The sequence below is a fragment of the Erythrolamprus reginae genome, chromosome 3 (genome assembly GCF_031021105.1).
Source record: "Erythrolamprus reginae isolate rEryReg1 chromosome 3, rEryReg1.hap1, whole genome shotgun sequence".
In the NCBI taxonomy this organism is placed as follows: domain Eukaryota; kingdom Metazoa; phylum Chordata; class Lepidosauria; order Squamata; family Dipsadidae; genus Erythrolamprus; species Erythrolamprus reginae.
The window spans coordinates 189,599,172-189,662,000 of record NC_091952.1 but is presented as its reverse complement, the minus strand read 5'-3'; the positions used below and the strand labels follow the sequence as shown (position 1 = coordinate 189,662,000).

The following is a 62,829-nucleotide window of genomic DNA, read 5'->3' as shown; positions in this document are numbered from 1 at the left end:
TTCTTCATTTATCATATTTGTGTAGCTGCCCATCTCACAAGAAATGGACTTTGGGCAATGTAGAACACACATTTTTTAAAAAAAAAAAAAGACATTAAAACGAGTTATTAAAGTTTTTAAAAATAGTAACTATAAAAAGGCACATAAAACAAGAAGGGATGACATTAACCACAGAAAGAGAGCCTTCTCAAAATCCCCTCTCTCTCCTAGAACACACATATACCGATGGTGGGTTTCTACCGGTTCGCCCCGGTTAAGGCATACCCATAGCGGTGGTGGGAGGCTCCACCCACCCGCTTGGAGATCATCACGAACACTCTGCGCATGTGCCTATCACCGAACTGGTAGCAAAGGTAAACGAAACCTATTACTCTCTCCCTCCCCCTCCTCTCTCTCTCTCTCCCTCCCTCTCTCTTGCTCTCTCTCTCTCTCTCTTACACACACACACACACACACACAGATCTTGGAGGATTTATGCACTATTGAGATTATGGAGTTAATTTTACTTCCAGTAGGTAGAATCCCATAAGGCAGGTGCAGTGGTAGAGAAGGTCCATCTCCTTGGCCCGCTAGACATAATTCCCTGGCAGATGGGACCCATGGCATGGCTTCTCTGCCAGATCTGACAGGGTGAGCAGGTTTATTTAAAAAAAACACCAGTCTTCATCCTGAGCACCTTGAATTGGATATAGAAATAGACTGGCAACTAATGCAGCTCGTGAAGCAGAGGTGTAATTTTACTGCTCTTGCCATGTAATTGCTTCCACTGCTGCCTTTTGTGCCTGCTGAAGTTTCCAGATACTCTTCAAGAGCAGCCTCATGTAGAGTACATTATAGAAATCCAAAAAAAAAAATGTGACCAGGGCAAGAGTGACTCTAAGTAGATTACCCTCATCTTAATCAATCAGGAAGGACATGGAACTAAAGAGCAGGTGGCTGAGCTTGCAGCCTTAAGATCTACGTCCACAGATCTAGTAGGTTCATACCATTCCCAAGGCTTCTTCATCAGATCTGCAACAAACCCTGTACTGAAATGAGAACGAATCCAACCGATTATATTGACAGTGCTGGGAAACATTTTCTGCACGCCCCTACAAAAGCTTCTCTTACCCAGGAAAGCTTGTGACACTCAAAATAGGGCCACAAGATGTAGACACAAGAAGAGCAGAGGAGCAATGATGTTTCACCACCCTTATTTTCAATATACTTACATATATGATCTATATATCACCATGGTAGTGCCATGCCAACATGTATATATAGTAGCATACTATGGAGTCTGGGTCGATTCCTCTTCAGCCTCTCTTAACAGAGCTATCAGATTAGGGATGCAAAAACTAGACAAACATTCTCAATGGTCTCTATTGATCATCAGGACTTTTGCAGCCCAGATCTGCGAAAAACTGCTGCAGAAGCAAGAAAGCAGTTAAATTTAGTCTGAAAGATAGGTATCAAGCAGCAGTTCATTTTGCTAATACAATTTAAAATGCCTCCTCTAAGTGAATACTTCATGGTTATACTTTCTCCAATATAATTTCCACTGTTGCTCCTTTTGGTCATCTGCAAGCTGCAGATTTTTAGGGCAACAAAATAAATTAAAATGTAGTTTGCATCTTTGTAGATGTCTTTCTAGTTGCTGTGGTTAACTATGGTATTGAGTTTCCTAGAATATGGCAACCCTGCTATTTGCAATTCTTTCAATTCAGTCACACTGCAGTTTAATAGATTGGATGGACATTGCTTTTGTGGAATATGCAGTTCAAAGAAATGGGTTCAAATAAGAGGAAAAATACAGGTGGGAGAATCATGAATAATCACGTAGTTTAATTTTTAAAACTACTTAGAAAAGATTAGTCAGATTTCAGCTAAAAGTTGTTTCATTTATAATTTGCAAATTGGGAAACAACGAGGATGTTGAAGAAAATAAGAAATTTCTGGAGCATGCTGGAGAGAAAAAAACCCAGTGTTTTATCATTGGGTATTAGCACTGAGTTTTGGTCCCAACCAATGTCATGCCATCTCAGACTGTTAACTGTAAGAGACTGCAGCCATAAAACAAGCTGGTCCTGATTTAAAGCTATCCTTGGATTACAATCTAATAAACAGTGTCAAATATATGTATTTGTCCTTCATAAAGTTGCTAGTTAATTCCATCAGTGTTACAGCATCACTCAGAGAACATAACTTGTGGGTCCAGATGTAACAACAATATGATATTACATTTATTCTCTATTCCACTTCCATCACTAAATTTTGTTAATCTAAAATAATTACGAGCAACAAGGAGGCTGAAACTGATAAAACTGCTTTTTGTTAAAATATGACACACTACCTTTGCAAAGATCTTTATTGAGAATGTTTATGAAATACTCAGCCACATTTCAGCTACTCATTTTAGAAGTAAAATTAAATTACTAAAATGTTATATTTTTTTCCTCCCTTAAAATTCTTTGAAATGCAAATGATCGAGTCTTGTATTAGTTTGGCAGATGTTACTGCTTTCCACATTTCAGAAAGAATTAATACAGCTAAGCATCAATTGAATGGTCCATTTGAGGAAAGAAGGATATACGTCTTGCTCCCAATGCTTGATAAATACAAAAATACATCTTCACAGTGATTGACATCACTTACATAATGACATCATTATGCAAATGACAAAGTACTGTATCATAAAATTAAGATACATTTGTGTAAATTAAAATTTGTGTAAATTAATACAAACAAATCTATGCGCAACAGACTTCTGTTATTTCAGGGGAGTTTTCTGAATTGAAATTTGGTCCACTGTATTCAAAGTCTACTGAACGTAAGTCTGTTAAATCAGGATTTCATTCATATTCACAGCAAGGTCAGTTGTGGTTTTCAAAATATAGTAAAATAAAAAATAAGTAGAAAATAATTTAATTCAGCAACATCAATAAGAAAAAGCTATGTATTCTGAGTAACCATAACTGATGAATCTGCTAGAGTAGATTTCTGAAGTTTCTTTTGGCTGACTTGAAGCAAGTGGTACAGCTGAGAAAAAGAATTTGCAGAATTGCTCTGGGTGTTGGAAATATCCTTGATCCTTGGTTGCGCACAATCATGCACAGCCTCCTCTAACTGCAGCTGCATGGGAAAGGAAACGGCTGATCCTCCGAGGTTTAGAGTGAACCAAGGGCGAAATATTTTATCACAGATGACCTATTGAAAAAGAAGAAAAAATAAGTCTTGTACTGAAGAATCACATGAGTTGTTCAGCCCTATTGCACTTTCCAATTTATGGATATTTTATTTATTTATTTATGAAGGCTTCTATGCTGCTAAATTTCCACTGACTCTCTAGGGCTCAAAGAGCTTCACAATAAGGGCTATAAAATACAAAAAGTCTGACACATAAACACTACACAGACCATAATAGGGGCATTCTGTAATGAGATCTTGACGCAGAGCAATTTTTTAATACAAGTGACTGATTCTGCTTGGGCAGAGCAAAATCTATGTGCTGTGTGGCAAGAGAAACAACCAGCATACAGCCCACCTCTACCCCAAGGATTTTGGTTGTGGCTCCCAGAGTGAGATTGGAGACCAATGTGATCAATCTCAGGGATTTTCGCTTTACTGGTGAGTTGGAGGTTTCAAGGTCACTTTGAAGCTGTACAGGCTTAAGGGAACTTTTTAACTCTCCCCCTCCTAGACCAAAAAGTCGGGGTCCACCAAATTCAGTATTGATGATACGATGCCCACTGATGAGACCCAAAGACAAAATTTTATCCCCAGGCAGAAAAGTTCCCCAGCCCATTTTTCACTAAAGAAATCAATGCAAACACATACATATCCCATCTGGCCAAAAAGACTGATTTCTGGCATCTAAGTACCGTAAATTGCATTGCTCTGCACTGGAGGCAGATTATGCTTTAGGTTTTTCCTCTCTTCTACTACTACTAACACATATCCCCACTGTTTTATTTATCATTTATTTTTTAAAGACTTATATAGCTTCCCATATTATAATTCTAACCCTGGGTGATGCACAAAGTCATAAAAACAGTTCTCCACCCAACCATAGGAATAAAAACTCAATAAAATTTTATTCTGCCTGCTCCTCTCTTGGGTAAACACTTAATCCAACTTCTGAAGCATAAAAGCGATTTCCAATAAAATGAACAAGAACGTGATCAGATCAGTAGTGGGCTGCATGGACGGTCTGGTGTGCAGTCCCAGTGGGGGGAAAAGGAGATGCACATGTATCTCTCTGTTCCCAATGTGCATACCCAGGTGAGATTCGGCTTCTGCGCATGCACAGGAAGCAAAATCTCACACAAGGCCACTCCTACGCACGAGATTTTGCCTATTTTTGGCTTTTTTTGCTTAGGTGCATGTGGAAATGGGTGAAATCTTGTGCGCACAAGAATCCTTGCACAAGATTTCACATCCTGCGCATGCACAGAACCTGAATCTCATGCTGGCGGATGCACACACCCACGCTCTTTGCCAGGAGTGCACTGATAGTGCCAGCGACGGGCAGCCCATCACTGGATCAGATTAATACATTTGACCTTCACATTGATTGTAAAATATGAGACACTGAGAACCATTTTTGACCATCAACCATTCAGAGCAATAACCATATGAAGTGAATCCATTCACAGAAGAAAATCACAGCAATATAAGATCTGGAAGTAAGAATAAGTTATGTGATAAGAAAGTCCTCTAGCTCAGATGTTTTCAACTTGGCAACTTTAAGACTTCTAGACTTCACAAGCTCTTTTCTAATTGAACATATGGATATAAATTGCTATTGTTTTACCTATAGAAATATTGTGCATATTCAGTGATAGGTTACCAAAATTTTTACTACCACACTGTGGGTGTGGCTTATGCATTTTGTTTCAATATCTTTCAGTGCAGATTGGGTGCTGTGGAGCTCCATTTTCGCTACCCCGCTGCGTTCTCCCCCGTCCAGGCAGTAGCCCACTCCTGATTATCTACTATATAAAGTGTATGTACACACATACACACGCGCAGCTCTTCTAAAATTATACACATTCAAACTCATTTACTGCGATAAGAAAAACATACCCAGAGCCCAGAAGGGAAAAAAGGAAGGAAAAAAACCAGAATTTTGCTACTGGTACTGCGTACCTGACTGTACCCGTAGGAGCCCATCACTGTGCATAGTCATAGTAGCAATAGCAAGCAGTAGTAGTAGTAAGGGCCCATTTTTATGACATACACATAGTTTGGCTCCTTATTGAGAATGGGGCTGTATATTTTACTCATTATGGGAAAGGCTGCGGACATCACTCATGTGGCAAATTCATCTCTTTCCATATTGTAACATCTGGGACAGTGTGCTCAACCTTGGCAGCTTTAAGATGTGTTGACTTCAACTCCTAGAATTCTTCAGCCAGCATGGAATTCTGGGAGTTGAAGTCCACACATCTTAAAGCTGCCAAGTTTGAGAAACGCTGCTTTAGCACAATTTGCCAAATTATACAATGTCATCGCATTATGAAATGCCTTGTTCTGTGTTTGGCATAATTCTTGATCAATGGCACTGTGGTGGAGGGATGCTACACCAGATGTTATTGCAGAGATTAGAATACTAGTAGAACCTGTTAATTGTCTTCCCTAAAAAGTATATGATACGACACTGCACGATCTGTGGCTGGTGTCTCTGAACACATTTATAGCTGTATCTTGAAGTCACTACTTGAGACTTCACTCACCTGTTGTGGTTAGCTCTGGCCCAGCTCCTGCCCCAAGGACTGTGGATATGGGGGAAACATCCACATGCCGCAGGCTTGTTTTGCTCCCGGTGGAATCTGATGATGAAGGCTCCTCTGACCAAGAAGACATGAGTGACAGGGAGGGGGAGAATGTGGCAGACAGCTCAGAAGAAGATCAATTATCTAGCTCCTCCTTGGATTCGGAACAAGAGTTAATGATACAGCCACGCATGCGGAGAGCTATGCATAGGCAGCAACAACTGAGAGATTATTATCAAAGGAAATGAGACCACCTGTGGTTGGGTGGGGCTGTGGTAATTAGTGAGGCTTCTATAAATAGCAGCCTGTGGGTTTGGCCATTGTGGAGGATTATCTGATCATTGTGTTTCGTGCCTGCCTTGCTGACTTCGACCTTTGTGTTCTGATTTTTCTCCGCTTTGAAACTAAACCAGAGCAAAGTGTGTTTCACTTTGTGAAAGAAGGACTGTGAAATACCTCACAGCTGCAAGCTAAGTATCACGGAACTGATAAGGGACTTGTACAAATTACCAGTTTGTTTGGAGACGAGTGCTCTTTGCTATACAAAAAGAGTGCTTAGTTTATTTGAATTTTCGGTATAAAGAACATTGTTTTGCATTTTCAAACGTGTGTGTGTGTCTGAAATTTGTATCTGTGAATTTTCGGGAGGATTCTATCAGAGAGCTCGACAGAACATCACCTAGTGATTGTGCTGATGTGAACCTGTCCATCGATACAGGTATTTTAATCAGTGCAATAATTTGTCATGCCCCTGTCGGAGTCTGACTCTGAAGATGAGCTGGAACAAGAACTGACAGCGAGTGAGAGGGCAGCTCCATTAGCCTTGAAGGAAACTGAGGAAGGACAGAGTTAGTCCAGACCAAGCTGTTCGGAATTAGCAAGACCTGCAGGCAGGCAGAAACAGAGTTCAGCTGAGGAGTATGAACCACCTGCTTCTGATGCAAGGGGCTTGGAGAGTGAAGAGGAGGCAGAATCAGCTCAGACTGAGGAGGCAACTCATGAAGACAGTGCCCTGCCCAGCTTCACCAGGCACACCTGGGGAATGGAACTTAAGGAGATGCTGTGGGGAGGGGCATTTGTTGGGAACAAATGCTGAGTTCCAAGAGAGTTGTGTGAACTTGCCAAGAATCCTTGCATCCCTGTGTGGCATTTTTGCACTGATTATCTGCATCTTTTGCTTCCTGAATTCTTTATTTTGTTCTTGTTATGCTAGATAAATTTGGGGTTTATTGCTATGCAGGCTTGGTGCAGAGAGCACTGGGTTTGCTGGGCTGGACTAATTGTGACCAGAGGCTGTTTGAGGTTTGTTTGGGGGAGATTTGGAGCACTAAAAGGGCCGGTTTGAACTGCCAGCTTGTTTGTGTTATCTCTGTGCCATGCCCTGGGTCATCACATAATTAGGATTTTAAAGCAGAGTCACACAGCCACTTAAATAAAAATAGTTCTACTTAGCCTCTCCCTTGAATAGTTCTACTTAGCCTCTCACTTGAAGGTTAGTGTTGGCTCTTTTTGCTCCACATCTTCCATTCTTCAAATCGCATTTGGAAAAGCAATCGAAAAAAACGCAGTCTTCATCTCCTGAGCAATTTTGTTCGAGGATGTCTCTCATTTTAGGTTCAAAAAAGGCCATGTCTACATCAATGGCAACCACCTGCAATCAAAGCAATGCATTTAGGTTGGTTTATTCTGAGCCAAAATCACATGCAATTTTAGGACGTTGATGAAGAAAACATTTCTAAAATCCTATTAGCCCGAGTGAGAAGGTGAGATGTCTGAATTTAAAACTTTGAATTTGAATTTGAAACTTTCTTCTAATTTTTCTGAATTCCAAGAGAAACTACACATTCCCACTCCGTACCCTTCTTTGAAAACAGCTCTAGGCTTTCCACAGGTTGATGCAGGCACTATCAAGAAAATAAATAATTCTTGACATCTCCTCTTACATTTGCAACTTCTTTTGAGTTTCTCTTTCATTAAGAACTTCTAATGGAAAACATTTCCGGTTCATTGCCTTTTGTTTCATATATTTATTGGAATGCAAGTAAGAGGGCTACATGTAGATTGTGGCCCAAATATTATGAGAAGGCTAAGCTATAACTCAGAAGCTTCATAGAGATTTCTTTCGTATTCAAAAAGCAATTATAAGCAGCATTAATAAAATAACCTTTCTCTCTCTTGGTATCATGTGCTGGCCACTTCATTAATTTGTATTAGCAAAACTGGCAGATTGGTCAGAGAGTCCTCTCGGGGCAGCGTTTGGAACAAAGTTACAGGAAGCCCTCAACAAAAACCTGAATTGGAATTTGAAACACATTCTAGACTGACTATTCAAAAATGCCAGGCAGATAGTCATTTGTTTCTCAGATTCTTCTTCCCTAGTCAAATCCCATGCATTTTCCTTTAAATAAAAAAATAAAAATCTGAAAATGACTTATTTTCTCTTCTCTTTTCCAAATGCCAGGACAAGGATTGGTTTTTTTATATATTTGTTATTTCATCCTTTGCCTCAGTATCTTTTTGATACCAAGCAATTAATAACAGCAACAACAATACATTAAATTGATATGCCACCCACCTCCCGGTGAGTCAAAGACATTCCTGTTCTGTCTGACATTTCTATAACTTTCCTTTTAAAAAAATTTTTTTTAAGAGAACAACATTTCTAGTTTCCTGCACTATGCATTAAATGTATTTTGTGATTACACTATTACAGTATTATTTTTTTGAATTATATACACAGAATCACTTAATGTTTTAACTGTAACTTGCCCATGCCTGAATTCCAGTTACTAAGTAGAATTAGAAATACCTTTAATACTAGTAGGAATAACAATACATAAATTTTCTATTTAATGGATTAATTTGAATGAGAGGTGTCTTTTCACTTCTAAATGTTCACTGCATCCCAAAGTATGTCATTTGTGGTCTACACAAATGTGGCCTACATTATTTGCATTATGTCATTATGCAACTGACACAGATCACCTCATTTGCATTAATTTACATGAATATCTCAATAAACAATGTCAGTTAGCACAAAGGATCTTACATATAACACAAATTCAACTGTTTCATCTAGACTTCTTTGGACGCAAAAGATTTTGTCCTTTCATCTGAAGTCTGCATAGTGGAACTCTGGTTTAAGCTGAAGTTTTACTGTACAGTGGTACCTCTACTTAAGAATGCCTCTACTTAAGAACGTTTCTAGATAAGAACCAGGTGTTCAAGATTTTTTTGCCTCTACTTAAGAACCATTTTCTACTTAAGAACCCGAGCCTTGAAAAATTTCCCAGGAAATTTGAGAGTGGCACAAAGGCCCGGCCAGTTTCATGCCATTCCCTCTTTAATCCTGGCCATCCGGGCTGCCAGAGGAGCCTTTTGGTGGCGCTTAAGGAGGCTTTGGCAGTCCAGAGCGAGTGAAGCATTTTCCTTTCTCTGTGCGCTTGGACAGGGAATAAACCTCTGCCAGCGCCCAGAGAAAAGAAACGCTCCCTTCACTCTGGGGAGCCGAGGAGTCACCACAGCGAAGGAAAGGCACCGGCTACAAAGCGAGCAAGCAAAGGAGAGGGGAGCCCTTCATCATGGGAACGAAGAGGCAGCAGGTAGCAGCAACAGCAGCCAGTGTATGGGAGGCAGCCTCACGCCAGGGGGGAATTGGAGGCGTGTGCTCCTTCTTGCCACCTCAAAGTCCCTCTTTTTTTTAAAGCCTTAAATTTTGGATTTTTTTTATTCTCCTTACCTCCCCTCCTTCCTTCAGCAGCGACTCTCCTCCTCCTCTTCTTCCTCCTCCTCCTCCACCCAAATTGGAAGCTTTTATTTCTTTCCTAATGGTTTTGCACACATTATTTGCTTTTACATTGATTCCGATGAGAAAAATTGCTTCTATTTAAAAACATTTCTACTTAAGAACCTGGTCATGGAACAAATTAAGTTCTTAAGTAGAGGTACCACTGTATTTTCTTTCTCTTCTTTCACCTTGTGCAGTCATTTTATGCACTTACCCTTGGTACCTCTTTTCTAATTTTTGCAATGAACTGCAAAAATGTGATCATTTCGAACTTGGGGGAGGACTTCATTCTTCTCTTGAAGAAAGGCACTATGCCATGTGGCATTGCAGGTGCACATGTGTTGCTTGGATAGATATGCATGATTAACAAGTGAGATGAATACCAATGTTATTGCAGCTGAGTCAGCACTGTGCCTCTATGACGTTGAGCAATGGCCAGCAGTGCCGACAGTGGCAGGAGCTAATGTCTTCCAGTCAGCTGAAAAGAGTCCTGCATGCATAAAAGTGCATTCTGCAATGATTGAGCTGAATTTGAATAAACATATCAATATAATTATTCCAGGGAAATTAATCTGTTCACCACTTAATAATTCAGACTGCCTTATGGCCTAAGAAATAGAAAATTGAATTATTCCTATGCCCTTAAGTCACCTTAGGCCAGTGTTTCTCAACCTTGGGCGTTTGAAGATGGGTGGACTTCAACTCCCAGAATTCCCCAGCCAGCGTTGCTGGCTGGGGAATTCTGGGAGTTGAAGTCCACCCATCTTCAAACGCCCAAGGTTGAGACACACTGCCTTAGGCAATGTGTGAAATTCTATACAGGCAATCCTTGGCTTACAATTGTAATTGAGCTCAGAATGACAACCATAAGTTGCTCCAAATAGGTATCAAGCTATCATGAAACTTGAGCCGATTTGTCAACTTTTTTTTCCAATGGTCATGAAGAGAATTAATTTTCCCCAATTGGCATTTTTGCTAGAAACTGGAAGTAAATTAATAAAGGACAAGATAGCTCAGGATTGAAATGAGAGGTCCTTGATGCTTCCTGAGTTTTTCTTGCAGGCATTTCATTACGCAAACTAGGTAACATCATCAGTACTAGTCACATCAAGCTCAGACAGCACCAGAAATAAGTGTCAGAAATTGGCAAAAAGAAAAGCCTATGAAAAAGAGTAGTCGCATGATTGAGGGACGGTGAAAATAGCCATAAAAGTGAAGTGGTTGTCAAATACCCAAAATACAATCATGTGACTGTGGGAGGAACTGCTGTATGGACATCTTCAAAAAGATCATCAGTTTTTAAGTGGTCTATTGTAACTTCCACTAGTCATTGAGTAATTAGTCATAGGTCAAGAACTATCTGGATATGCACCCGAGCCGTAGTGGTGCAGTGGTTAGAATACAGTATTGCAGGCTAATTGTGCTGACTGCCGACCGCCAGCAGTTTGGGAATTCGAGTCTCACTACGCTCAAAGTTGACTCAGCCTTCCATCCTTCCGAGTATGGTAAAATGAGGACCTAGATTGTTGGGTGCAATAGGCTGACTCTGTAAACTACTTAGAGAGGGCTATAAAGCACTATGAAGTGTTATATAAGTTTAAGTTCTATTGCTTCTTAAATAAATACCGATTCTGATAGCAGCTGTGCTAGCTTTCACGCCACAAAAATAAATTAATTTTCTTAAAGTTGAAAAGATGAGTTGAAGGCACTTTTATAGATGTTTCAGTCCTTATAAAACTAATGCTAAGATCAGAACTCAGTTGAATATCTATTCCACCTTTCCCAAAAGACCATGATGGGTTAAACCAATAGCATGCTTTCTGCAAACTACTCAATGTATTTCAAAACTGTCAGGAAATGCAATAGAAAACAAATATCTCCCATTCCTCTCTGGCATAGGAGGGCAGATTCCTGGTTTTGCCTCCAGGGTGGCCCTTAGCAAATACCAAGTTCTGCTGAATTTTCCTGCTTCCTGGTATTTCACTTACTTTTCCTGGTATGCTGGTATGTTATGACTATAACACACATTTCCCAATTGGCACCCAGGCTATACATTTAAGATTTATAGTACCTCTGGACAATGTTTGAGACTGGTATTTCTATCTCTAAAGAAATGGAATGTACACGTGAAAACCTTTACTCTTTTTCACCTGTTTCTGATGTTGAAGCTCCAAATAATATTGCTTATAAAACCAAACCAGTAACATTTTTGCACAAGGTGATAGCTTCTGATCAAAAGACTTATGAATTTTTTAAAAACCATGTAGAAACATATATAGATACCGTGGGAAACCAAAGTCAGAAACTTTAATGACTATGTAAGGCTAAAAGTCAGTTTGTGGGGGGAGGAAGAAGGAAGCACAAGAGAAGAATAAGTGTGGTCAGATATTCAGGTAGAAGGCAAATCTGGTCTGTTGCAATCTGAAACAGAAGCAGATCAACAATTTTGCATAGCTACTACTTATTCAACCTGCCACTAGTATTTTTTGCAAATATCTTATATATTCAAGAAAACTTTTGCTGACACTGTAGAACGGCACGTGGGAAAAGATGCAGCATATTAGACCACCACAAACAAATGCAGCATATTTGAATAGCAGGAACATAAAGGGCAGAGTTTTAAATAGCAAACTTTCATAGTAATATAATGCTGGCAATATCTAGAAAACTGTTGCCTTGCTCTCAACAAAGAGCAAGACATTTCCTTGTAATATGACCTTATTACCCTGATCATTATAAAGGTCAAAGTCTGTGCCATGCATAAACCTTAACAAAGATCCCCAGTCAGCACGCTGGTGCTCACAACTTTCGTTATGGCAATAAATGCTATACAGTGGTACCTCTACTTACAAACTTAATTCATTCCATGACCAGGTTCTTAAGTAGAAAAGTTTGTAAGAAGAAGCAATTTTTCCCATAGGAATCAATGTAAAAGCAAATAATGCATGCGATTGGGGAAACCACAGGGAGGGTGGAGGCCCTGTTTCCTCCGAGGAGATTCCTAGAGAGGCTCCAAGGAGGCTTCTCCCTGCCTTTTCCGGTTACAGTTTCGGAGGCTGGGGTTTGTAAGTGGAAAATGGTTCTTGAGGAGATGCAAAAAAATCTTGAACACATGGTTCTTATCTAGAAAAGTTTGTAAGTAGAGGCATTTGTAGGTAGAGGTACCACTGTATTTCGTTATGAAAAGCTGGGTGCTAACTTACCGTCAGATCATTCCGGATGGCAAAGTTTTCTGGCTTAATATCACAGAGATGAAGAGGATAAGAAAAGTCATTGTCAAAATGATTCACCATATCCAAGAAGCTGATTGCAATTTGGATTATGGCTTTGGCCTTGTGTTTAATCCCAGAGAGGGAAGCACCAACAGCATCTTCCACGGAGAAAAGGGTAGTGTGCCACGCATGTCCGGCTGTCAGATATTCCACAGCATAAAAATGGCCACAAGAACCGATAACACTTAGAACGTGTTTACTGATGTCCTGCAAAACACTAAAATAAACGTACTCTTCCTGTTGGAGCAAAGACCACAAACTAGCCAGCTGTGCTTTCCAATGTGGGTCTCTTTTCTTCCACAAAGGTCCCACAGTTTTGTTAGGAAGTTCCAAGCCCAACGTGTTCTTGACTTCCAAAGCAACCATCAGAAGCAGCTCCGTTTCTGGAATTCCCTGTGATTCCATTTCTTCCAAAAAGCCAAGACCACGGTAGTTAGAGAATATTTCATTTTTTGATTTTAAGATCACAGGGCGGCCTCTCCAGTCAGCTTGGATGACCTTTTTCCCCTGGTCATAATAAAGGCAGCGTTTATAAGTCAAAGTCTGGGTCACACATAAGTCTTCACAAAGATCTCCAGTCAACATGCCCATCCTATAGTCAAAACACTGCAGGAAAAAGGAAACAAACAAACAAACAAGATTAATAGTAGGAATTAAAATTTTCAAAGCAGTTTGAATATCATTTATTCTTAACTTGAAAGTATATTTTTTATCCTGTAAGAAGCAAAAGTGCAAACAAGGTGATGGGATCTTTTTTTAACCTTTTCTGTTTGCCTCTCCTGAAAAACTGACTGAGCAATAGGCAAGAAAACTATGAAATAACTATAAAAGAAATAAGCATAGAAAGCTACGGTTGCCTCATTTAAGGCTAGTGCTGTGATAACAAGCTCTGCCCATAATAAATAATAAATTGTTTCTCATGGTAAATTATAACTGTGTCAGTTTTACAGTAAACCATAACTTTTGTAACTTCTCTGTCTCATGGGCCGTGCAGTTGTTAGAGTGCCGTATTGCAGACTACTTCTGCTGATCACTGGCTGCCAGCAGTTTGACAGATCTAATCTCACCAGGCTCAAGGTTGACTCAGCCTTCCATCCTTCCGAGGTCAGTAAAATGAGGACCCAGATTGTTGGGGCAATATGCTGACCATATAAACCGCTTAGAGCTGTAAAGCACTTTAAAGCGGTATATAAGTCTAAGTGCTATTGCTATGATGAAGGCCCAACACTCAACTCTGTAGCTTAGAGCTGGCTTCTTAGCTAATTATCATGTAATTAAGAGCTCAAATCCCATGGAGAGAACAAACTAAAAAATTACCTCTTCATATTTTCATCATATTTAAAATTGTTAAAAAGTACTGCTTTTGTGTACATGGTGTTGAAAACCAGTGATATAAATATTAGTAAGACATAAATGAAAATATGGGCAAGCCTTCTAGATATTGTTGAATCTCCATTAACTCCAAAGAGCTATGTTGCAATCCAACATTCTTCTATCCAGAACAGTGTATGCTGGTTACTTACTTCCTGGTTAGGACCGGTTTGCCTGAACCAGTAGCAACCCACTGGTGACATCACAATGATGTCACCAAATTGGATCGGTCTTTGCCGGTCTGTGGGCACCGCCATCTTTTTTTTTTAAATTACAAATTTTGGAGGGATGTTTAAATTTTTTTTCTGGCACTGCACATGTATCACCATTAGGTTTTTGGCTTTTTTTTAAAAAAAATTTATCAGGGCTCATGTGCACCCTGAGATCCTGCCATGCCACACTAAAGGAAGCAAACCAGCAATGAGATAAGTTGGAAACTGCCCCTATACTTAATATTGTGCGATGATACCCTGTGGGATAAAATCGAAGTCATAAAAGTCAGGGAACATGACTCTAATTATTTCATTACATTCAATACAAATTTCACATGATAAAAAGTGAATGTGAACTACAATTTGTGTTTGCTCCATATAAAACACAACATTCGATCTATGATTACTATGAACCGAACTTGCACAATTCGGGTCCGTACCGAATTTTGCGACATTTGGTATGCCGAACATGAATCTGAAATTTTTTGAAACTTCGGGCAAACAGTGTTTATTTTTACGTGAAAGGATGCCGCAACAGCGCTGCAAGCAAAGGGCGGTCCTTTCACGTAAAAATAAATATGTTTATTTTTACATGAAAGGACCACCCTTTGCTTGCAGCTCCGCTGCAGTGTCCTTTTTCGTAAAAATAACAATGTTTATTTTTACGTGAAGACTTCCCTTTGAAGGAGCTGGTGAATCCCTCCCATGAAGAGATTATGGGGGCGGAGCTTTGATGTCACTGGCAGGTTGCTAAGGACGTCAAGGTGATCACTTCCTGGATTCCATGGAATCCAGGAAGTGATCACCTTGGCGTCCTTAGCAACCTGCCGGTGACATCAAAGCTCTGCCCCCGAAATCTCTTCGTGGGAGGGATTCCCCGTTCGAGTTCGAGTTCGGGTTTGGTTCGGGTTCGGCCGAATTTTGCGTAAAGTTTGTCCAAACTTGCCGAACCCGAGCACTGTTGGGTTTGCCCATCACTAATGATTACATTACAAAGCCCAATAAATGCAGAAACCAATGATTTTTTAAAGAACGATTTGATCATAGCACCAGCTTTTTTCTTTACTGCGTTATTAAACTAACTTCACATCCCTGAACAAAGGGAATGGAAGCTGAATATATTTGTGCGGTTTATATATTCCATAATTCATGATTGCAAAGCCTAAAAGGAGATTGAAAGTCTGTAGTTATGTGGTCATTTCAAATGCATTTTCCCTGCCCATCCCTTCTTCCACTCATAATTGTTTCCATCCTTCTATTTCTAAGATAGGCATAAGCAGCCTGTATAACCACATCCATTCAGTCCTTTCAGAAAGTGCAGCTGCAAAAGTTTATTCTGGGCACATCACTGAAGGAGAAACTCATCGATGTAGATTAGAAGATGCCAAAAACTAAACAGTCAGATAGAGACCTTATACCAACTTCCTCCCTGTTTTTCCCCTGACCTTCCTTTTTTACTTTCAGTCAACATTTCTGAAGGAGCATCAGGCTCTTTGAGAAATGCTTACTGTAGAAAATAACTTTTGCAAGCCCATTTCTCCAGCCCATTTCCAGATGCAATTATTAGTCAATTGGTTTCTTTCCTCAGTTTTTTCACTCTAGCCAAGGGGGAAATTTTGTACCTCCATCTTAGCTGGAAAATCCTACTTAACATATTTTTTGGAGTATAAGACACATCGGAGTATAAGACACACCTTAGTTTTGGGGGAGGAAAACAAGAAGAAAAAGCCTCTGCCTCCCAGTAATTTGCCAAACAGCAAACAGTACAGATGATATACACGGTTTGCTGCTGCCAGGGAGGAAGTTGTGCATCACCCATAGAAATAGCAAAGAATTGGAGAAATGTACATTATGGCAGCATATTAATGCCATAAAGTTTTCTTAAATGTACTCACACTAACTCCTCTCAATTATTTAAATGGATCTACTCCAAATATGACTAAGTCAGGGCTTAACTCAGCTACCTTATCTTAATATTAAACAGGACACTGTTACATTTCAAATTATATTTTTACAGATCTTTAAAATTTATGTGACTTTCTGGAAATGTTATCTGCTATTTAAAAGAAGATACAATAACACTGGGCCTCTTCAAATCAAGCATTTATGTTAAAAGATTCTTCATTTTGTTAAGTTAATAATAAAGCCATCTTTAAAAAATAAGTCTAATAATTTGAACATTCTATAGGCATTTATAGTTATTGACTTACCTCCTTGCAGCAAAAAAGAAACGGCTAGTTTCAGCACAGTCTGATCCCTTCAGCAATTTTCCTCCATGTGGCTTTAGTTTCACTTTCATTTTACCCCATGGGCTTGTGGAAACTTCAATCAATCAGCTGAGTGCCAGGAGCAGATAATCAGTGACTTGTGCTAAGCAGGCTCTGCTGCTGTTTGCTGCAAGGAGGTAAACTGCTGGAAGGCAGAGACCAAAGAGTGGAGGTGGATGGGTAGGGATACATTTGGTGTATAGGACCCGCCCAAGTTTTCACCCTCGTTTGTGGGTAAAAAGGTGCGTCTTATAGTCCAAAACACGGTAAACGTTTTTTGCCAAAGTTTTCAAATTGGAAGACATGAACCCAGATTATTCCATGAACAAATCCACATACCTCACAACTCTCTAGACCTAAAGAAGTTGAAAGGTCAGGAAAACCTATAGCCATATGCAAAGGATGAGAATAATGTAATGCATGTAGATTTTTTTTTAAATGGCTTAATAAAGCACAATGCAATAAAGGAACATAATGTACATACTAAAACACTTAAAAAGAAAACTTTTTATAACATCTAAAGTTTAAAAGTTTCATATTTACATATGTATCAACTTTTTCTCATGCAAACATTCTAAAATTGTATCTATATAATAACTTTGATTTTGCATGAAGACTTATGCAAGTAGTATTTATAGGTGTAGGAGCTCTGCTAGTAGCTTCCCCAGTACTTACTTGAAGTAGGTCACAATTTAATCAATAGAAGGCTCTAAAACAACTTTTTCAACTTTGGGGAAGGTGAATTCCATGATTCTTCATCCAAACATATAAATTAAAACAACATAATAGGGTTTTTTTTCTCAGACAGTAAAGATAAGTAACAAACAAATGCAATAACTTTAAATGACTATCTCAAATTACAAGCAGTTAAAATCAGCAAAGCTTTTTAGGGATTAATCAGAAATTGCTAAAATTATAACCCTCGCTTACAAGACAATTTGGTTTCTTCAAGGGCAATAAAACCACTGGCTTAAACTCAAGCAGAGTACTGTCTTATTTGGCTTGTGGATAAGCAATAAATAACTTTCCTCCTTCTGAAATCAGTGCACAGGCAGGCTCAAGGATGAATGCAAAATTTAATTTTCAAATCAGGCCCAATGGCTGCAAATCCTTTAGGGATAATAATGCAGCTCTGTGAGAAACGGCAAATATCCCATACAGTATCTCAGAACTACCAAAGTTTCCCAGCTGACTGTCAGAAGAAAAATATGCCTATTGTTGCCAATAGAAAAGGATATTTATAACTCAAGGTTTGAAGGGGGGGGGGAGAGTCCTTGGTGCTTTAGATTGTTTTCTTGCAAATGTTTCATTACCCAACTAGATAACATCATCAATATTGCTCCATTTCCAGAAAATTGGCAAAGCTGCTGCCCCAGCATGCTATTTGCTGTAATTTGTTATGTATCACACAAGGGACATTTATAGTCATCAATTGGTAGTTACCATAATAGAATTAAATCTCTTAAAGTTACTTTTTCTGTTTGATGAAGAAATCAAGAAACAGAGTGTGCGCTGAAATTTTATGAAAAAGTTCACACGAGACGTTTGGACAAAGAGAACAGAAATGTTTATTCTCTCTGGGTATATCAAAAACGGTTTGCAAAGCGGGTACTCTTCCCAAGGGAAGAGACACTTGTACAGAAGCTAAAGAGCAGGTTATATAGGTTTTTACAAATCACAAAGGTACATAGAATTCCTCAACTTATCATAGGGGTACACAGAATTCCTTGCCCAAATATGGTCTACATCCTGCCTCCCTCTCCCGGAGATGAATAGTTTATTGGGTAAACAGCAAACATTTATCTTATTAAACAGCAAACATTTATCTTGTTAAAAACAGATCCCAAAGTGACAGTCACAAGATAAGGAAAAACAGGAAATCCTAATCTTGTTAACTACAGACAGACAGCAAATACTGATATTCTTAAAATAAAACTTAAATTATTTTATACACAATGGATTCTTCCTTCAATTCCTTCATTTCTCTTCTTTGTTTTAATACAAAGCTTTTTAAGATTTTGTTTTATTTCTAACAACTTGCTTTTTTCTTCATTATTCATTTTCTCTTCCTGAATAGTTTGCTGTTCATTCTCCAGTAATTTCAACTCGTCCCCAATCTTTTTCATTACCATTATAGTTTTAATTGATTATTGACCGGATACAATACTTTCAATGGAACTCTGGACAAAACTTCTAATTAAGGAAATAAGACAGGGTAACATCATTAGTCCATAGATTATTCTCAGGCATGGTAATATTCTCAGGCACAGTCTTATTGGTTCGAGCAGTAATATTTAAAACTATCATTATTTCACAAGGGACATATCCAATATTAGGGGCATGGAGATTTATTCTATTTACACACCATCTAATCACAATCGGATTTTGTAGCATCCATTAACTTTCTGCTCATATGCTATGCTTATATTCCATTCTACTGCTTCTAAGGGCCATTGGTCCCCTACATTTGTTCCCCCACACACATAACAATTGGACACATTTAATGTCTGAGCAATAGTTTTGGCAAATTTCTGGCTCCCTCTGGTACTTAAAAGGTTTCTCAATCTTTTCCCAAAAGTCTGAGAAGAAGGTCTTACTTAATGGGTTTCCTTCTTCTACTAACTTACTAATTTTTAAATAAAATAAACCTCCAGTGTCAATCCCAGATCCATATATTCTTATTCCATGTTGGCTTCCCCATTTACTTATAAACTCTTGTGGATTATTTATGGTAAAATTAACAAAATTACACTTATTGTTCTCACAATTACTTTGCACATTTACTTTGGTAAGGTATCCACTGGCTCCAGGGTTAGTATTCCATGTGGCCCAACCTACACAATTCCAATAAGGACAGTATTTTTCATCAGTATTAAAACACTGTTCTTTAGTCTCCTCCCATTTTTGAGGACAGATATATTTGTCATTATATATATATATGTTCTTTGCCAATCCATATTCCCATATCCAGTGGGTACCTTGGCCAACTGGCAAGCTTCTAAAAGTTTTATTAGTAGGATTTCTTATTCACACTTTAGAATGAAGCTTTCCCTGATCATTTCCCTCCTTTACTTCTAACCAATATTGAACTGGGTTTTCCTTTGGATCATAACATGTCATTTTGCCTTGTTGCTTTCATACATGATATGCTATAACCCTAAACTGACACTGCAAAGCTTTTCCTGTACACTCATATTTGCTTTGGTAAACCAAAGTTTGCCCTATCTTGCTCCCTGCTTGTACTCTTTTATGCACTTCTAGCAATCATTTCCCTTCTCCCTTATGTCTATTTTCCCTCTTATTATTATTTTGCACCTTCTTTTCATCAGTCATCCAAAAACTCCCTGTTTTTAATATTCTGGTTGATTTTGTTATTTTAGTGTCCAAGGCACACCGGCCTGTCCATCCCATAGGTAAATCTGAATACAACTGATTTCCACATTTTATATTGACTGGAATCTTGTGAATAAAGGTGAATGGGATAGTCTTATTCCACCATCCACATATTGCCCATTTTTGTAATTCTGCATTCACCTTACATAATGGATCCTCAGCTCCAATTATAACATAACACTGAAATTCCTCCCAGAGACCACCCCAATGGCAAGGATGTGTCTCATCTTTGGGCCATTCAGTTACCATTTCATTAAACACATAAGTACATTTCTCTCAGGGCTCCCATCCCATTTCTCTCCCCTGTCCACCTTTTGCACTTATACAAATCCGATAACCCTCTGCTTTTCTCATTATCAACCCTAGTCATAATAGCATTACCCATCCTTCATTTCTCTTCTTGTGGGTGTACAGGCATCCAGGCTGAAAGGGAAAAATAAGCATTTTATTTTCTGGTTATCCGCAGCTTCAAGGGTCCGACAGGTTGACTTGTCCATGTATTGGGAGCACTGCTTTTCTTCACATGAGTATAATGAGTCCAGCCTCGTTCTGCAGTTCTAACAGTGGTATCTGTAGTCAGCAGCACCTGGAACGGGCCTTCCCACATAGGTTGGAGTTTCTTGAGCTTCCACCGTTTTATCAGAATCCAATCACCAATTTCTTTACTTTAAAACTCAGGACAGATGTTTGCAACAACAGGCTAGTTAATCTGGAATATTCAAAAGACTAGGACAATGATTGCAAATATTGTATCAGATCTTTATATGGAAATCTCCTGTTTTTAATCCACTCCCCCCTTAAAGACATTCCAAACAACATTTCATAAAACGTTAACCCAGTGTCTCTTTGAGGCTGAATTCTAATTCTCAACAGAGCTATAGATAATCCTTTGATCCAAATTAGCCCAGTCTCCATGTATAACTTAGTTAAACAATGCTTTATTTTACCATTCATATTTTCAGCCTTCCCAGAAAGGTGCAAGGGCTGTGTAAATCCCAATAAATTCCCAAACCGTTTCATAGTTCCCTGCACAATTCTCCCAATAAAGTGTCTACCTTAATCTGAAACAATTTATTGTGCTGACCCGTACCTAGGTATAACTTGTTCTAGCAGTAATCTTGTTCTGTTTCATCTACACATGGAAAAGTCTCCACCCATCCTATCAACTGACCCACTATTACCAGTAAACATTTAAATCTTCCCACTTGTGACATTTCTATAAAATCTATTTGTACATTCTGAAAGGGATATAATACAAGTGATCTTCCTTCTCATTGTCATTGTCTTACATAGTTCTTGTTTACCTTTTGGCTTACACATTTATTCACCACCTATTGTGCTGTAGTATATATTTTTATCCCAGTAAATGTTTTCAATACTGTGTCTATCAATCCTTGAGTTCCCCAATGACTCCCTTCATGTAATCTTTCCATTATTCTCCTAAAATAAGGTTGGTTTAATACTTGTCTTCCATCTGGGAGGAATCATTTCTCATCCTTCCCCTCCTGCCCTCCTATCTGCTTTAGTTTTTCCTGTTTACCTTCACTAAATAGAATTTCTTCAGGATCTAATACTTGAGGAATCAGAACAAACACTCCTTCCTCCTCCTTCTGGCCCACTGCTTGAGCTTCTCTATCCGCTAATCTGTTTCCTTTCTTATCTTCTTCTTCCCCCTTTTGATGTGCTTGAATATGAATCACAGCAATTTCTTGTGGCCCTTTTAAGGCTTCTAAAACCTGATGTATTAACTCAAAATGTATTATTATTTTTTTCTTGACTTGTCACATATCCCCTTTCCTTCTAAATTTTTCCAAAGGTGAGTACAACTCCAAAAACATATTTTGAATCAATGTAAAAATATTTACTATCCTTTCTCTACTTAATTCTAGAGCTCTCAATAAAACATATAATTCGGTCACTTGTGCAGATCAGTGATTGGGTAACTTCTTCTTCTTCTTCTTCTTTTAATCACTGACCAAGTTTTCCTCTAATAAATGACTTTGATCATTTAGCTGAATGGTGTAACAACTGGCAACTTCAAATCTCAACCAACAAATGCTCTGTCTTACAGAATCAAAATACTAAATACATACTTGGAAATAATGAACTCATAGCTAACCCTCACCCTGTCAAAGACCTTGGAGTACTCATATCCAATGACCTATCTGCCAGAGCTCACTGTAACAACATTGCTTAAAAAAAAGGCATTAAGAGTTACAAACCTAACTTTACATAGCTTCTTCTCCAGAAACACTGAACTATTAACCAGAGCTTACAAAACATTCATCAGACCAATACACGAATATAGCTCACCTGTATGGAATCCACATTGCATAACTGATATTGACACAATTGAGACAGTCCAGAAATACAGTACTTCACAAGAAGAGTCCTTCACTCCTCCTCTCGAAACAAACTACCTTACTCCTCCAAACTTCAAATACTACGCTTAGACAATCTACAACTACGTCTCCTCCGAACAACTGATTTAACTGTTGTTCATAAGATCATACACCATAACGTCCTTCCTATTAGTGACTTCACCTTCAACAACAACAACAACACAATAATAGATACAAACTAAATGTAAATCACTCCAAACTTGATTGCAGAAAATATGACTTCAGCAACAGAGTGATCAATGCCTGGAGCTCACTACCTGACTCTGTTGTTTCTTCCCCTAACCCCAAAATCTTCAACCTTAAATTATCTACTGTTGATATCTCCCCTTTTCTAAGAGATCTGTAAGGGGCATGCAAAAGCACACTATTGTGCCTACCATCCCTGTTCTTCTCTCATATTATCCTATTATCCTAATAATGGCATATCCATTGCAACAATGTCCTTCCACTAATCTTGAAGATCCATCTATCACATTCCAAGCATCCTTTCTCCTTGTCCACTTCCAAATCCCCATCTTCTATCTTGGTCCCTGCCTCTGCCTCTGTCCCTGCCTCGGGAAGCAAAACCTCTCCTTTCTCTTCCACTAAACTTCAGAATCCTTCTTTACTGTTTAAATCATCCTCTGCCCCGTCTCTTACATTCCAACATCTTTCTAATTGGCTTAAACAAAACCTCTCCTTCTCTTCCTTTTCTCAAGGACACATCCATCAAGTCAGATCTAACTCTGGTCTGTAATTTAATTACTTCATCTCATTAATTTTATTTGCTTCTTCTTCTAAATCTCCTCTTAAAAACTAAGCTGGATTCAAGTTAACATCAGTTGCTAACACTAATCATTTGCTCCATAAGTATTCTCTCATATTTCAAACTCTTTCAATCCATATTTCAAACTCTTTCAATCCCTCTACTGGCTTTTTGGTTCAAGACCAAAAAGAGAGGTGCTAACTACCACAGCTCCTCCAACAATTAATTTTATGCTTTCTTTCAGTAACACTGAAAATATTTAAATCAGTTCTGTAACAATTTCTGAAGGGCAACAACTTGTGCTGTTAACAAAAAAAAAAAAAAAAAGCCCTAAAGTGGAGCACCCTGTCTTCTAATTTATTATTATTATTATTATTATTATTATTATTATTATTATTATTATTATTATTATTGTTAATCAATGTGTCCCACACAGAGACATAAATGCTCTGAAATATATTTGGGGCAAACTTTAGAATCAATGCTTTGCTTTTAGTAAAATGAATCAGATTCAACTTCCATTCAAATGGAAGCAAATTCTCATAGATTAAAACATCAAAATCTTTTCAAAATCTTTTCCATATTTATATATATGTGTGTGTGTGTGTGTGTGTGTGTGTGTTTAATTAAAATTCTTTTAAAAACCTCAAATTATCTTTAAAAAAAGAATCAAATCCAAACAGTGAAAGGCTTTATGAATAAGCTGCCCATTGACCCCTCCTTTCTCAAGCAAGGAGAAGGGGGAGTGAGGGGGGGAAACTGTTAAAAGCGAGCAGCTACACTGAAAGGGGGGGCTATCCTTTCTCTCTCTTACTCCTTCAAGGCAAAAGAATCCTTGACAAGGAAAATGTTACATATATATATATTTACACAGAAATGTAATACTTTTCTCCACTCATCATTCTCTCAACAATTTTTTCCCCCTCCTTCTAGCTTTAGAAAATAACATACCGGTACATTTAGTTACAGCTTACTGTTTTAAATAATCAAAAATGCATTCACACCAACTTTTTCTTACTGCTTGTATACATCATTTTCATATCAAAATTCCATTTCATACAAATAAATCTACAATTATTCCAGGGAGCTTTTTCATAAGCTAATGAGTTCCATTCTACACACAAACACACACATCATTCATTTGCCGGCCAGTCAAACATATCACAATCAATCCAATTCTACACATCCTTATTATGTTAAATCCCCTATTAATCACTCAGCCTCTTTTCTTACTTGGAGTAAACTTCATGTTTTGGGGAATTTCCATTCTCCTGAAATCTGCATAGTAGTTGGAGGGTCTAAATCAATTTCCAGGCATTTTCAAAATCTAACTTTCCTCCTTTTGTTACTACACAGCTCTTTAACTCTTTAACTCTGGGCTATCTGCCCCTTTAACTCTTTTACTTCCTTAAATAAAAGTTTTAACAACTCTTTCTCTTCAGGTTCAGAGTCTGAACCAGGCTCTTTTCTCTCTCTCTCTCTCTTTTTCTCTTTATGTCTGCAGACTCTTTATTTCCCATTATTTTCTTTACTTCTTGATCTTGGATTTTTAAGGCAGTTTTCCCACTAGGAGATTGAAGTCTCTTTTAGTCTCCAAGCTACCTAGCCCACCCGAGGCAGTTTTACCACTAGGAGATTGGAGTACTTTTAGTCTCCAAGCTACCTAGCCCACCTTTCCAAGAATTATCTCGCCCTTGGACGTTAATGGTAGTTTTCCCACTAGGATTTCCCTGTTGGAGTTTTGCACTATTGAGACTTTCAATTCACACTTCACCAACTTTCGTGCCTCCTTTTCTGGCCAATTCCCTCGCGGGAGGATGGAACCGCAAATCAGGAGTCAACTCTCACATCGTCCTGCAGATCCTCTAATAGGACCCCTCAAAAGGACGTCTCACCACACACACTCAATAGTCTCCAAACAACCTAGCCTACCCGCCCAATAACCGTCTGAGTAAGTAGTCCCTTAGTTGTAAAATGCCATAGCAAATTACAGGTACTTACCAGACCTGTGCACAGGGTTGCCCGGTCCTCGAGGGGCCTTCTATTATTTCTCTTTATCTCTTTGTCTCTTCCTCTTTCTGTCTCCTTGTCCTAGTGATCTCGTTTAGCCAATTTTACGGGTCTACCAGAGCCAATTGCCTATCCATGGAGGTTCGTCTTCTGTCCAAATGGGACAGGGTGCACCTAAAGACGTTCCTCCCTGGACAGTCAACAGGATGGAATCCCGGACGAGCCCCCAAGTTGTGCGCTGAAATTTTATGAAAAAGTTCACACGAGACGTTTGGACAAAGAGAACAGAAATGTTTATTCTCTCTGGGTATATCAAAAACGGTTTGCAAAGCGGGTACTCTTCCCAAGGGAAGAGACACTTGTACAGAAGCTAAAGAGCAGGTTATATAGGTTTTTACAAATCACAAAGGTACATAGAATTCCTCAACTTATCATAGGGGTACACAGAATTCCTTGCCCAAATATGGTCTACATCCTGCCTCCCTCTCCCGGAGATGAATAGTTTATTGGGTAAACAGCAAACATTTATCTTATTAAACAGCAAACATTTATCTTGTTAAAAACAGATCCCAAAGTGACAGTCACAAGATAAGGAAAAACAGGAAATCCTAATCTTGTTAACTACAGACAGACAGCAAATACTGATATTCTTAAAATAAAACTTAAATTATTTTATACACAATGGATTCTTCCTTCAATTGCTTAATTTGTTATTTGATTTTACACCTTAAACACCCTTGCGGTTCTTAAAGTTAGGAAATGCAACCTCAGATGAACAACAACACAGGACCTTAACATAATTTTATTTTCAGGGAATGTGTAATGGAACAATTGTGAAACATACCAGATAACATTTGCTTATAAAAATGTTGACAGTGGCAAAGGTACATAGAAAGTAATCCCTTCACTCCATTCTATCTGGACTGTCATGCTTCCCATCTTTTATTGATTTTATTGCAATTTCTTTCGATTATTGTGAGCTATTCAGAGTCATTGAGAGTCAGGTGGCACACGAGTTTAATAAATTATGGTTTTAACCGATCAAGCAAATTCAATTTAACATTCACTTTAACTTCTTTAACATCCTGTTTAGGAACAAAATAATTCACTATGGAAAGAAACAAATGATGGAACAACCTTTTGATTTTATCACTATGTTGCCATATATTATACCATGATATATTATAGATAATACAGAACAATCTTGCTTCTTTTATCACAATACAGAAATGGAACCTGTTCCTAAAATCTATCTCCACAGTTGCCAAATCACTGTATAGCAACAAATCAAATACAGATTTACAGTTCAAAAAAGGAAAATAAATGCACTGAAAGCCTTCCTTTTATCTACACCCAAAGTTGATTTTACAACCCATTAGGAAATATAAATTCTTGTCTGTTTTGAGTAAGTTTTATCAGTGAGATCCATCAACTGAGTACTCTGTCTTGTTTAATTGACACTAAGGGTTACCTAGAACAGGGTCCCCAACCTTGGCAACTTGTGGGGTGCCTCAGGGGTCGGTCCTCTCCCCCCTGCTATTTAATATCTACATGAAACCGCTGGGTGAGATCATCCAAGGGCATGGGGTGAGATATCATCAATATGCCGATGATACCCAGTTATACATCTCCACTCCATGTCCAGTCAATGAAGCAGTGGAAGTGATGTGCCGGTGCCTGGAGGCTGTTGGGGCCTGGATGGGTGTCAACAAACTCAAACTCAAGACAGAGTGGTTGTGGGTCTTGCCTCCCAAGGACAATTCAGAGTGGTTGTGGGTCTTGCCTCCCAAGGACAATTCCATCTGTCTGTCCATTACCCTGGGGGGGGACTATTGACCCCCTCAGAAAGGGTTCGCAACTTGGGCGTCCTCCTCAATCCACAGCTGACATTGAAACATCATCTTTCGGCTGTGGCGAGGAGGGCGTTTGCCCAGGTCTGCCTGGTGCACCAGTTGCGGCCCTATTTGGACAGGGAGTCACTGCTCACAGTTGCTCATGCCCTCATCACCTCGAGGTTCGATTACTGCAACGCTCTCTACATGGGGCTACCTCTGAAAAGTGTTAGGAAAGTTCAGATCATGCAGAACGTGGCCACAAGAGCCATCGTGGGTCTTTTGAGATTCACCAACATTTCTGCAACACTCCGTGGCCTGCATTGGCTGCCGATCAGTTTCCGGTCACAATTCAAAGTGTTGGTTATGACCTTTAAAGCACTGCATGGCATTGGACCAGAGTACCTCCAGAACCGCCTGCTACCGCACAAATCCCAGCGACTGATAAGGTCCCACAGAGTTGGCCTTCTCTGGGTCCCATCGACCAAACAATGTTATTTGGCGGGCCCCAGGGGAAGAGCCTTCTCTGTGGCAGCCCTGGCCCTCTGGAATCAACTCCCCCCAGAGATTAGAACTGCTCCCACACTCCTTGTCTTTCGTAAATTACTCAAGACCCATCTATACCGCCAGGCATGGGGGAGTTGAGACACCTTTCCCCCAGGCTTTTTTATATTTATGTTTGGGTATGTATATGTTGTTTGATTTTTTAAATATGATAGGGTTTTATGTGCTTTTTAATATTAGATTTGTTTTCGCTGGAATATTGTTTTTATTATTGTTGTGAGTCACCCCGAGTCTTCGGAGAGGGGCGGCATACAAATCTAATAAATTGAATTGAATTGAATTAAGCCTGGTGGACTAAGCTGGCCTAGAAGGCTAAAAATGCCACTGTAGTGGCAAAGGCTTTTCAGACAAGGTACTGTTGTCCTTAATCAGCAGTCTGTCTCTTTTCCTTCCTCTCCCCTTTTCCTTTCAAAATCCAGGCAAAACTTCATCAGCATGGACTACAGTCCTCGTCCCCTTTCACGGCAATATATTCACAAGCCTTCTATTCAAAGCATCAAGTATTCAGGAGTTCTTAGCCAGCCCCTGCTGAAAAGATTCATTTCTGGTCGTATTTGGGTCACCATTTAGCATTGTGAAAAAGTAATCAGTTACATTTGGCAGGCTGGAGTGGAAGGAAAGGACCTGCATACCATAAACGCAGACAAAGCAGATAGTAGAGAGTCATTTATTGGAACTGTTATACTTTTTTTAAAAAAAAAATTAAGTAGCACATGCTTGCTTTCTGGCAACACATGTCTCTCTGGCTTTTTTTTAAAAAAGGAAGGGGAAAAAAAAGGTTCATCTCTTTCGCTAGCCACAGGGACAGGTTCAAAGTAATGGAAGAGCCATTGACAAAGTTTAGATTTTTAAAATTTAAAATAATTAAAGATACCACTTGATTATGAATTGTATTCTTCAGAGTATGAGACGCATCCTTTTCCTCCTTAAAAGAGGGTTAAAATTCAGGTGCGACTTATACTCTGAATGTAGCTTTGGTTTCTTTTAAGCTTTTTCCCCAGCTCTAACTAGGTGCTAATGAACTTTCCAGCTTTCCACTTGCAGGTTCTTTCATTGTTATACTCTGCGAAGAACGTTTTCTAAGCCCTACGTCTTTGGGAGGGGGGTGTTCATTGCTCTAACTTGCTCCAAATGTTTCTTTCCAGCCCTAACCAGGTGCTAACAATGTTCCCAACTCTTTCAAGCTCTTTCATTGTTACTCTTTGCAAAGAATGTTTTTCAAGCCCTAAGTCTTTGCAGGGTTTTTTTCATTGCTCTTGCTCTGAATATTTCTTTCCAGCCCTAACCAGGTGCTAATGATTTTCACAGCTCTTACTGGCTTGCAAGCTCTTTCATCGTTACTCTCTCCAAATAAGGTTTTTTAAAGCCCTAGACAGGGGATAAAATAATGTGCTGAAGCTGATCAGATTAAGGATGCTAGCCAGATGAATATCTGGTAAGCAGATTCTTTCCCCTTTTTTCCTCCCCAAAAACTTATATTCCAGTGTGTCCTATACTCCAAAAAATATGGTAATTATGGGCATAAGTTGTTGCAGTCATTAAGCAGATCATCACATGACTGCACCCAATTTTATAACCTTTTTTGTGATGGTCATTAAGAAAATGGCATGCTCATTAAAGAATGTTGCAGACCTTATGTGAGCACAGTGGTTATTAAACAAATCCATTATACCCAATGGACAATTTTGCCAGAAACCAGAAATAAATGCTGGAAACTAGCAAAAAATGCTGAAAATTGTGGTCATGTCAACATGGGATGCTTCATACACAGCCACAAATGCAAGCCAGTTACCAAGCACTCACAATGCGATCATGTGACCATGAAGATCTGCAGTTATCAGAACAACTTTGTAATCCGGTCATAAGTACATTTTTGAATGACCGTCATAACTGAATGGTCACTACATGACCAGTTGTTAAGCAAGGACTCCCTATCTTACTGATTTATTATCAATATTTTATCTCATTATCAAATGTATATGCTCCTCTCTAACACAGTTCTCAGTATGACCTATGGAAATGTCTATTCTCCAACAAAACAAAACAAAAACAAATTTTGAATGAAGAGAAGGAGAATAAGGAAAAGAGTGTGAAAAAAAATAATGCAAAAGAAATAGAGAAAAGGGGGAAAATAGTAATAACGAAGTGGCTTCCAATATTCTCAGCAGCAGTTACATTTATATTTTGCCCTCTGAAGTTATATCATAATTTCCTTGTTTCCATAAGCAACTCTTAAGTCCATAAGGGGTTTCTAGTCACAAATAATGCAGTTGCTTTTAGCATAGTTGTTCTTAAAACCTTTGAACAAGAAGATAAAAACTAAAGGCAAATTAATATAATAGGGAAGAAAAAAGGAAAGAAAGCAAAGAGAAAGCAGAAAATGTAAGAAAAGTTAGAAATATATGTGTAAAGGCTTCCAATATTCTTCATAGTAATTGAAAGTACAAATATATTTTAAGTTCGCTCTCTCTAAAGTTAGTTTATATTGCTTTTCTTTCTATAATCTACACTAGCTAATCATCAGAACCATAGAGCACAAGTTCACTTTTTCATTTTTACATAAAAGGTCTTCTCTAAGCAAACAAATTAATTTTGCCATCCCTGATAGTTCTGTCATCTCTATTTGTCTTGCAAGCCTGATGAATATACATTTCTGTCCACAACTTTTCTTGATTTTAGGAATAACGCCCCTTCTCTGGATCAGAATTTTACATGCAGAAAATCTACACATCAGCACACACACAGACACACACACATTCTTGCCATGCTGCATACCTTATCCCCCTGATGGCGAACCTATGACACATGTACCACAGGTGGTACACAGATCCATATCTAAGGACACGGAAAACATTGCCCTATATCAGCTCCAGCACGCATGTTCACGCTGGCCAGCTGATATTATTATTATTATTATTATTATTATTATTATTATTATTATTTATTAGATTTGTATGCCGCCCCTCTCTGAAGACTCGGAGCAGCTTACCACAAGAAAACAGTACAAATCCAATAGTTAAAAACAATTTAAAACCCCTTAATATAAAAAAACAGTCATACATCTCATACAGACCATATATAAAGTGGAATAGCCCAGGGGAATCAATTTCCCTATGCCTGACAGCAGAGGTGGGTTTTAAGGAGTTTGCGAAAAGGCAAGGAGGGTGGGAGCAATCCTAATCTCCGGGGGGAGTTGATTCCAGAGGGTCGGGGCTGCCACAGAGAAGGCTCTTCCACTGGGTCCTGCCAAACGACATTGTTTAGTCGACGGGACCTGGAAAAGGCCAACTCTGTGGGACCTAACTGGTTGCTGGGATTCGTGCAGCAGAAGGCGGTCCCGGAGATATTCTGGTCCGATGCCATGAAGGGCTTTATAGGTCATAACCAACACTTTGAATTGTGACCGGAAACTGATCAGAAACCAACTGATTTTCAGCCTTCCAGAGACCAGTTCATTTTTGCCCTCCCCAGGCTTCAGGAAAGCCTCTGGAGCCTGTGGATGGCAAAAAAATGGACCCAATGGGCCTACCAGAAATTTGGAAACAAACTTCTGGTAGACCTAAGCCTGAGGAGGGGGAAAAACAGCGCAATGGGCCTACAGGAAGTTCCTGATGGGGCTGTCTTTTGCCATCCACAAGCCCTCCCTGAAGCCTGGGAGGGCAAAAAACAGCCCAACGGGTACCGCAAGTCCGGAGGCTTCAGTGATGTTTGCGCACATCACATGTGTGAGCGAGAGACATTATGGGTGTGTGCATGCCCTTTTGGCACCTGAGCAAAAAAGGATGTGCCACCCCTGCCTTATCCTATTCCTCAGATATCTTAGATATCCTTATCCTAGAGCGCGGTCACTTAGACTGAGATGTCAACCTTGGCAACTTTAAGACTCGTGGACTTTGGCTCCCAGAATTCCAAATGTGTGAACTTCAACTTTCAAAATGTCCAGCCAAGAATGAATGGCTGTGGAATTCCGGGAGCTGAAGTCTGCAAGTCTTAAATTTGTCAAAATTGGACACCCATAATTTACACCAGTGTTTCCCAACCTTGGCAACTTGAAGATATCTGGACTTCAACTCCCAGAATTCCCCAGCCAGCATTTGCTGGCTGGGGAATTCTGGGAGTTGAAGTCCAAATATCTTCAAGTTGCCAAGGTTGGGAAACACTGATTTAGACTATGCAACACTCAATTCATGAAACGTGCATGAAACTATTTATTTAACATATTATCATTTTTGTCATGTCTTATTCAAACGGAAAGCTATCTGACGGTCAGTCAAGGCATTCAAATGGAAAGCTATCTGACGGTCAGTCAAGGCATTTCCCTATTTCAGTTAAAGTGCTCTGGGTTCAGAGTTAAGGATGGCTGTGGAGTGGATGAGCTGAAGGGTCCTTGGTGCTCTCTGAGCTTCCTTCTTTTCTTGCAGATGTTTCATTACCCAAACTAGGTAACATCATCAATGCTAGTAAGGAGTGCCATTTGCTGTCAATTTATATTCCAGTGGCTTGCTTTGTCAGTGTTAATGGCCAACAGAATATAAACTGCTGGGTTTTAATGTTTGCTTGTTTTCTTGCAGATGTTTAATGAAACATCTGCAAGAAAACAAGCAAGATCAAAGAATACCAAGGATCCCTCATGTCAACCCTGAGCTACAAATATTCTCCATTATTCATGAATGAACTGCATGGTTGAATAGAAACTACAGTCCAGATTTTCCCAGTTATATTCCAGCCTTTTCCAGCTCTTCAGAAGTGTTGGCTGGACATTCTAAAGATGGAAATGGACTATATCTGGACTAGCCTAGAAAGGAAAGCAGCCCAAGCCATTTCACCAAACAATGTATTTCTATACATTAAGGTGCTGCTGCTGATTGTATAGAAATTTTTAGAAGGCAACCCTGTCTGTGATCTTCACTTTAAGTGCATCCATAGGAAGAGAGGTAATGCCACACTTCTATCTTGTTGCTTTAAGACAGAAGTCTTCAAACTTGGCAACTTTAAGACTTGTGGACTTCCACTCCCAGAACTATCCCAGAATACTGGGAGTTGAAGCCTACAAGTCTTAAAGTTGCCAAGTTTGAGGACCGACAACTTTTCTCATTCAGATCCAGATGTATCTTTCTAGGTTGGAATTCACACAACATACTTGGAAGGCTAGCATTGATGATGTTCCCTAGTTAGGGTATCTCAAAACGTCTGCAAAAAAGCTCAGAAGAGCACCAAGAGCTCCCTATCGAGAAGATGCCAGGTGCAGAGAGGAACCCTCAGAGTTACAGCCACAGAAAACAACTCTCCTGCCTGGTGAGCAATTCCCCATCAAATTCTGGAGGAAAAGAAAGTGAAGGCCCCATTGCGAATTCAAATGGGTAGGGTGATCTTTAAAGGCATATCTCTGTGGCCCCAAACAGCTGGAGACAAGGCTTGAACTCTACTGGTTTGGATAATAGGAGACAGCCCCTTAAGAATAGAATGGAATAGAATGGAATGGAATAGAATAATTTTATTGACCAAGTGTGATTGAAAACACAAGGAATTTGTCTTTGGTGCATATGCTCTCAGTGTGTATAAAAGAAAAGAAACATTTGTATATTAAAGGTCACCAGCCCCATTTGGGGCTGTAAGAGCCGGAGTGGCTAGAATGCAGCACTGCAGGCAACTTCAGCTAACTGTTAGCTGCAGTTCAGCTGTTCAAATCTCACCACCTCAGACTTCCTTTTCCTCCTTCCGAGGTGGGTAAAATGAGGGCCCAGATCGTTGGGAGCAATATGCTGACTCTGTAAACCGCTTAGAGAGGGCTGTAAGAGCACTACAAAGTGGTATATAAGTCTAAATGATAAAGGCGATTGCTCTTGCTCCTGAAGGCAGATCCCACGCCTCGCGCCCTCCACTCCGCCGCTCGCCACCTACCAGCCTGGCCAGCATCCGCCGACTCTGCTCATCCGTGCACCGGCCGGAGAAGACGCCCCCGTGTGCCAGGAAAAAGAAGGCAAAGAGGGCGCCCCCTGCCGCCCAGCACGCTCCCCACAAGAGGCACTGCGCGGCGGAGCGCCGGCGGCAGCCCAGCCTGGCGCGCAGCAGCCGCTTCAACCCGGGCATCCTTCGACGTTCCTCGACGGCCCCCGCTTTAACCCGCGCCTCGGCACCGGCAGCAGCAGCAGCAACAGCCGGCAGTATCCATCAGCCCACCCGGGTCGGATTCCGCCAGGCGTCCGCCGGAGCCCGAAGGCGAAGTCTGCGACTCCTTTACAGACCTCCGTCCGAAGGGGCGAGACGTTGGCACATTTGCCCGCCCGGCAACCCACGAGGCTCTACTCCCTGCGGCTCCAGCCGCCCACGACGCGCAGTGCCGGCGAGCCGCCGCGGTGGGGACTCGAGGGGGCTCGGGGGGAAGCGCAGCCTTCTCCGCCAGCTCCAGCCGCGTCCTGCCGCCTCTGCCGCCTCCGCCTCTTTCTTTTGTCTGGGGCGCCTCTCGGACAGTTTTTCCTTCGGCGGCTCCCCTCTCGCCCGACAAAGTTTTCCCCGTGCCGGAGACGGAGGGGCGGGGTGGGGGAAACGGAGGCAGATCTGACTCGGGCAATTCAGACCGGCGGAGCTGCACCTTTCCCGAGACGCTGCCGACCTGCGCGTCCGGTAGGGCGGGCGGCTTCCCTTTCACATCGGCGGAAAATGTTGCCTTGATTTTCGTTGAAACGCGCGACCCCGATGGATCTGAGAGGAACAGGATCGCTTCTCTGTGCCTTTTGTATTGCGAGCGGACGGTCTTCTGGCTGGATCCAAAGCATTCGCTCCACTTCCCCCCGCCCCCCCCCCCCCAAAAAAAACCCCCGGTAGCTTGATCAGTAAAACCTTAACAAACGGGGAAATTCATAGTTACCGTAGTATTAAATCTTGTTCGTTTAGTGCAGCCTCCTATCAAAGGTTGGTCACCGTTAGTGCTAGTTCAGCCACTGAGCTTCCCCCCTTCCCCACCTCCAACCTGGGAAAATATAGTGCAATGGTTTTTCCGCACTTCCAGACTGCTGTTGCATTGTTGTAGGATGGGATGGGACGGGATGGGATGGGATGGACTGGAAGAGGACATAGAATAGAATAGAATAGAATAGAATAGAGCAGGACAGGACTAAAAGAGATTAGGAGAGGACAGGACTAGAATAGAATAGGATAGGGACAGGACAGGACAGGACAGATGGACTGGACAGGACAGGACAGATGGACTGGACGGGACTGGACTAGAAGAGGACAGGACTGGAATAGAATAGAATAGGACAGGACAGGAATAGAACAACTATAGAGTACAACAGGAATAGAATAGAACGGCAACAGAACAGAATAGAATTCTTTATTGGTCAAGTATGATTGGACAAGGAATTTGTCTTTGGTGCATATGCTGTGTGTGTACATAAAAGAAAAGATACCTTCATCAAGAACAATGAGATACAACATATAATGATTGTCATAGGGTACAAATAAGCAATCAGGAAACAATCAATGTAAATATAAATCGTAAGGATACAAGCAACAAGTTATAGTCATAAGTGGGAAGAGATGGGAGATAGGAAGGATGAGAAGACTAATGGTAATAGTAATACAGCCTAGTGAATAGTTTGACAATGGTGAGGGAATTATATGTGATGGGGAGGAATCCTACAACCCAGAATATATTTTAGGATCATTTATTTGCTTTCAGTAATTGGTTTGCCTTAAATGACATGCTAAGTATTGATCTGATTACTCAAGCATTGTCCTTTACTCCATCAGGGGTATTCAAACTTGACAACTTTAAGACCTATGGACTTCAACTCCCAGAATTCCCCAGCCAGCATGTGGAAATGGCTGGCTGGAGAATTCTGGGAGTTAAAATGTACAAGTCTTAAAATTGCCAAGATTGGGCACCTCTGTTTTTAGATATTGCTTCATTCATATATGTGGCCTGGAGCTATTGTTCCATAGCTCTGAAAAAGAAGTCATATATTCCTAAAACTGGCTTCATAATAAAAACCTTAGCAGGAGCAATAGCACTTAGATTTTTATACCACTTCATAGTGCTTTACAGTCCTCTCTAAGAGCTTTACAGAGTCAGCATATTGACCTCCAACAATCTGGGCCTCAATTTACCAACCTCAGAAGGATGAAAGGCTTAGACTAGCTTTATAATAATAAAAAAACCCTTTGTCACAGCATACTTAATTTGCAGGCCGTCACTTGTCTGTATCTTTTTGGGGGAGGGGCAGAACAGGGGATACTATCTTTAGCCAATTTGAGCAATATGATTTGGGAAATTCAAATAAATAACTGCAATAAGTTGCATAATTTATTATTCTTGTTTATATCTGCTTTTAGGTTACTTTCAAAGACACACCACCCAGCCCTTAAGAAATGTCCCATTACATAACATAGATTGAAACGATCTTTACCAAAACAGCCACAAAATTACTGGAACTTATTTGAATACCCTTAGAATAATGTGACTAGAAAATTAGATATATGACAAATGAGTTAAATTGGTTCATCTTCAAACAATAGCTGTTAGTACTACATTGTAGAATGCTAGCTTGGCGTAGTGCAGTGCTTCTCAAATAGTGGGACGGACCTCCCCGGGGGGGCTGCGGAGCGATGGGGGGGCATGACCCTGGGGGGGGGCTTTTTTTGCTGTAGGGAGTAAGGTTTTTTTTGCACTGAACAATAGCACAGAGCAGGAGATATGAAGTACACATAACAAACCCTTTAAAGACACCACGGAAAAATATTTAGCAGGGCCTGCATTGGCTGCCGATCAGTTTCCGGTCACAATTCGAAGTGTTGGTAATGACCTTTAAAGCCCTACATGGCATTGGACCGGAATACCTCCGGAACCGCCTTCTACCACACGAAACCCAGCGGCCGATAAGGTCCCACAGAGTTGGGCTTCTCCAGGTCCCGTCGACCAAACAATGTCATTTGGCGGGCCCCAGGGGAAGAGCCTTCTCTGTGGCGGCCCCGACCCTCTGGAATCAACTCCCCCCAGAGATCAAAACGGTCCCCACCCTCCTTGTCTTTCGCAAATTACTCAAGACCCACCTTTATCGCCAGGCATGGGGGAACTGAGACATCCTCCCCCAGGCTTTTATATTTTATGTTTGGTATGTATGTGTTGTATGGTTTTAATTGCTGGGGTTTTATATATGTTTTATTTTTAATATTAGATTTGTTTCATTGTTATATTGTTTCTATTATTGTTGTAAGCCACCCCGAGTCTTCGGAGTGGGGCGTCATACAAATCTAATTAATAATAATAATAATAATAATAATGAATAAAAGGAGGAGTGAGATGGAGATAATGAGACATAAGTCTCCTGAAAGTTAAGCCGAGGAACTATGATGAAGCTTATGTAGTGCTTGGCTTCACTGTGACTATGGAGGGAGACGAGGAAAGACTGGTATGTTTACTGTGTTTATAAATGTTGACAATGGACAGCATGAAGCAAAACAAATTAAGGTGTCACCTAAACACATTACACTTGTGTTTGTGAAAAAACCTGAGTTTTTTCAGCGAAAAGATGTCGAATATTGCAAACAATCATCCCGGCGGAGAGTTGGAGGGCACGCGAAATGTTTACTTCTTTCTAGGACAGTCGTAACATAAAATAATTGAGAAGCACTGTCGTAGTGGTTAAAACACTCTAGAAATTCAGAGACCATGAGTTGTAGTCTTCCCTCAGGGACAAAGCTATCAGGATGACTTTGAACAAGTCACTCTCTCAGTTCTATGAATAAGGTTGGCCAAAGTAAACCACTACTGCAATCTTGCCAAGAAAATTGCAGGGACTAGACCAGGAGGCAAGACCAACTCGAAGGTGCACATATGTACATCAGAGGTGGGTTCCAAATTCCTAAGAGGTCAGTAAGGGGCGTGCATAAGTGCACTAGAGTGCCTTCCGACCCCTGTCCTATTGTCTCTCCTATATCCCATATATCTTCTCTTCTGTCCCTATATCTTTCTTTTATTCTCTCATTGATTTATTTTTTCCTATATTCTCTCTTCTATTCTTTCTGTAATTCTATTTTCTCGAAGGTGTCCCCTATTACCTTCATTGTGTATTATTGTGTATTTGACAAAATAAATACATAAATAAAATAATAAATACCTTCACATTGTGATTGTTTCACATGTACATGCATGTATGTACCCCCACGTGAATTTCACTTCTGTGCATGCTCCGTAGCAGGATACAGCCATAAACTCCACTGTGGAGGTCATCAGCAGTGCTTTGAGTGAAGAAATAAAGGTGAGTATTAGACCATAGGGCAGGCAGGAGGGCTCTTTTCTGAAGCCGACAAAAAAGAAGCCATCCAAAGATGTAAAATTCCACCGGAAATTCCACAAAAAATATGGCGGTGCCCACGGTCCAGCACCATCCAAACCGGATCCATGACACCATTTTCATGTCACCAGTAGGTCACTAACAGTTGGGGTGATCTGGTCTGAACCGGGAAGAACCCACCCCTGATGCACATACACTAAATTTAGTATAACAACTACTTGTGTAACATCATCTGGAGGCCACATTGGGGCCTTATATTGCCCACCCTAATATCTGGAGTCACGATTCTCCATTTTCACAGTATGCTTCTGTGAGTCTATTTATTTTAACCTACTCGACTCACTAATATTACTTTTCTGTTATCTGATGTTCATCAGGATTTCTGCTCAAATACAGTCCAGACGGTCATCAACTTATAACCACAACTGAACCCAAAATGTCTGTTACTAAGCAAGACATTCAAGCAAATTTTGCCCCATGTTATGATCTTTCTTGCCACCGTTGTTAAGTGAACCACTGCAGGTGTTAAGTTAGTAACACAACTATTAATCGGTGAATCTGGCTTCCTCATTGACTTTGCTCATCAGAAGCTCGCCAAAGGGGACCACACAATCAGTATTGGGTTGCTACCTGGTACAGGCCACACTGTGCACTGATAGTAAAACTGGCGATGCGCGCGCAGCTCTGGGTGACCGTTGGGTGGGCGCCTGCATCCTGGCAAGATTTTGCTTCTGTGAATGCACAGGCAAGGGGACTGTAGCCGCCATAGCATGTTAGGATAGGATTACACTATATCTGGACTTCTAACATAAATGCCTTATACACTCCGATTCCATTAGCCAGGATAGGACTGCACGTAGGTCACATAGTGAGTCTGCATTTATGGTGAAATCTGCCTAAAGAAGTGACTGGCCATAAAACGGTTCAAGCAACTCTCCTCGGATAACAATAATGTGTCAACAGGAAAAGAACTGTGTGATCAAAAGATGCAATTTACATTGCCTGGGATAAACAGGATGAAAGCTGTGATAAAAGACCTTGCTTTGTGGTAAACAGGAGATAGCTGTGTTAAACAACAAAAGCTCCCAGCAAATTGGCCATGAGAGACATTTGCTCAGTGGAAACTGGTTACGTGCCATATGGAGATAGGAAGGACTCGGAAGTTGTGTCATCTTTTAGAGTTACGTTATTGGATGTTTGTATATCACTTGACATGTATGAATAATCATTCCCATTTGCATATTCCCCCAATAAAAGGAGGTGCACAGCTCAATATTGTGTCATTTCACCCAGAGAGAGATGTGTCCAAGTCTTCTTTCTAGGATTGGCGTTCGTGAGTGACCCGCCTAGCTGGGGTTGCTCTAAGTCCCTTTGAGACATCGTTCCCCTCGGGGACTTTGCAGCACCCTCAGGGGACCTGCGAGATTTTGCTTCTGCGCATGTGCAGAAGCAAAAAAATTGCTGAAATGTCTCTCTTGCGCGCATCCTCTCATGAGATTTTACTTCCTGCACATGCGCAGAAGCAAACTCTTGCCACGCACCTGACCTCAAGTCATCCAGAGCTGCGCATGCATTGCTGGTCCCCTTGCGAGATTTTGCTTCCTGCTCATGTGCAGAAGCAAAATCTCTCCGGGATGCGTGTGAGCCCCTGCTGCCACCCAGAACTGCATGCTCATCGCACTCTGCCTGCACACGATCCATGGATACTGCAACCATCACAAATAGATGCCAATTGCCAAGTATCTGAATTTTGATCATGTGACCATGGGGATGCTGTAATGGCCATACTAGGTGTGAAAAATGGTCGTAAGTCACTTTTTGTAACTTTGAATGGCCACTAAACAAAGGGCTGTACATCGAGGTCTACCTATAACCCTGGTGGGATTCGCACAGTGAGATGTCAAGTTAAAAGCTCACTGCCTTCTCCTTTTAATAGTAAATTTTTCTACTCATGCTGGACTAACTTATTCAAGCTATTGGGAAAATTGTCCTCCGCAAGAGGCCGTTTCTGCCTTATTGCCAGAAGTGAGTTAAAATAGATTTTTTTCCCAGGCCTTTCTAAGCTTTGCAGAAGGTAAACAGGAAAAAGAACCAGAGGCTAAATCAAACAGAACTCAATAACGGCAGGTAAGATGAATGTGCTTTAGCAGAGATGAACAGATCGGACCACGAGGATGGGGCCTTGTCCTCAGGTTGCATCCGATCTTGGTGCCTTCCCCCGCCCCCTTCCTTTTTTGTCAATTGAAATTAATGGGGCAGTAAATAGGAGAGTGTGAAGAAACTCCAAATACTAAAATCACTCTTGGGAAGAAGCTATTTCAGCTTACTGCCTTGAAGGAAAATTATTGATCCGTCTCATCATTCAAATGCTGAACCATCATTTGGATGGAGTTTCCTCCAGGAAGACCAAGGCCAGGAAGGACTATTAAAATTCAATCATGACTAGAGATGGCAATAAAACAGTAAAAACTCACTTTTTTGTTGCTCAATTTTTGCAGATCAGATCTGGCAGACCGTTCACTTGAGGTTGTAGGCATCAGGAGAAAAAAAGAGAAATAGAGATAAAAAGAACATGAGGAAAAATAAGAGACTTTAAAGACAAGAAGCCCAGTTACACAGCTGGGGGGAAAAACCCTATCACAAACTTGGAGCCCCCAAATATTTATTTATTTCATTTATTTCATTTATTTTATTTATTTTATTTATTGTATTTATTTTATTTATTTTATTTATTTTATTTATTTTATTTATTTTATTTATTTTATTTATTTTATTTATTTTATTTATTTTATTTATTTTATTTATTTTATTTTATTTATTTTATTTATTTTATTTATTTTATTTATTTTATTTATTTTATTTATTTTATTTATTTTATTTATTTTATTTATTTTATTTATTTTATTTATTTATTTTATTTTATTTTATTTATTTTATTTATTTTATTTATTTTATTTATTTTATTTATTTTATTTATTTTATTTATTTTATTTATTTTATTTATTTTATTTATTTTATTTATTTTATTTATTTTATTTATTTTATTTATTTTATTTATTTTATTTATTTATTCATTTGTCCAATACACAAATACATCAGAAGAAAAATAGACATGTAGTAATATATATAAGGGTAAAGTGAACTTAGAGGAGAGGATATATGAAAGAAAGAAAACATATATGATAAGTGAGAGAAAGGAAAGACAATTGGACAGGGGACGAAAGGCACACCAGTGCACTTATTTACGCCCCTTACTGGCCTCTTAGGAACCTGGAGAGGTCAATCGTGGAGAGTCTAAGGGAGAAATGTTGGGGGTTAGGGGTCATAGATCAACCAGACGCAAGCATTTTATTTATATAGCATAAATATAGCATAAACTGAAAATAAATGGAAACAAAACATATTTTAAAAGGCTTTTGGAGGCAGACGGGTCTGTTTGTGTTGATATTAGAATTCCCTTGCTACAGGGATGGAACTTGCTAAAAATCTATTTTGGACACTTAAGTATTCCACAACAGTCCCTTATGTTTAAGGTGGGGGGAGGCAGGGGGATGAAACTTAAAGAGTAAAAAAAATGTTATGGATTAGGCAAAAGACTTAAAATCTTTCCTTTTGGCAGGAGGAACAGAACACAAAAGCTCTATTCACCCTCCATATGCCCTGGAGGCTGAAACTACTATAAATGACTCTTCTCTCTTCTCTTCCCCATGGGTAGGGTCTTTTACTAACCTCTTCAACTCCTTTCATTCCTTGTTTTCATTTGCAGCCAGCATGCTTACTCAGCATCATACTCCTTAACAGAATAACCATTAAAGGGAGGGGGAGGAATAAAATAAAAATGCAAATAATGTATTGTAAAATCAACGGAAATAAATGCAATAACAGATACCTGGGTTGGGATGGGGGGAGGTGTTTTTTTTGTTTTTGTTTTTAACCAAACTTTAGCTATATAAGGATGGATATACATGTGTCATGTGCTAATCAAGATTTTCTTCTCCTCTTTTCTGTTGTTTTACCCCACTTTCTGATTTTTTCCCTCCTGCCACTTTCTCCTGCTTAGTGAAATTTGGGCTGAGGATTGCAAGACTTTAGCCAAACAGCTGCAGGCTAGTTGTCATACACAAAATCCCATTGTTGATGTGATTCAGAAAATCAGTTTCAGCTTGGACTTAAAACCCAAATTGTTGAATTGCGTCAGTTCAATTCAGATGGACTTAAAACCCAAATTGTTGAATTGCGTCAGTTCAATTCAGATTTCCAAATCAATTCAGGAAAGCTGTTTCTCTGCATGTGTGGACACATTCAAATCAGTTCAGAGGTATCTTATTCAAACCAACTATTCAATTGGATTAGTTGGCTAGCCGATTAATCTGCGAGCATTAATAGAAAGGCGATGGATTCATCTTTGAAAAGAATGATTTGAAAATTTGCCTAACTCTACTATTGTTTTTCCTTCCGTCAATTGTGTTCCATTTTCGGAGGCTGCCTCTACAAATCCCTGAAGTTTTCTTGACAAGGTTTTCAGAAGTGATTTGCTATCGCTTCCTTCCTAGGGCGTAGAGAAAATGATTGGACCAAAATTACCCCATTTCGCTGAAGGGCTGCAAATTTTTTTACTACCACTCCATGGGCATGGCTTATTTTGTAAGTGTGGCTTGCCTGTCATGTGACCCGGTGGGAGTAGCTTGACGATCATGTGACCGGGGTGTCTTAAAAGTCATGTGACTGGCTTAAAGGTGGCCAACTTGACCGTCACTCAAGTCAAGGGTTTGAGTTGGGGTACCTGGCCTCTACACGCCACAAAGAGATATAATTTCCCTATCTATTTACTATTACTGAACATCCAAAATATACTATTTAATTATATGTATATATATTCCATATGTGTACATACATATTACACACAGGCACACAAAAATATACATGATCTACCATATAAACTGTATGTGTACATAAACACGCACGCACAGCTCTTCTAAAATTATACACATTCAAACTCATTTATTGCGATAGGAAAAACATACCCAGAGCCCAGAAGGGAAAAAAAGGGGGGGAAATCAAAATTTTTCTACTGGTTCTGTGTACCTGACCGTACCCATAGGAGCCCATCACTGCCCCATTTCCTTTTTGCCTAAAGTAGGAATATAACCCAGGGGTGAAATTCAAATTTTTTTCTTATTGGTTCTGTGAGCATGGCAGGGGAAGGATACTCCAAAATTCCCATTCCCACCCCACTGTGGCGCCAGACAGAGGTGGTATATGCCGGTTCTTCAAAGTACTCATAATTTCCGCTCCTGGTTCTCAAGAACCTGCTGAATTTCACCTCTGTTACAACCCACAGTCTTCCAATTCCTAGTCTGATGCCTCATTCATTACGCTCTTGTCCAGCTCTGTTAGCCACAACTAATCTATAGCGATCAAACTGGTCTTGGAATCATAGACATTCTTGAGAAATCTACTGTAAATTGTCTATGAATCCACGATCATTCCACAAGAATGATGAGCTGCGAGAGCCATCGTGGGGCTTCCAAGATTCACCCACGTTTCTACAACACTCCATGGCCTGCATTGGCTGCCGATCAGTTTCCGGTCACAATTCAAAGTGTTGGTTATGACCTTTAAAGCCCTTCATGGCATTGGACCAGAGTACCTCCGGAACCGCCTGCTACCGCACGAATCCCAGCGACCAATAAGGTCCCACAGAATCGGCCTTCTCCAGGTCCCGTCGACTAAACAATGTCATTTGGCGGGCCCCAGGGGAAGAGCCTTCTCTGTGGCGGCCCCAGCCCTCTGGAATCAACTCCCCCTGGAGATTAGAATTGCCCCCACCCTCCCTGTCTTTCAAAAACTACTCAAGACTCACTTATACCGCCAGGCATGGGGGAGTTGAGACACCTTTCCCCCAGGCTCTTTTCTATTTTGTTTTATATTTGGTATAAATGCGTTGTTTGGTTTGTTAAATATGATAGGGTTTTATATGTTTTTTAATATTAGATTTGTTCTACTATAATATTGTTTTTATTATTGTTGTGAGCCGCCCCGAGTCTTCGGAGAGGGGCAGCATACAAATCTAATAAAATATTATTATTATTATTATTATTATTATTATTATTATTATTATTATTACCACCTTATCCCTTCACATTCTCCATGCAAATAAACTCTTGTAATATGTTTGCAATATTTCTTCAGCCAAAATGTTACAGATACTACTCAATGGGGTAGTATCTGGCTTCTAACTTACCTCACTGCCACTTTGCTTTCACATGTGCTGTATGGCTGCAACTCATGGAGGCCCAGTGGCAAAAAATCCCAAAAAATTCCCTCCCAAAAGCCAAAACCAAGATGGCGAGTGCATCCACAGTGCCGGAAACTCAGCTTCAGCACATGTGCAGAAGAAAAAATTTCCCTCCCATCCCAAAAATTCTTTAAAAATCTGATTTTTTAAAAAAAAGATGGTGGTGCCCATGAACCAGCACCAACCGTTCATTACCATTCGCTGATGTCATCATGATGTCATCAGCTGGTTGCTCCCGGTTCAGGCAAACTTGTCCGAACTGGGAGGAATTCTCCTCTGCTACTCAAATCATTTTTAAAAATTATGATAGGGGTTTTTTTTTTGTTTTTTTTTTTAATATTAGATTTGTGCCTGTATAATATTGTTTTTATCGTTGTTGTGAGCCACCCCGAGTTTTCAGAGAGGGGCGGCATACAAATCTAATAAATTATTATTATTATTAATTATTATTATTTTTCATTACTGTATCTGAATTTATCAAATGGTATAATGTAAGATGCTGTGTGTCCCCTCAAGTGTGATAATTTATATGACTACTATCCCTTCTCTATTTTTATACAGTGTATCTATACTGCCTCCTGGTGGTAATTCATTGTATGAAACATAGAAACATAGAAGACTGACGGCAGAAAAAGACCTCATGGTCCATCTAGTCTGCCCTTAAAGCAATGAAGCAATCCCTATTTCTACACACAGTGTATAATTTTTCCTTACCTCACATACCCTGTTTCCCTGAAAATAAGACAGCGTCTTATATTAATTTTTGCTCCCAAAGATGTTCTACGTCTTATTTTCAGGGGATGTCTTATTTTTTTTAATGAAGAAGAATTCACATTTATTGCTGAACAAAAAAATGAATATTACATACTGTACAGTAGTTGTCATCACAAACCAGCATAACCAGACAAACCCATGAATCCTATCAAGAATTTCTTACTACTACCGTACCATTATTTCCATGTAGAACAATTATACTTTCTTCAAATATATGTTCCGTTGGGGAATGCTGCGAAACAAAACGTCTCATACATCTTACTTTTGGGGGATGCCTTATATTAGGCAATTCTACAAAATCTCTCCTATGTCTTACTTTCGGGGGTGACTTATTTTCGGGGAAAATAGGGTAGTAGCTAAATTCATTAAACAATACATACTGAATTCATGATTTATTGAATATGCCACAGTTCCTGGCTTTATATAGCAGACTAAGCCAAAACCAAACCACTTAATGGTGTAGTAGAGTGATGGCGAACCTTTTTTCCCTCAGGTGCCAAAATAGTGCACGTGCCCACATCCATATTCAATACCCCTCCATGTGCCCATGGTCCCCTACTTCCTGACTTCCAGAGAGCCCGGAAGACCCATGTTTTGCCCTCCCCAGGCTCCGGAGTCTTTCATGGAGCTGGGGGAGAGCAAAAACACCCTCTTCTGCCCCCCTGGAGACTCTCAGGAGGCCAAAAACACCCTCCCAGAGCCTCTGTGTGAGCCAAAAATCACCTGGCCTGTACCCACATGTGCGCTGGAGCTGAGCTAGGGCAACAGCTCGCGTGCCAGCAGATATTTATTTATTTATTTACTTACTTACTTACTTACTTACTTACTTACTTACTTACTTAATTTGTATGCCGCCCCTCTCCGTAGACTCGGGGCGGCTCACAGCAGTGATAGAAACAATGTACAATACAAATCTAATAATACGAAGTTAAAAACCCATAATTTAAGAAACATGCACACAACACACCATACATAAATTATATAGGCCTAGGGAAGATATTTCAATTCCCCCATACCTGACAGCAGAGGTGGGTTTTGAGAAGTTTACAAAGGGCAAGGAGGGTGGGGGCAATTCTGATCTCTGCGGGGAGTTGGTTCCAGAGGGCCGGGGCCGCCACAGAGAAGGCTGTTTCCCTGGGTCCCGCCAAATGACATTGTTTAGTTGACGGGACCCGGAGAAGGCCAACTCTGTGGGACCTAACCGGTTGCTGGGATTCGTGTGGCAGAAGGCGGTCCCGGAGATATTCTGGTCCAATGCCATGAAGGGCTTTATAGGTCATAACCAACACTTTGAATTGTGACCGGAAACTGATCGGCAACCAATGCAGACTGCGGAGTGTTGGTGAAACATGGGCATACTTAGGAAATCCCATGATTGCTCTCGCAGCTGCATTCTGCACGATCTGAAGTTTCAAAACACTTTTCAGAGGTAGCCCCATGTAGATATGGCTCCGTGTGCCACCTGTGGTTCGCCATCACGGGTCTAGTATAACATGAATTAGGAGACACGTACCATTTGGATTCCATTTTTCAAAGCTGTCTTTGTTTTCCTCATTGAAGAAGTATTCTTTGATGTTAGCTTGCTCTTGAATTTTGCTGCTTGGCACATCTGCATGGCCAAAATAACAGCTGGCATGATGGTAAAACAGAAATTTGCATACAGATTAAAATGATCTATTTTCCATCTGTTTTCAGACCATGTTGTGATGCATGGTCAACAATCAACAAGTTAATGAAATTGAGATACAGTAGTCAGAATTTTGCAAATTAATGGCCTTCTGGGGGGAACACTATCTAAAAACTGTCCTTTTCCTGAAATATAATTATTTACTCATGCAACAAGGCAGGTGGTGTTTGGAATGATCAATTGATCTAACTCAGGGTCCCCAAATTTGGCAACTTTAACACTTGTGGATTTCAACTCCCAGAATTCTCCCAACAGTTATGCTTGGGTTTTTGGCTTCCACCTATTACCATAACCATCTATTATGGTTTATAAATGGCTCGTGGCATGGCATCAAAGGTACTATCATTTATTAAGCAAAGCATAAAACAACCATGGCTTTGCAGAGGCAGTAAAACCAGACTCTAAGCTTAATTTACTGCCATTCTTGTCTTACTTATTCAAATATTCCTCGACTTATGACCAAAATTGGAACCAGAATTTCTATCATTCAGCAGTGTGGCTGTTGAATCAGCTCATTGTACTATTTTTTTCCTATGGCCATTAAGCAAATCTGGCTTTTCCCATTAACTTTGTGGGTCAGAAGATAGTTGGGAGGGTCACAAATGGAAATCATACGAGCCCAAGGCTTTTTTTCCCTGAAGGCTTGGAAAAAAATGAAAGACAGAAAAATAGGCATAAGAGGATGCCGAAATTTTACATTGATATTCCTCAACCTTTCTGGCTTTGCAGACTGATGGGAGGGGGCAGAGAGAAGATAGTTTGGTGTGAGCAGTGAGCAAACACATGTGTTCGCAGTTCCACTTTCACAAACAGCAGGCATGTGCACCTTTTGCAGTCACAAATGCAGCTTTGAGTAAAAGTGCAGCTGCACACCAGGTGCTCACCTACCATTTCTGTGGGCGGGGGTTGGAGACCCCTGTTGTACATTATTTCATGTACTGCTCAAATATATTTCTATGCTGCCTTCACACTTCCATCAAGCTGCTTCTCCTGTTGCTTGCTCCAGAAGCAAAGCAGGTAACTAATCCCATGGCCTCAAAGAATGAGATCATAAGGACCAGTCTGTGTAAATGAGACACAGACTGGTTTTAAAGAGGAGCGTAAGTTGGAATAAATACAAACACTTCAGTTCAAGGGGTAAATTTTCACAACTTTTAATTACGGTAGTTTTCATTCAGATACAAGAGGCCACCTTCTGGCGTCTTCCAGTTATTGCACAATATAGTTTTGGTTTTGATTTTTAATCATGACCTATTATAATATATAACTACCATCATTTTACACATGTCAAAATATTACGCTCGTCATGGAAACCACACTAATGCAATTTGAAAACCACAGTTTCTCGCTTTAGTGGATAAACAAATTGAGCCAGGCAACAATACAGGTATTAGGCAAATTATGGCAAATTATACATGAGCCCTTTCTTTGTTTTGAATGCTTCTTTTAAGATACAAGATCTGATTGCTTCCCATTGTTAAGCATGCCTATAGATTACTGATTGTCTGATTGTTTGGGGTATGGAGGAGATGGAAAGGAAGCTATCAGATTAGATTTTCCTTAGCTTTGAAACTTATCCTCCCAAGTCATGTTTCTGTTTCATTTTGATTTAGGGTGTTGTGCAAATTTGGTCATCGCAATATGTGAGCACATCCTTATTATAAGCAGTACTAATGAGCAGGAAAAAAATATTAACATGGGATCAAGGTAAATGAGGTCAAAAATCTACCATGTCTAGTCTTTTCTCAGTGCCTTAAAAAAAATCCCCTAGATGTGCTCTTGTTGCTATTTTTCTGTAAAATGTTAGTGTTCTAAAACCTGGCTATGTTAAAGCTTGGAGTAGATGTCATCCTTAATAGGTATTTTTTTATGAGTCGTCCAATTGTCTTTTTAATCCATCTAAACAAATGGCCATCAACACTGTGAAACTCATTAATCTATGTTATTAAATATAATAATGCTACACTGTTACAGTCATTATTTTTCATTATTAGGATTCTGGGCTGAGGTGTATTCATTATGTAAAGGGTATATGATTGAGACTGTTGGAAATTGAAGACTGCCAACCACAAAAGCTGACTACACAATAATTCATAGTTACTGTAGCATTAAATCTTGTTCATTTAGTGCAGCCTCCTATCAAAGGTTGGTAGCCATTAGTGCTATTTAGCTACTGAGATCCCCCACCTCTCAACCTGGGAAAATATAGTGCAATGGTTTTTCTTCCCCTTCCAGACTGCTGTTGTATTGTTGTAGGATAGAATAGAATAGAATAGAATTCTTTATTGGCCAAGTATGATTGCACACACAAAGAATTTGTCATTGGTGCATATGCTCTTGGTGTACATAAAAGAAAAGATACATTTGTTAAGAATCATGAGGTACAATACTTAATTATTGTCATAAGGTACAAATAAGCAGTCAGGAAACAATCAATATAAATATAAATCATAGGGATACAAGCAACACGTTACAGTCATACAGTCATAAGTGGGAGGAGAGGGGTGATGAAGACTAATAGTAATACTAATGCAGCCTTAGTGAAAGTGGTGAGAGAATTGTTTGTTTAGCAGAGTGATGGCATTCAGGAAAAAACTGTTCTCATGTCTAGCATCATTTTGAGGGTAGGAGTTTTACTAATGTATTCCATTCTCACGATGATATAAGCAGATAAATAGTTGTTCCAGGCTATTTCTATTACCGGTATTTTTATTTCCAACATGGGAAGATTGAAATCTGTTAAAATAATTTGCATGAATAAAGTTAAATACCGGTAAGTAAATTAATGACCCAAAGCAGAATAATAAATAAAATTGCTGTTATTGCCAGACAGTTTTGAGAGATTACCAAATCCAGCAGGCTTAGTCATTTCCCAAAACTCACTTGGGGCTTTGCTCTCAGGTTCACCCAGATAAAGTCGGAGCTTGTTTGGATATTTTATCATGTTTAATGTGTGCCGAGCATCATCTTCAGGTTCTGCTTCCCCTGCTTTACCTGGGCAAGACCAAATCTTATACTGCAAGCTGGAAGCATTCTGACGGCGCTCCTGCTGGGATTGGACAATCATTAAAATGAAAGCATTCTCAAAATTCACTTTGGATTTGCTTCCTGCTTTGCCTGAGATACAGTACTGTACTTCATTTTCTGAAAGGAAGAGGGCTGTCAAAACTTAAACCTGGGGCTTGTATACCTTTTATGATCCTTTTCTGAAGCATCTGGTAACTCTCCAGGGCAAGGTCATCAAACTAAATAGGAGGAGGGGAGGATCCAGCCTGCAGGGCCACTCTGGATACAAGGCTTTCATTGACAGAGGGTTGCAGGAGGCCATGGCAGCCAAAAATGGAGCTCATTGGCAAAGTGCTTAGGCCACCATAGGTGCCCCAGCAGGAGTGAAGTCTAGCTGGCCGCACCCACCCACCTCTAGGTCAAACCCAACCCTGATGCAGCCCTCAGTGAAATGGAGTTTGACACCCCTGATGTAGGGAGTTGTGACCCTCACTGAAAACACCATGCTTTAAATAATACATATAAAGGTTATCATAAGGCATTATATGTTGAAAAACAGTGAAGGAACAAGATATATGTAGAGAAGTTTGCATAAACACAGGCAAAACTGTTCCATTTTTCAAAAGGTCCAGGAGGTCAAAATCAGGCAAACTCCAGGCTGTATTATTTCTTATCTATTTATTTAGTCAAGCCTTCATTAGAGAGCACATATAGGTATAAACTTGATTATTACATACATGAAATGGATACGAATAAAAGGGGACAATAGGACAGGGACAATAGGCATGTTGGTACGCTTATGCACGCCCCTTACAGATCTCTTAGGAATGGGGTGAGGTCAACAGTAGATAGTCTAAGATTAAAGGTTTGGGGGTTTGGGGGTTTAGTCAGGTAGTGTATTCCAGGTATTGACCACTCTGTTGCTGAAGTTGTATTTCCTGCAATCGAGTTTGGTGGAGTTATAACGTTAACTCTTGTATCTATTGTGTGCCCCTATATTGTTGTGGTTGGAGCTGAAGTAGACATTGACAGGTAGGACATTGTAGTAGTTAATTTTATGTACCACACTTAGGTCAGACCAAAGGCCTTAGGTCACTTTAAGTCTGAGTCTTAATTTTCCCCTCTTGTTTTCTGTTTTTAATGGGCTGAATTAACCTATTATTCTGTAGCTGTTTAATACAGCAGAGGGCACCAAGCGACACACATCTATAAAGCTGATGCTGCTCTTTTTATATGAACCTGCCCTCAACCCCCACCCCCGCATAGAGTTGAGCATCTTTCTCCTCCTTTGGAACAATAATTAAAATTTTATAAAGTAAGCTTAAATCAATTATAGGAATTGAAACGCTTTTGGCAATTTCTACATTTTTCCGCACTATTATCTATTCAACCGCAAGCGGTACAAGAAGAAAATCCTAGCTAGCGCAGGTGATCTCCTTTTCACTTCAAAGGAGAGCCTCCCTTCGAAAGCGGCAACCCTGTCATTACAATCCCCTTCGCCGGCTGAATCTCGGTTTCGATCTTGGCTCTCCATTCCCTTAATTCACGCCTCCCCCTTCACTTCCTGGTTTCCTCCTTGCAGAGCGACCAATCGGGGCGAGCCGAATCTTTTGGAAGGCCGTTCATTGGCCTCGGCGCAATTCCAAAGGGGGCGGTTTTAAGCGAGAAGGCTTTAAGCTCCACGCTGGGTTCCCTTCACGCCCTTTCCACTAAGAAATTACCCGCTTTCGCGAGAGGGTTTGATCCGCCTGCGTGGCAACAACGCACGGTAAGTAGCAGACCCACCTAGCGCTGAAGGGGAAAAGGGCTTGTAGATGTCGGCGTCCCGCGGCCACCTTGCTTGGCCCCTCCATTGCCGAATCGGCAGAGTTTGCCGAGCATCCCAACTCGCTCCCGCTTTCCCATCAGGGGGAGGCAGCAAGGAGGAGCCGCAGGGGATTTGCCTCTCTTCCCTACCCGCCGCGAACCCCCACCCCTCCCAAGCCGCCGCCTCCTTCCCACGCCCGGGCCTTTCTTTTCAGCCGCTGGGCAGGATCGGCCATGGCTGTAGCGTTCGCCTTCCCTAGAGCCTGTAGGGCTTTCCTTAGTCGCGGCTTCTGCCCCCGGCGGCGCTGCAAGCCAGCCCTGAACCGGCGCAGGGTGAGTAGGAGGAAGCTGCTTGGTGGACCTTGGCTCTTTAGTTGCGGCCGCTTCTTTCCCTCCGCCTGGGCCGTTGCAGCCTTTCCTGAGAGCTGCAAGTCGGGAGGGACGGACCGACGCGGGCCTTTAGTCCTTTCGTTTTAAAGCAGTGTTTCCCAACCTTGGCAACTTGGAGATATTTGGACTATCAACGAATGCTGGCTGGGGAATTCTAGTAGTTGAAGTCCAGATATCTTCAAATTGTCAAGATTGGGAAACACTGTTTTAAAGGACCCATTTTATTTTACTCTATCAAGCCGGACTCCCACCCCCCCACCGTAGGCTTTACAATCCCTAGCAATAGCACTTAGACTTATATACCGCTTCACAGTGCTTCACAGCCCTCTCAGCATATTGACTCAGCAAATTGCTCCCAACAATCTGGGTCCTCATTTTACCCACCTCGGAAGGAGGGAAGGCTGAGTCAACCTTGAGCCTGGTAAGACTTGAACTGCTGAACTACAGCCAGCAGTCACTACTGCACTACTACAGCCTGCACTACTGCACTCTGAGGACTTCACCACACCGTGGATCATAAGGCCATGTAATCTTGGCTTAGATCGGATAGTCTAGTTCTAGCCCAACTCTGTGAGGGGAAAGTGTGTGCTGTTTTATCTATCTGAGAGATAAGGTGCCTCTACCCTGAGGGATAATCAGTCTATTTGTTTATTCATTATATTAGTCAACTAATGTCCAAGAACTGCTTTGGAGCATTGACAATCTAGGCTGGGGTCCTCAAAAGCAGGTCTGTGAAGCTGCAGCTAACTAACATCTATTTGAGAGCCAGTGTAGTAAAATGATTAAGGTGCTGGACTGGAGTGACTTATCGTAAATTGAAACTGGACTGGGTGACTTTCAGCCAATTACTTTCTATGAGTCATAGACGGGGAAGTTATATTAGACCAGTGTTTCCCAATCTAGGCAACTTGAAGATATTTGGACTTCAACTCCCAGAATTCCCCAGCCAGCGAATGCTGGCTGGGGAATTCTGGGAGTTGAAGTCCAGATATCTTCAAGTTGCCAAGGTTGAGAAACACTGCATTAGACTGCATGGCCGATTTATAGTGTGTGATTTTCAGTGACCAATCCTTCCTCTTGCTTTGGATGATTTCAGGCTAAAGAGGAAAAAGTACATGTTTGTTTAGGTACACTAAAATAGAGAGTCCTTGCTTAGTGACCATTTGTTTGTTTACTGTTCAAAGTTATGACAGAAAAAGACACCACAAGAATTCAGGAGTTAGCCATTTCAGAGTCATTTAACCCATTGTCATTCTCAGACTGCTCACTCTCCTGACATTTTCTCTGAATTTCTTGGAAATAGGAATATACACTGCTCAAAAAATAATAATAAAGGGAACACTTATACAACACAATATAACCCCAAGTAAATCAAACTTCTGTGAAATCAAACTGTCCACTTGGGAAGCAACACTGATTGACAATCAATTTCACATGCTGTTGTGCACATTCAACTTTGTACAAGAACAAAGAATTCAATGATAATATTTCATTCATTCAGATCTAGGATGTGTTATTTGAGTGTTCCCTTTATTTTTTTGAGCAGTATACCTAAAAACATTCTGTTTTCTCTATTTAATTTCATTTTCTTCCCCTATAGTTTCCCTCCCACCTCCCTAGCTTAATGCTAAATGCTCACACAAATACACATAAGTTTATTATAGAACTTAATAGATACATTCTGTCCTGTCATATACCTGTGTTTAGATTTGTTGAGGGAGTTCTTGAAGCAAAAGCGCTTAGATATTTTATTCACTATCTCTTTTACAACTTTATGATAAATGTTTATTTACATGTCTTGTTATAATTACACTGGTGGCAGATGGCTGTGAATGCATTTTATACATTTAATAAGCAAATATTAATAATGCTTATCGATATTAATGCTTACTAATATTAAGATCCAATAGTATTAATAACTGCCCAGAGTTTTCTGTAGGGAGGAATCAGGCAGCACATAAAATTTGCCTGAAATTCTTTGTACAAATTTGGTTTTCGTTAGAAGAAATCCAAATACATTGGTATTTTTTATTCAGAAACTAGGCCTCTTACTATTTCACAGCCTCACAAGGTTGTTTCACTGAGAAAATAAGAAAGTGAAACTACCAGGACAAAAAGAATAATAATTTATATTTGCAGGGAATCTGTGAAAAAAAAAGTCTAGAGCATCCCAGAGTTCAAACCCTGATTAGGTTATATATGAACTCTTCAGCTGCCAGAGAGAAATAGAACTGGGCTTTGAGTAGGATCTGGGAAGACAATAAATAGGATGGCCTTTGTACAGATTCTGTTCCCTACCTCTCAGTTACCATTCAGATATGTAAGCTTTTAAAATCAACAGCTAATGACTTTCTTTGTATTGCTTTTTCCTGTCATGAGACTAGTGGCATTATTCACAGGATTCCCCTGTAGTGAGTCCTCATGATTTTGCTAAAATCTGCTGAGCTGCAAGTTGGAGCTTAGACAGAATACTGTATAGAACAATTAAAAAGAAAGAAAACCAAGTGAGACAGCCTGTTGCAAGAGTTTTAAAATTCTTTTTTTTCTCTAATTTTTACCCCCCCCCCCCCTCTAGATTTCTCAATCACGTTATTTTGATCAGAAAATGGCGTCTGCTTTGGAATCTCTTTTTGAATATGTGGACAAACATCAAGACCTTTATGTGGAGGTAGGTAGCTCTTTCCAGAACATAAAATCCATAAACTTTTTCTTTGAGACTGCAAGATTTTAAGGAGTTTACGCAACTGCATTGTTCTTTGGGGGTATGGAACAATCATGCCAAAGCAATTCCCAGCTAATCTTAGTTGATAACATAGAAGACTCTACTTGTTCCAAAACTTTTGTAGGCTGGGCATAAGCTTTTACTTGAAACTTTCCTTTGGAGGGCCACTCAATTCTCTCACTGCAGCATTACAGTATACTAATCTCAAGGTTGATGAAGATGGAATAGTCCATTCTCAAAGTTAATGAGGCCAAGAACAAATCAAAGGCCCAGAAGCACTCTGCAGGATTACAAACCTGAGGTGTCCTTGTAAGTCCTCTCGGAGTTTGGTTGTTTTGCTGCAGATGTTTCAATACCCAAAATAGGTATAACATCAGATTGATGTTGCCCAGTTTGGGTAGTAAAACATCTGCAAGAAAACAAACTCAGAGAGCACCAAAGAACCTTCATTTTAATACTGAGCTGCAAAAGTTGTCCTTTATTGATTGCAAATATTTCTGGGTTCACCTTTACAGTAGCTTGGTTTTATGGAGCATCAATTCGTATGAAGCAAAGAATTGAGAAAACAAATAGAGGATGTGATAGCTTTTACATAAATCAAAGAGTGAGGATCTAAATCCTGACAGAATACATTCCGTAATTGTGCAAGAGCAGCACAGATGGGCCTTTCTTGGGTGTTAGATAAATTTATTTTATTTTATTAATTGGACTTACATGTTGCCCCTCTCCATGGACATCTAGTGGTCAGGACATCTTTAGAAGAATCACTCCTGCAAATGTTAATAGTGACCATGGTAACCAACCCTTGGTGTGAACCTTGCTTTAAAAGATTGCTGAAATAAATAGATGGAGGGCTGAAAAGTAGAAGGTATAGGATTTTGAAGTTACAACCATAAACTTTAAGTGGTTAAGTGGTTCTAAACCTTTCTAATGCTGCAACCCCTTAATGCAGTTCTTCGTGTTGTGTTGTGTTGTGTTGACCCACAACTCTAAGTCTAGCGCCATCAGAGCTTTAAGCTGATTGGCAGAAATGTCAGCGGGATACTCCCACTGTAAACGCCTGATTGGTCGGATTGTAAAAATATATTCCAAGGTTCCAGAATAGAAACTTTAGTTCCTAACACTATAGGAAATTGTCTTTGCCCATAGTCTTAGGCAAATCCTGTGAAATTGTTGTTCGACCCCCAAAGGGGTCCTGACCCCCAGATTGAGAACCACTGCCGTAAAGAGAATCTATTTAGAAGGCTCATTATGGAGTTGTAATTTCACCTTGATAAAAGAACAATCTCATTTTGAAATTCTTTAGACTGGTAACTAACAGTTACAACTATTCTTTTGGACCATGAAACAACTTTTATTGCATTAGGTAGAAACAGCCCTTCTCTTACTTGGTCCCCGGGATCCAAAATTGTTTTCTAGTTTAACTAAGGGGCTATATTTTGAATATGCCGTTCTCGGGCTCAAGATTAGGTGAGTGTAGAAACCACTACAATTCTGCTGCACTGTTTATTTTTATTCATTTATTACGATTATTTGCCACCCATCCCGTTTCAAAGCTGTGGCTTCTGGTGGCTTGCAGTGTTAAAAGCATTAAAACAATGAGAGAAATAAACTAAACTAAACTAAAAATTATAGTTAAAAGATGTGGAGTAAATGAGCAAGATGCATGGGGGAGGAGGTGGGATTGTCATCAATCCATTTCCAATGTGATGTTCCCTTCACTGGATCCCTAAGCCATCTGACAGAGCCAGGTCTTCAGATCTGATCTCACCTCGTGATAAGAAGTTCCAGGGAGCAGGAGTCACAACCAGAATTATCTGATTGACAAGGCCCTCAACATGCCTACCTATATTATATTTAACAGTCAATAGGAATCCTTGCAGATTGTGGTTTGTGAACATTAGGCTTTGGTACAATTAAACAGAATTCTGGCTTCTATATTAATTCCTGAATATTTGCAGTTTTTCTGGATCTGTCTCCACTAAAGAAAATAATCTCATTCCATTTTCTCCCCTTTCACTCTTCTTCCCCGTCATGTTTGCTGTTTTCTAAACTGTTTGTGAATAGCGTCTAGCTCAGTGGGTCGCCATACAGAGCGTTTCAGCATGGCCGGAAAAGCGAGCAGAAATCAGACGGATGATGGAAGTTGCTGCAAAGGATATTGAACGGCTTGGGGGCACAACTGAACTGATGGATGCTGGGACACAGACGGTAAGAAGAGGGGTCCTTATAAGATTTTTTTTTTATTTTTTCACCATCTTTACATAAATATCCATACATATACCATAATATCAAAACATACCTTGGCAACTTCAAGATATTTGGACTTCAACTCCCAGAATTCCCTAGCCAGAAGATGGCATTGCCAGTTTCCCAATATAATAAAAACAATTCTTTTACAAAAGTTTTCAAAGTATTTTAAGTCCACTTGGCACTTATAAGATCTTTTCTTCAAATTCTTTATTCCTTTTCAGTCACTGTAACTTCCACCAAGTCCAATCATAAAGACATCCTCAAATTTGGGCTTTTAAACTTGCTCCTTTAATTCTCTCTATGGTATTCCCAATTGCTAGATAGCCACTAACTCCATTTTAAAGTCTCTTTAGTCTCCTTTTGAATTTTAAATGTCTTATTTTGTCATTAAATCGAACAGACACTCACCCAGCTTCAGCACTTCTTTACCTCTCCAGCTACAAATGCTTAGACCTTATCACCCAGGCAATCCACAATCTTTCCATTTCAATCATTCCACTTGTGACCACCTCCTTGGGGGTGGAGGATTGCAAGTCCCTCCAGACCACCGACTAGTGCCCCTCTTCTTCAACACCCCTCTAGGGCGTATCTGACCTGGTTCCAATCCGGTTCCAGGTCTCCAAATAGCTGGGATTTGGTGTTTCCTGCGGAGCGCAGGAGACACTGTAGCGCTGGGACGTTGGTCACGCCTCGTCTCTCAGAAGAAGAGTCCTTATCAAGGAACTATTGGGAGAGCAGAAAGAGCTACTAGTGATAAGTAAACAACCAAAAGGTTCCATCCAACTGAGCTCAACTTGTGGAATATAATATAGCTCAATATGAAAATAGGGTTTTTTGCCTTTTTGTTCTTCCAGTCTAATCCATATCCCTAGGATTTCCTGATGGTCTCCCATCCAAGAACTACACAGGACTAGAGCTGCTGAAGTTAATTGCTTATTTGTTTTGGAAATCTAGTGACATTACCTAGAGTTGTGTCATTTTTAGATAGTGAATACGACTATATTCAGATGGCAACTAGCTTTCTTTCTGATCTTCGTGTCTCTAGATGAAAGATGCTCAGCAGGGATGGGAGGTGGCCTTTATATTTGGCAGTGGAGGGAGAGTTTGTATTTGTATTGGTGAAAGTGTGGAGAGAAGTGTGCATGCTGAAGTTTGCAGTGCAGAAGGAGGTTTCCTCTCTAGCTTGGGACGCAGAATATACTTCTACTTGTGGAGGCAAAAATACTGCCCTTCTTGGACTTGTGAATGACAACCTATGATTTGCCCTGTCACTCTTTGTGCTGCCATCCTGTCCTCACTTTTAGCCTGAGTTAATTACGCAGTTTCTCTGGGTAGGCAGACAGGCAGGTGTGCACTTGTAGGCAGTTTCTCTTTGAAATGAAGTATCTGATCTTCAGACTCCCACGTTCAACCTGTTCTCCTGGGTGAATCCTATATTTCCCCTCTGAGGACAAAGCCCAATCCTTGTTTCTGCTAGTGTTTGAGTCAGCATATTGGCAGTGGAGCGCTAGTGTGCTCTCTCTTAAGGCTTTTATGGCGCAATTGCCTGGCCTTTGCTCCTGGTCCAGAGTCTCTAGATTAGACTCCACTACTGTGGATGTCCTTCAGATGGCTGTGAATTCTGGGAAGTGAAGTCTACAGACGTGGAAGACACCAGGGTGGGGAAGGTTTAGGAATTGATGATTATACTGTCCCTTCTCTCTCCCTCTCTCTCTCATACCATTACTAACATGAATTATTGTGTTCAACAGATAAAAGATTAATTTTTCTCTAACCTTTTTGTCTATTCAAGATGTAGTTTTCATAGAAATGAGACTTCCATGTACAGTGGTACCTCTACTTACGAACTTAATTCGTTCTGTGACCAGGTTCTTAAGTAGAAAAGTTTGTAAGAAGAAGCAATATTTACCATAGGAATCAATGTAAAAGCAAATAATGTGTGTGATTGGGTAAACCACAGGGAAGGTGGAGGCCCTGTTTCCTCCCAGGAGATTCCTATAGAGGCCTCGCGGAGGTTTCGGGTCCCCAAACTTGGCAACTTTAAAACCACAAGTCTTAAAGTTGCCAAGGGTTGAGACCTCTGGGTTATACTATAGTTAAAAAAAAGGTGTTGTCAATGACCTCTCGACATCATTGGAGTGAGAAGTCGATGGCTTTTTATATTTTGTGTGGATTTGAAGGAATGAAATTTCTGCCTCAAACATTATTCAGCTTTTTAAAATAAAAACACAGTTTTCTCCGTAACCCATCCTTCAGGTGAGAAAAATAACATTGGAGTTTGTAGACATTTTAAAGAATGTGTGCCAAGATTGAAGCTCCTCCTTTTGCCCCTCTTGTAAACATTGAAAGACAGCATGCTGGTCATGTAAACAAATTTGGGAAGATACACGTATGTTATAAGTTATACCTCTCTTGCTAAAACTTTTGCAATTTACCCTTTTGCAGTAAATTTTAATACAGTACAAAATAGTTCTACATATAGCTATTTCTCAAATAGCTCTATACTGACACCTAGTGTTTCTAAATTACAGTTGCCTGATGGTAGTAAGATTCCTCTACCTCCAATAATTCTGGGCAAACTTGGCTCAGATCCTTCCAAAAAAACTGTTTGTGTCTATGGCCATTTGGATGTGCAACCTGCAGCTTTAGAAGATGGCTGGGACAGCGAACCCTTTGTCTTGGTAGAAAGAGAAGGTAAGACTTGCCTATACCTGAAATGTGCTTCTACATGTCAAATCTTGAAAGTAAATTTTGAAGCTGCTCTCATGTTACTTTCAAGTTCATTTTTTGAATTGAATTCTCTGTTTACTCTTTGCACATAACTGCAACTGTGCCCAAATATTTGTGACAGAAGAGACAGATTGTTTGGACTCTGTCCATAACTGTTGGGTTGGCAACATATTGGCTGCAGGTGTTGCAGATTGCTACAAGAGAGAGCTAGAGTTTATAGCTTATTTGTCTGAGTCACCTTCTCTGTTTCTCTTTGTCTAAGCCAGTGTTTCCCAACCTTGGCAACCTGAAGAGATCTGGACTTCAACTCCTAGAATTCCCCAGCCAGCGAATGCTAGCTGGGGAATTCTGGGAGTTGAAGTCCAGATCTCTTCAAGTTGCCAAGGTTGGGAAACACTGGTCTAAGCTACTCACTGTTAGATTTATTTATTTATTTATTTATTGGATTTGTATGCCGCCCCTCTCAAGAGACTCGGGGCGGCTAACAGCGACACTAAAACAGTGTACAATAGTAATTTGGTATTGATGATTAAAAATCTATTAATATAAAAACCAAACATACATACATACATACATACCATGCATAGAATTGTAAAGGCCTAGGGGGAAAGAGGATCTCAATTCCCCCATGCCTGGCGGCAGAGGTGGGTTTTAAGTTGTTTACGAAAGGCAAGAAGGGTGGGGGCAGTTCTAATCTCTGGGGGGAGTTGGTTCCAGAGGGCCAGGGCCGCCACAGAGAAGGCTCTTCCCCTGGGTCCCGCCAGGCGACATTGCTTAGTTGATGGGACCCGGAGAAGATCCACTCTGTAGGACTTAACTGGTCGCTGGGATTCGTGCAGCAGAAGGCGGTCCCTGAGGTAATCTGGTCAGGTGCCATGAAGGGCTTTATAGGTCATAACCAACACTTTGAATTGTGACCGGAAACTGAACGGCAACCAATGCAGACTGCGGAGTGTTGGTGTAACATGGGCATATTTGGGAAAGCCCATGATTGCTCTCGCAGCTGCATCCTGCACGATCTGAAGTTTCTTAACATTTTTCAAAGGTAGCCCCATGTAGAGAGCGTTACAGTAGTCAAGCCTCGAGGTGATGAGGGCATGAGTGACCGTGAGCAGTGACTCCCGGTCCAAGTAGGGTTGCAACTGGTGCACAAGGTGAACCTGGGCAAACGTCCCCCTCGCCACAGCTGAAAGATGTTTCTCTAATGTGAGCTGTGGATCGAGGAGGACGCCCAAGTTGCGAACCTTCTCTGAGGGGGCCAGTGATTCTCCCCCCAGGGTAATGGACAGACAGATGGAGTTGTCCTTGGGAGGTAAGATCCACAGCCACTTTGTCTTGTCTGGGTTGAGTTTGAGCTTGTTGACACTCATCCAGGCCCTAACAATTGCCCTGCAATTCTCTGCATGCTCTGTATTGTAGTCATGTATTATAGGTAAAATGTGTTTAGGCTTGATATTTTTGTTTGCTGATTATGACAAAGAGAACTGGTAAGAAAGACTATGTACTTGGTAATATTTGGATTGTTATTCTGATTTATTATGTGTGTGACTTTAGACTGTTTAACTGAACATGTTATTTCTCAAAGTAAACTTTAATTCAAGATAGTTTATCTGTGTGTGGCTGAGTAGTTATTCATAACTAATATCTATCTAAATGTTTCTGCGTGTGCACAAACTTAGTAGACAAGGTTTACTCTGCTTGTACATTAACACAGATATAAACTAGAGACAAAGTTGCCTTAATTGTGTTTATTCAAATAATTTGTTTCTTTATTTTAATTACTGTATTTCTATTTCAATTTTTAAAGCAATGATTTCTGTCTCTGAAAATTGGACACAGTGTGCACAGTAGCTGCTTAACTTTTATTAACTTTTATAAAGAGTAGGTGATTAATTAAGATTATGCAAATACTGCTAAAGTACATAGTCCAAACTTCTTTTATCATTACCTCTGCTGGCTGGAATCATTGCACTGGACTTTTGGAAGGCCATTCCAAGCCCTAGTTTTAAAGGTTAATTACCACACCCTAATCTTAGAACTTCAGTATCTTTTTAACACACTGTGACCTCTTTCCAAAGAAATTTAGATAAATTGTCCCCTGGCTTATATAGGTTTGTAATAAATACTAAGTAGAGGCAACAAAAAGGATTTTACAGCAGTTCTATATAACAGTGATTTTCAACCTTGGCACATTTTTTACATTTACAAAACCCTGGGGCACATTGAATGGGGGGGAGGGCGCTAAAAAAAGTTTGGACAAAATTTTTTCTCTCTCTGCCTCCCTTTCGCTCTATTTCTCTCTCCCTCCCTCTTTCTCTCCCTTCTTTTTTCTCTCTCTCTCCATCCCTCTTTTTCTCTCTGTCTTCCTTCCTCTCTTTTTTGCTCTCTTTCTCCCTCCCTGCCTACCTCCCTCTATGTCTTTCTCTCTCCCACCTTCCCTCCCTCTCTTTCTCTCTCTCTCTTGCTTTCTTTCTCTCTCTTTCTTTCTTGCTCTCTCTCTTGCTTTCTTTCTTTCTCTCTCTCTTGTTTTCTTTTTCTCTCTTTCTTTTTCTCTCTCTCTTGTTTTCTTTCTCTCTTGCTTTCTTTCTCTCTCTCTTGCTTTCTTTCTCTCTTGTTTTCTTTCTCTCTCTGAGCTTCGCCTGACTATGTCTCACGGCACACTAGTGTGCCACGGCACACTGGTTGAAAAACACTGCTATATAACACGGGTTGAACTAGGGATGAAATATACACGGGTTCAACTAGGGATGAAAAAGGGAAATTTACACTGCAGAAAATGCATAAGTAATTATAGTCCATCCGATAAGCTGCATCTTTTCAAAGAGGTTTTTAATTGTATGATGCTCAAGGATTTCCAGTCATAATCAGAAACTTGGAAATCATGCAAGGGGCTCTGTGGCGAATGGAAGCTTTCTCATTCATTAAAACAGCTGTAGTTATGGGCATGAATAATTGTGAAACAAAACTGCAAGGTTGAACAAGGGAGGTCATACTGGTGTATAGCCCCTATAATAAGTTTCCTTCAGATAATCTGTTACAATTTTGAAAGTCTGCCATATGTCGTAACTTAACAGCCAATTCAATGTTTTCTGGTGGAAACTTGCTGATTAAGAATAACAGAAGTTGAAGTTGACAGGAAGTGAAAACTACCAGCAACGTTTCATTTGATTTCTCCTTTCTCTTGAGATGTGGATGAAAAAAATTATTGCGTCCAGTTGTATTAATAATTAAAAAAAACATTGCAGTTGGTAATGGAAAAA

General features: G+C 40.2%; 2 protein-coding genes across 3 annotated transcripts in view; one reads left to right on the top strand and one right to left on the bottom strand.

Annotated features, from left to right (window-relative positions):
• Positions 1–2,329: 2,329 nt before the first annotated feature.
• Positions 2,330–33,698, bottom strand: DIPK1C (divergent protein kinase domain 1C). The gene is made up of 4 exons (XM_070749129.1): positions 33,510–33,698; positions 12,744–13,418; positions 7,240–7,404; positions 2,330–3,186 (listed from the first exon to the last, which is right to left on the bottom strand). The coding sequence occupies exons 1-4, from the start codon at positions 33,696–33,698 to the stop codon at positions 2,932–2,934; spliced, it is 1,284 nt and encodes a 427-aa protein (XP_070605230.1). The 3' UTR covers positions 2,330–2,931.
• Positions 33,699–51,313: 17,615 nt separating this feature from the next.
• The window catches only part of CNDP2 (carnosine dipeptidase 2), a 26,747-nt gene continuing 15,231 nt past the window's right edge, over positions 51,314–62,829 (top strand). Inside the window, exons 1-4 of one of the 2 annotated variants that reach the window (XM_070747448.1) lie at positions 51,314–51,436; positions 54,440–54,532; positions 56,654–56,797; positions 59,371–59,533. In XM_070747448.1, coding sequence (XP_070603549.1) covers positions 54,470–54,532; positions 56,654–56,797; positions 59,371–59,533 — 370 coding nt within the window. In that variant the 5' untranslated portion in view covers positions 51,314–51,436; positions 54,440–54,469. Of the gene's footprint in view, positions 51,437–51,470; positions 51,808–54,439; positions 54,533–56,653; positions 56,798–59,370; positions 59,534–62,829 lie in introns of those variants that run through there. The other variant, XM_070747447.1, reaches the window with a different exon arrangement.

What these genes read in the sequence shown, in the direction of transcription:
- DIPK1C (XM_070749129.1), bottom strand. Translation starts at nt 33,698, where the DNA reads ATGCCCGGGTTGAAGCGGCTGCTGCGCGCCAGGCTGGGCTGCCGCCGG. An exon ending in GGCGGATGCTGGCCAGGCTG is followed by an intron (nt 13,419 to 33,509) that starts GTAGGTGGCGAG and finishes TTTTTCCTGCAG; the next exon opens with TGTTTTGACTATAGGATGGG. An exon ending in GAGCCAACACTAACCTTCAA is followed by an intron (nt 3,187 to 7,239) that starts GTGAGAGGCTAA and finishes CTTTTTCAATAG; the next exon opens with GTCATCTGTGATAAAATATT.